The sequence below is a fragment of the Rhinolophus sinicus genome, linkage group LG04 (assembly GCF_036562045.2).
Source record: "Rhinolophus sinicus isolate RSC01 linkage group LG04, ASM3656204v1, whole genome shotgun sequence".
Lineage (NCBI taxonomy): Eukaryota > Metazoa > Chordata > Mammalia > Chiroptera > Rhinolophidae > Rhinolophus > Rhinolophus sinicus.
This window is the reverse complement of record NC_133754.1, coordinates 144,552,845-144,624,933: the sequence shown is the minus strand read 5'-3', so window position 1 is coordinate 144,624,933 and position 72,089 is coordinate 144,552,845. Positions and strand designations below refer to the sequence as shown.

Genomic DNA, 72,089 nt, shown 5'->3' with positions numbered 1-72,089 from the left:
TCTTCCAGCTCCTGATTCAGAGCCCGTATGTTTCAGCAGTTCTGTTTACTCCTGCAGGGATCCGCCCAGCTAGGTGGGGTCAGGGGCGGGGTGAGTTGTGAGAGGTGGCCCAGAGCAATGGCGGCGACCACCACCACAGCCGGTCCTGCTTCCACAGGTCTCTCCCCTTTGCCGGAACTAGTTGGGCTGTGAATTTGTGTCTGCGGTACACAGTTCTCAAAATAGCAAATTTTCTGTTGTTTTGATCTGACACTACTACTGTTTCGCTTCTAGCACAGGGCAGGTGGGGGCAGGGCGAGCTCTGGGAGGGGAGGGAGGGGGCGGCTGGTCTCAGTGCCTAAGGCTCCGTTCTCTGCTCGGCAGTGCGGCTTAAACTACCGTTTTCAGCCTTTTTCCCTCAGTCTTTTCTCCGAGGTCTCTGCCGTGAGCGTTGGGTTCAGCCGTGGTATATGCTGTCCCCTCAGCCCTGTGGAGCCCTGGTGGAGCCCTAGCAGTCCGAGTTCTTCCCTCTCCTGCAGCTGCAGTAGTTCCGGGAAGCAGCGAGCTCGGTGCACTGAGCGAGGTCTGCGTCCTGCGCCCGCGCGGCTCCGTCTCCGCGCACTTCTCCCTTTCCTCCTCCCTCCACTCGCGCGAATCTCCCACCTGTAGGTGATTTCAGTCGGTAGTGGGCCTCTTCGTCTTGCCTGTCTGCTGTGCAGGGAGTCCTTTGTGGAGTTTTTGTTGTTCGATTCTTTGTAGATTCCAGGGGAGCTTTACAGAGGCTCACCTCACTCCGCCATTTTTCCGGAAGTCCCTAAATTTTTGACATATTGACTTCTTTATTTTACATGTATCTCTCACGTATTTCTGTGTCAATGTGGTTAGATGAGAACTCTGTTTTCTAGAATCTTCTTCTATGTATGAGGCCAAAATAGAATTGATCCAGAGGTACTTGTATGACGCATTGAAGACAGAAGTAGAACCATAGCTGTTAATCACGGAAGGTCCTCATGCTCAGATGTGGTATTAGAAACTGGCGGATGTATAGCAGTAAGAACCTGACAGTTTCTGGCTTGTCCTTGCATCTTTCCATTCCATGTCCCGTTCTTCTTCCCAATAACGCTCACAGACCCATAACCAGACACTTGGCTATGTTTGTTTATTGAGGTAAAGGATTTGCCCATGCGCATATCAATGATAGCCCAGATATGGAGGCACATAAAAAACATTTCTATGGGACTGGTCCAAATGGTAGTTAAAATAAGAATAGTTACATAATACGGATTTCTACTAGAGTGGTAAACTTGGGTCAAATGGTGAGGAATGAATAACTCAAAATTCCATAGAATAGAGTGGAATCTCTGTACATGGGTGCTTCTTAAAAGCCTATGAACCTATTTTTGGCATTAACTGTGTGCTTCTTGAAATTGTACAGTTTGAGAATTGAATTGGAAACCTAACTTCATGTTTGGAAAAAAGAGTTCTCATGCAAAATCAACTAGTTAATGCACAACGAACTTTCCGAAGCCCTTCTAAGACTGAACTATTGAAGTCCATTTTCTTGAAGAAATCATTGATTGCCTACAGATAATGTAATGAGATTATAGGTGTTTATGGAATGCACGACCCACTTATTTAAGAAGTCAGTCTTTATTCAGGAATATGAGGGAAATAAATGTGCCATTGCTTTTTTTGTGTAGGAAATTTATATCCTGGGAAAACCATCGTCCAATAGTTTAGAGGGAGACTTTGAAATCTGGGTCCAGGACAAACCATGATACTATCGCCTGAGGGAAACCATTTCCTATGTTCACACACCATTTGTTTTTAAAATATTTAAACTCCACATTCTAAATTGCTGTTCCTTGCTTTAAAACTATAGTGGTCTGATTTCAGAGAATTACTGATTCTCAGAATGTTGTACAAAGCCTTTTCAAAACTAATCAGGGTGACTTATAAAAGATTTTGGATTAATACCTATCTTTGTTTTATTCTTTGAAGGAGGGGGAAATGTGAGAGAAATTGTCCTTTATCTTTCAGAAAATGATCAGAAACAACAAGAAAAATATACAAAAGTTACCCTTTTAAAATATTCTTGAAGTGTTATCCAATACATGCTAATCATTATTTATGTTGTCACAATATCTAAGAATTGAGACTGAAACAATAGGACATAAGAGCAAAATATTTTAAGTGGCATGAAACTCATATTCCCCCAGGGCAACCATTCCTGGGCCCGTTAGAAAATAATAAAAACTATGTTTCTCAGACTTTTAGTATCCATGGTGTTGCAATGTCTACAGCCTCATCAAGGAATCATTCATTATATTGAGTAGTCCTTAGGTTTTCACATGTGGTCAGGAGTAGCTCTCTGTTTTCACTTTACATTTTTAAATAATTTATTGAGGTGAAACTTGCATAACATAAAATTAACCATTTTAAAGTGAATAGTCGAAGTGCATTTATTCCACTCATTATATGGTGCAGCCACTATTCCTATCTACAGAGGGTGCCAAAAAATATATAGACACATTTTAAGAAAGGAAAAAACTGTGTTCAAATTGTAATACTCAATATATACCGATAACAAAAGATGAATACAAGTCATGTGTATGCATTTTTTTTGGTACCCTCCAGTAGTTCCAAAACATTTCCATCATTTCAAAGTAAAACTCCTTACCCCATTAATCAGTTTCCTTCCATTCCTGCTCTCCCCAGGCCCTGGCAACCACCACTCTGCATTATGTCTCATCTGCTTCCCTTTTCTTGATCCATTCCTTTTAGTGAGGGTTCTTACCAGGGCTTTTGCTTCCATAAAGTCATCTGAGAGCACCTCATGGCTGCCATTTACAGCCGAAGAAAGCTGATACTACACACTAGAGCCAAGAGCACACTCTCTTTTTGGTGGTCACTAAGCTGCCAATAGCAATCTTCTGCCGCCTGCATGCCTTCCTGCCTCCCTGGCTAACCCCCTCTCCTGGCCATTGCTGTGGGCACTTCACCTCTGCCATAGCTGAGAGAGTAGAGTCCCAAAATGCCAGTGATAATGTATTTTCTGGGTTCATTAATGCCTCTAAACCACTGTAAGGAGAAGATAGCTGTCTCTGCCCTTTTACATTTCTCTTTATTAGTTCTCTACTCTGTCCCTATTAATGTAGGGAATTTTTCCATGTGAGTGAGCGAGCGCCAGGATCATGTCTCGTGAAACAAAAGAATGGAAACACGGACCAAGGAGAGGCAAGGAGTTGTAAAAGAGGATAGTTTATTAAAAACAAAAGGTCAGAGCTCCTGAGCGGGAGGGGGTCCCAAATGGGGTGCCCCCTGACTGAGGCCAAAGCTCTTCCTTTTATACCTTCCCTTGTCTGTTTGGGGAAGGGCAGCTGGCACCTTTTAATGGAATTCGTCTATCAGGTTTGTTCTTTTTGCCCATCCTGAAGGGATTAGCAAAAGAACCCTTTCTATCAGATCTCCGTTTGTCAGGCCAAAAGGGATTTATGAGATAATTTATTAACCTCAATGCACTGTTACATTTTGTCCTAGAGTGAATGAGTTACTTCAGAACCTGGAGTTTTAGGATAAGGCTGTCTTTTGTTTATTTTACCTGGAAACTTCCTGTCTGCCTAACAACGTACTGACTAACCTGTCTCACTATCATTACAATGAAACCATGTTTGGGAGAGGGCGTGATAGATCAGAAGCAAATCTCAACAGTAAACGGCAAATTGTGATCAGATTCAAACCTTGTTGCTGACAACCAAAGCATTACTATAGATTCAAGTTTATTTATCTGTTGTGCCTTCACTTAGAGAGTTATTCCCAGGGAAATTTTAGGCCTTCATTTAAAAACACTCCCGATGGGTCAGGTATGATCAATCCTCCAGACACAACCTAAAACATGTGAAGACTGGTAGATTTTAGCTTGAATTAAGCTCAGCCTGGGAGTCTATGTACAAGTACAACTTAGTATTTGAGCAATAACAAATTGGTACAATTTTGTAACTTTAACATTAATTGAACAAGAGTTTCTATAAAGGGGAAAAGCTGAAAGAATAGCTCCAATGCAAGAAAGATGTTTCTATACACATACACTTCTATGCATGTAAGTAATAATTAATTCAAAAAATACTATAAAAGAGTAAGAACATTTCCTGATATTGATTGCCATTTATAAGAAATAGCTTCTGAAAAATATGTGCAAGCTAAAAATAAACAAGCCCTAAAAATCTAGCAGTCTTATGAACCAATTAGATTTTTTTTTTAAAAAGTGACTGTTCTTTTTGGAAAAAATATTTCCATTTCACTCATTATAGCAGGCTGGATCATGTGGAAATCCTCCTAAAACACAACAGAAGATAAAAATATAATAGGTACCTATCAAATGCATACTTGGCTCAATAAGAAAGCAAGAGAAATCCCACGAAGCCAAAAGAACAAAGAGCAAACTAAAAATTGAGAGGTAAACTGTTCCTGCCCCTGAGCATTTGCAGCCTTGATAGCCAAAGGGTTTAATAGCCAAGTAAGGAGAGCAGTCAAGGTTGCATGAAGAAGTAGGAACTACGATTCTACATTTGGAATGGCTTACACTCACTAGAGAATGTAACAGAAAAAGATGACCTCTGAATCACAGGAGTGGGGGGCAACAACATGGTCTTAGCTAGGCTGTGGGTGTCAAAAAAATTCTTCCTTTCTTGAGATTTCATAAAGACAGGCTTATATTCTTTGTCTGTGATTCATTACTTAGACTTGAAACCTCAGTCCTTCCCAAATGAAAAGAATATCAGAACAATAATAAAATATTCCTTCTTCCCCTTACAGTACAGAGAAACAGATATAGTTTCATGTCTTAAATTTAGTTCTGATAATGTGGTGAATTGAGAACATTCACAAAAACATCTCAATATGATTCTCCTTTCCAGTATGGAGAGTTGTACAAAAATGAATAATTCTGCTCTATTTCATAAAACAGTGTTGGAAATGTTATAGATACAAATGAATCTTTTAAGACATTTTGAATCTTGGAGATTGTTGCAGTGAATTGTGAAATGTAACCTCAATGAACTTCTTTGTGTTTTTCTCAAAAATACTATTTGGATTGACAAATTATATTTTAAGATTTCATTGTTAGTCCAGAGGAACTTTAAGCTTTCTTTTTTATAATGTATGCATAAAGATATAATACATCCTTGATTCTGTTGAATTCTTTAGTTTAATAATGATTTGAGATTATTTAAAATTAACACAAGACAATGCCAAAAAGAAAACAATAATTTTAAAAAGAATCAAATAAAACTCTAGAAAGAAAAAAGAACAGTTATTGAAATAAAAAAACTCAGTGGAAGTTCTAAACAGCAGATTAAAAATAGCCGAGTCAAGAATAAGCAGAATATATATTTGAGGAAATTATCTAAGATGAAACACAGAGAGATCAAGATATGGAAATTATGAAACAGACATTCAGGAATTCAGATGATAAAATGAGAAAGTATTCTATATCTAACAGAAATAAAAGCTGGAAAAATCTCCCAAACTAATAAAGGTCATAAAATTCAGATTTAGGTATCAAAATGAATCTCAAAAAGGATAATAAAATTTGCCTTTAGACATACAATAAACATAAGAATACCATGAAAAAAGCAAACAGAGATAAGAGAGCATTAACGAATGATTGACAAAAGTTAAGCTGTCAACATAGATGATCATTTAACTGAAATTTTCAATCAAGAAAATTTCATTAAGAAAATTGAGAAAGTTTTCTCAATCTCTGATTCTGGAAATAGCAGAACAAATAATTTGGACTGAACCCTTCATTGAAGAACAACTAGAAATCTGGACAAATCCTTTCCGAATTCTAATCAATATCTCAACATGGCTTTTCATGAAACTTAAAGTAAAAAAGATTCTAAAATGTATATGGAAGTGTATAAAAACCAAGAATAGTAAGTATTTTCTACAGAAAAAGAACAGAGAGGATAGTCTTTTTCTACTAAATTTAGGTCTTATTAAAAAAATCTGTATACAGTAATTAGGATAATGTGATATTGGTAGTTGGATAGGCAAAATGACCAGAGGAATAAAATTTAAAAACTCCGAAAGAAACACGTATTTGTATAAAAAGGTAGGATGTCATTTATTGGAGACAAGCAAGATGGTTCAATAATTGGAACTTGGAAAATTTTTATCCAGAGATTAACAATATGGCTACACAATAGTGTGCTGATAAACCAATTCTCTAAAAAGCAAGCAAATAAACAAACAAACAAACAAGCAAAAGAGCTCTGGTTTGCAGCATTTGACTTCCTATGATGCAAATATTTCATGCATGGTCAAGATCAAGAAACCAATGTAAAGTCATCTACCTCTCAAATTCCTGAAAAATTAACAATGAGGGTTCCTGCCCTCGTATGAGCGAGCTGTAGCACACAACTAACTTTACTTCATATCATATACAAAAATTATTTCCAAATGAGTTTCAAAGAGTAATACAAAAATTTAAAGCTCTTTGTAGGACAAGATGCCAGAATATATTTGGTTTTTAATATTGGTATACTTTTCTTTTAAAAGGTACAGAAAGTATTGACTTCCTGTAAAAATAAAAGATTGATAAACTTAATTATGTTAAAATTAAGACATTTTATTATGAAAAAGATTCTGTAACTAAAGTAAAATACAGAGATTAAAAATTGAGAGAAACATTATAATATGATGAAGGATTACAATCAAGAGTACATTTAAAAATATCACAATACAAAAATGCACAGACAATCCAATAAAAACTGCAAAACATGTGAATAGGGATTTTACAAAAACAAAACTGACCAATAAACAAATGAGGAGGAATTCAATATAATTGGTGATCAAAGAAGAAAAAGTCAAAACTGCAGTGAGATACCTTTTTACATCTCTTTGATTAGTAAAAATTAAGAAGTCTGACACTATCAAATGCTGGAGAATATGATCCATAGGGTCATCTTTCCATTAATGGTGGAAGTGTACATTGATACAACAAAGTTTAGCATTCATATGCCTTAGCAACTATCAAATTTGATTCTAGTTATAGAGCCAAGAGAAATATATACAAAAATATTCATTGAGCACTATTCACAATAACAAAAACCCCCAAAGCCATTATTGAAAGGCTGGATAAATAAACGATTATCATAAAGGTATACAAGTATTACACAGCAACATGCAACAATATGAATAAATTCTGTCAATACAACACTTAAACAAGAAAAAAAGTAAGTCCATTTTTATAAAGTTAGAAATAACTAAAATTTATACACACACACATGCATGTACCTACCATTTTTGGAATACATAGCTATACCATGGATGTCGCTCAAGATAATAATGAACACAGTTTTCATAATCCCCTCATTTGGGTGGGAGAAAGGGGTTAGAGCAATGGGATGAGGTAACACAAGCATACATGTAGGTTGTTTTTCAAAGTTCTTCATTTTGCATAATGGTTTACTGATGCTTATTATATTATTATATATAACTAATCATAGAGAACCGCCACCCAAAAAAGATGCACCTGAAATTTTAAAGAAATAACATGAAGGTCACAGCAAAAAACAGAAGGCACACCTGTATGGAGTTTTGAAGATGATTTAATGAAGGAACTTTTTACAGAAGTGTGGGCAAGCCACAAGTGGTACTGAAGAACCCAGAGTTTGCCTAGGTGAGAAACAGTTACCACTACTGAAAGCTTGAAGGATCCAGTGAATACTGGAGTTGTAGGAGCCAAAAGAACTGCAGTGAGAAACAGGGCCTGCAGTCATAGAGGAAAGACACAGCTGTCAAAGGCCTGCCAGAGTGCCACTCAGACATGAAACAAGCAAGGGAGGAATTATCATGGTCTTCCTCTCCTCTTACACTCTAATCTCCTATCAGCACCTCCCTCCTTTTCCTATTGGTTGAACCAAACCAGAAGCCAGAGAGCAAAACAGCCCAGGTCATGCGTCAAAGAGATGAATAGATCTGGGATGGCAAAGAGAATATCCAGTAATAGTAACATGCACAAAAACATTTAAATCAACATCTACCAACAATCACATGTACCGTGATTCCCCAAAAATAAGACCAAGTCTTATATTAAGTTGTGTTCCAAAAGACACATTAGGGCTTATGTTCAGGGGATGTGTCGTGCGGAGACCCTGCTCGCTGCGCCATTTGTCATGCAGGGGACCCGGAGGGGTCTCTGGTCCCGCTCCCCACATAACGCAGGATATGGTAAGGCCAAAAAGGAACACCCACGGAGCCATAGGTAGGGGAGTCATACCACTATATTCTCTCTGGCGGCACTATACTCTCACTGGAGGCTGGATCCACACTGTCCACAAACCGCCATCCGTGCTTGCCAGCCCAGCCACCATCTTCTTGCTAGCCCCCATTCTCTCCCTTCTTCTCTAGCGTAGCCACAGCAGTTATATTAGTGGCCAATGGCTCACTGGTTACAGATGACGGCCAACTGGCCACAGCTGATGGCCATCCAATCACAGTTGATGGCCATTTACTACCTGAGCCAGCACCTGTCTATGTGAGGCCGAGAGCCTGGAAACTGCTTTCTGGGGCTCAGTCCCCACCGGATGTCATCCTGAAAAATCATGCTAGGGCTTATTTTCCAGTTAGGTCCTATTGTTGGGGAAACACGGTATATTGGGAGGAGTATAAACCAAAAAGAACAAGACAAACAAATGATAAACAAAAACTGATAGACACAGACAATAGTTTAGTGGTTACCAGAGGGTAAGGGGGGAGGGGGGTCGGAGATGAGGGTAAGGGGGATCAAATATATGGTGATGGAAGGAGAACTGACTCTGGGTGGTGAACACACAATGGGATTTACAGATGATGTAATACAGAATTGTACACCTGAAATCTATGTAATTTTACTAACAATTGTCACGCCAATAAACATTAAAAAAAAAGTGTTCTAAGGTATTTGGATTAGCCAAGGAAAAGAGTAAAAGTACAAATTAATTTTCGACTTTGTAAGTGAAAAAATTCATGTAATTTCTAGAATAACCATTAAAATAATAGTAAAAACAGCATGTAAATCCCAAGCAAATCGAATAATTAATTAAAATAAATTTACTCTCAATGTAAAACTAAAATTTAGTTTCATTTTAAAATTAAAATCTTAATTTAAAATCAACTTTGAAAAAGTAAGTGAGAGAAAAATAGAGCAGGTAAAATTAATAGAATATTTAATAAGATGGTAGAATTTTTATACATAAATTTATCAGTACATTACATGTCAATAAAGTAAAAAATTCAATTAAAAGACAAAATTTGTTAGACTGCATAAATAAAACCCAACTATAGACCATTTAAAGAGACATATGAAATACATATAGAGATTGAAAATTAGAAGATGGAAGATCTATTATGCAAACCCCAACCCAAAGAAAAGCTATTCTAGGTATAATTTATCAGACAAAAGACACTTGGAGGCAAAAAGCAGATATAAACAGGAACATTTTATAACAATAAAAGTAATTCACTGGGAAGATTAGGAATGCCAAATTTGTGAACAAATAAAAATATAGCTGGACTAACGTAAACTACAATGATTTGGGGATTGCTTATTGCTTACCAACAGAGAAATTAAGAAATGCAAATCAAGAAAGAAGTTACAATGACAATTAAAAAGTGTTTTGAGTCGAGTATAAATGAAAATACTCCCATTCAAACTTGTAGATGATGCTAACGGCTTGCTTAGAGAGAAATTTAGAGCTTTAAATGAAAAAATAAAAACTGAAAATCAAATTATCTAAGTGTCAGAGGTTAGAAAAAGAACAGAACAAACCTAAAGAAAACGGGATAAAGGAAACACTGGATGTTAAAATACAAAGTAAGGGAGTAGGTTGTTAACTTAATTGAGAGAACACCAGCTGGACTAAATAACAAAGAGAGGTTGGGTCTGTGTTGTAGTGCAGTAATTCTCAAACTTGAACTTGACTCGGAATCATCTGGAGGGCTCATTAACACACAGATTGCTGGGCCCCATCTCCAGAAATTCTGATTCAGTAGGATGAGACAGCCCGAGATTTTGCATTTCTAAAACCTTTCCAGGTGATGTGGGTATAGCTTTGAGCACCTCTTCTACTCAACATCGGTTGGATGCACCATGAGGAAATGGAGCCAGAACAGCTTTAGTGGTCTGACAACTGACCACATGTTAGAATGACCCGAGGAGCTTTAAGTGCCTACCAATACCAGGGCTCCAGCTACTCCCATTGAATCAGAATCTGTTTTGTTTTCATTACCAATAGGTAGGCAGGCTGAAACCACTCTTCAGATCTTCTGATATTTAAGTTAAAATCTGGAAATTTATGTAACTGTTTCTAATTTTTATGGTCTTCATGAAACAAATAGGTGGGCTCTCAAGTTTGCCACCCCATTTACATGACTAGGTGGGCCATTTGGGTCAAGTACCCAAGCAACTGGAATGCAAAGCCAGGATCTGGAAGATAAATTTGGATTGTAGTCACAGATTCAGGGATGTTTGTATAACTTTAAAAGGTGGGAACAAATCCAAGCAAGCAAATGCAAACCAACTTTGATATTGTTCAAATAAAATAATTATTTGAAAAATGAATAGCTTTCACAAATGTCATTATCTATTGCATTTTACTTCTGCAATTGAGTAAATACCCATCTATACTGCAACTGAAACTGGAAGATTTTCAAGATGTCAGGCACCTGAACAGTTTTTATTCCAAGGTACAGGTCAAAGTCTTTCCTTGATATGAACATGGCTATTTAGACATTAACAATAAGCCTGAACAACAATGTAGAATGACTGGTGAGTAATCAGTGACAGCATGTATCTTGCGATGTCCCTGAACTTGTATTTTCATTAATTAGTGTGCTTGGTTCATATGGCTGCTGAAACAAATTACCACAAACTTGGTGATTTAAAATAGCACACATTTATTCTCTTAGATTTTTTATAGAGGTCTGAAATCAGTTTCATTGGCCAACATCAAAGGGGTGGGCTGGCCCTGCTCCCTCCAGAGGCTCTAGGAGAGAATCCATTTCCTTGTATTTTTCAGCTTCTAGAGCTGCATTCTTGTATTCCTTGAGTCCTGGCCCCTTTCTCCATGGTCAAAGCTAGCAGCTTCAGTGGTCACATTGCCTTCTGTTTCTGTAGTCAAATCTCCTTTGCTTCCATCTTATGAAGGCACTTGTGATTGCATTTAAGGCCCACCCTGAGAATCCAGGATAATCTTGCATCTCGAAATCCTTAATTTAATCATATCAGAAAACTTTCCTTTGCCATGTAAGGTAACATTCATAGGTTCTAGGACTATTTTGGGGGGCCATTATGTAACCTGAGGAAATTATATAAATATCATCAAGTTTATCACATGAGTTTTAATCATGCATAAATTAAGGATGCCGCTAATGACACTAAAGTCAAAATTCAGCTATTAGCTTTCCAAATGCTAAGGCTGAGATCAAAGCCAAACTGCAGATTTGGGCCAAATACTGAGAGGAGCACAATTTATTAGTATACCTACACACAGGTTTATAAGCTGCTTTTCTTATTCATTTACAATAGATCACAAAAGTTTACCCGGTCCTTTCTTAAGTATTTAGGGGTTTTGTTTATTTGTTTACTAAATCATAATTTATCTAACCATTTGGTATTTTTCTATTTTATAAATAATATTATATTAAAGATACTTGTTCATACTTACACATATTTGATACTTTCTTTAAAATAAATTTCCGGAAGTAGAATAACTGGATCAAAGGTTTGAACATTTTTGATATTTTGATACGATTTGCCAGGTGCTGTTACGCTGTGACCAACACTGTAGGAAAAAGTCCATTTCTCTGGACATTTATAAGTCCTTTGATTGGGATGAAAAAGTGTCCCTCTGCTCCTGAAAGTGCTCATTTTTTTGCATGTATTATTTACATTTACTGGGATATATTGGGGTGGGGCGTACCCTCTGTGAAATTTTCTTCTCCTCCAACCACAATTTAACTCACTTGCCATATTAACTTGCACCTCTAATTTCCTTTGTAAAAACATCTATGATTTGTTACAGCAAGTTCAAAATCAGGGAAAAAGAATGCATGGCACTAAAAGTGAGGATATTGGTAATTTGGGGTGAGGAAGAAGGAGATAGTCACGGGAAGGATGTGCACAGTGGGTCATGGGGTGACGATATTGTTCTAGTCCTTGACCTGAGTGGTGGTAATTTTGTTTTGTTCATTTTATGACTATTTATTGAGATGTACACTATGATTCTTGCAGTTTTCTGTGTATGGTATGTTTGACTTCAACAAGGTTTTAAAAAATAAAAAAACTACTGAAAAGCGAAAAAACGTTAGTACTATACTCATGTCCATGGCTTAGCGTAGGGCACAGTTTCCTCTGTTTACCAATAGTCAAATCTCTTTGCTCTAAATTCTGATCATTCACATGAACCTGGTATTTCAATGACATGATTGAATTAAATCTTATTTAAATTATAGATTTACTAGAAGGAAAAGGATAGTTATTTCTATGAAAACTAAACTGAGTGCTATGCAAGCACTCAATCTCATCAAGTTGCTAAGCACATTGCTGTTTAATCTGTGAATAAGACAACTATAAAATATATATATATATATATATATATATATATATATATATATATGGGGAAAATCATAAAAATCTCAATATAATCTATAATCAGATTGCCTCAAAAATGTCTTTAGTGTCTTTAATTTCTCTCTCCACTTTGAGGAAACAAACACACTGTGAACACTACTTATGCAAAATTACTTCAAGTTCCAGCAGTAGACCCAGTTTCAAGAAACAGCTTTGGCCCATAAAGTTTAACAAAAACCTATTTGAACTAAAATAATTATAGAGGCTTTAATCTACTGTTTCTTTTAGCGACATCACTAATTATGTCCTGATTTTATCGTATAAGATAGTAAATGCAAGACAAAGAGAAGACAATGATAGGATATGTGAAAAGCTGGAGAAATTAGAGGTGAAGAAATTTTGCTAATTGGAGAATTGCAGATGAACAGAAATTAGCCCACAGACACATATATTCACATACTCAAATGCTGCCTTTCACCTCCATTTTTAACACCAGCTTGCCAGTCAAGCACAGATTCTCTCACCCCACACAAGATCCACATTTTCTAAATTATTAAAACCCAAATAGGCATACAAGCAATGTGCTGTCTGCTAAAATTGCAGTAATCAAAAACAAAGGGATATGTCCATTCCTGGGTTAACCAACTGGCAGACTCACCCAGCCATGCTTAAGGCAACACTGAAGAGCTGGGGGAAGGGAGAGTGTCACTGAGCAAAAGAGGCTTATCTCTAAAAAAATTGATCCTGGATTTTGGAATTAGAAAATGTGAAAAGAAGCTAATTGTATTTCACCATACAATTAAGTTTGTTAACAAATTTGAATGGTTTTTATTTCAGTTACTCACATGGGTAGAGGGTTATCTTTTCAGTGACAGAGGCATGAATGGAGATCTGGAAAGATTCGTTGTAAAATGAGAGAGTAGATTCAGCAATGGTTGAAGTCATGGTCTATATGTTTCTTGGTATAATGACAGTTTTCACAAAGGACTGGAAGAAGTCAGATTCAAGAAAAAATAAACTATGCTTTTACCATTGCACAGGCACGTGTGTGTGTGCGAAATGATCTTGTTCCATGAAGGAAACCAGTTAGGTTAGAAAGAAGGAAAGGTTAGATTAAATGTCCTTTGCCTATTACTCCCAAGTTAAAGTTCCAGCCCCTCCTCTGTGGCATAACACTGGTGTACAATAAAAATACACAACCCTAGGTCCAGTCTTGAGGTGTGCCTCCTTGGCACCTTGCTCTTATCAAAGCCACTTTCCCCCTGTAAGGCTAGGAAGAGGTCAAATAAAGCCTTTTACACATGCAACCATTCCCAGGAAGATACTACAGTGTTTCCCTGAAAATAAGACTAGCCGGAAATCAGCGTCTTTTGGAGCAAAAATTAATATAAGACCGGGTCTTATATAATATAATATAATATAATATAATATAATATAATATAATATAATATAATATAATATAATATAATATAATATAATATAATATAATATAATATAATATGTGGTCTTATTTTACTATATATAAGACTCAGTCTCATATAATATTATATAAGACCGGGTCTTATATTAATTTTTGCTCCAAAAAACGCATTAGAGCTGATTTCCGGCTAGGTCTTATTTTTTGGGAAACGGTATTCTTCAAGACAAGTTCTAAAAGCAGAACAAAACTTACCTCAAAAATAGAGATCTCAGGCCCTGTGGTTTCTGGGCAGGAAAGATCTGCCCTTTGAGTAAGATTAAGGTTAAAGTGTCCTGATAGTCTAATCACAATGCTTTACCCATAAAAGATACTTGGTAAATATTTGTTGAAATTAAATGGGTAGGTGTGGTAACCTGTTCCCAAAGCTGCTCCTTTTACCTACATTCAGTAATGTCTGATATAAAGAGACCTGTTCTTATGTAATTATTCAATAAAATATCACCAAGAGTGAACACATAAAAGTAGTGAGATGACATTCCAAGTGTGTTATGAAGCTTCAAGCTTTCACTGCCTGGACATCAAATAAACCAGTGTTTGAATCCACAAAGAACTGCTATGCTGAGAGCAGAAGAAAGCAGCAAAACACAGCTGTCTGGGCATGGCTGGAGCACCAATCCGCAAGTTATGTAACAGCTGTGGTGCAATTGTGCATTTAACTCAAAACACATTTTTAAAAAAGAAAACAATTCCGTTTTCCACAGAGAAAAAAATTGAGAGCAAGAGAGGGAAAGAGAAAGAGAGAAAAAATGTTGACATAACACAGAATGTTCTATCTGGTCTTTAAGGATGAGGCACAGGGAAGGGAAGGACCTTGAGGACAGTTGCCGTAGAGCCGAGGGGGCTGGACCGTGAGCCAGATCTGGCCTGCCTCCTGTTTTTGTCAATAAAATTGTATTGGAAAACACCTACACCCATTCATGTATTTATTGTCAATAATTCCTTTCATGTGGAGTCAAGTAAGCTACAACTGAAACCACCTGGCCCAGAAAGCAGAAAATATTATCTGTCCCACTTCACAGAAAGTTTTCTGACTTCTGTCTTAGATGAATAAATGGCAAAATTTAATTGCCTGTGAGGGTGACTATTCACTTTGAGAATCAAAACAGCAAATTCTCTGGGAAATGAAATTCTTGTCTTGCAGTTACTAGATCATAAGCAAGCAACTTACTCTCTGTCTGTAAAATGGGGAACCAAGTAAGGATGGAAAGAGAAAGCCACCTCCAGAACCTGATTTGGAGTAACCATTCAATAAGCCTTCATTTCCCTACCTAACTCCCATATCTGGGGAAGCTGGCAATTTTCACTGGGGGAAAAAAAAAGTGTTCTTAATTCTTAGTGATTAGAATTAAGAGCATCCAAAGTTTTCTACCTTGTTCTTACTGCAACTTTTGCTATAGCTTCAATATAATAAAGTATTGTCCTTAATATGGGAGTACTACAGTTAAAATTTGTCCTTTTTGAATGTTCCCAGCTTAAAATATTAATCTAATTTTAAGAATTTAAGTTACTTGAGAGTCCTGTTTAAATTCACTCTGTAAATTGCCTGTGTCAATGATTGACAAATACAGCCAACTTACAAAACCAGGGGTTACTTTCATTTTAAATGAGTTTTGACAGACGATATTGCCATATTGCTACTGTGGTGACTGTGTGTTACAGTGCACTGAGTTCCCTAAAAATCCTGCTGACTTTTCTGTTCCCATAGATAAAGTAAAGATCATTTAGAGCTTCTGAAATTTCAGTAGGTCTACCTAGCCACACTTAAAATACAGTTGATTGGTATGATGTGTTTTATAGCTGACTTGGGGTAGGGGCTCGATAAAGGGTCTTTCTTTCCCCCCACAGCACCCTGTTTCCCTGACAGCATAGTCCTGAAGACACCTGGCCAGGGTCCTCTCCTCACCAGCTTCTACTGAGAACAAGCGCCCATTTAGACTCTTTTTCAATTCTCAAATTCTCTGATTCCAAGTCTGTCGGAGAATGAAAAGTTTCACAGAAGCATGAAAAGCATGAAAAGCCAAAAAAATAATAACTGGCCTTAGTGGCCAGAACAGCTGCGCTGTGTACCCTTATCACAGGTTTCGGCTTTGTAAATTAATTCGTCTGCAAATAGTGCCCTGTCTCCAGATGCAGCTTCAGTGCTGGAGCACTGGTTTCTTAAGGATTTAACTTTAAAGTCAAGGGCTTCCTGCACTAGGTGTTACAAATAAGTAGTGTCGTTTTCTTTTTGCTCCCAGTTTGTTCATCCAATCATATCCCAGTATGCAAATAAACCTTAGCCCGTGTGGATAAAAAGGAACAAATAAAACCAAGTGCTCTATCAGAACTAAATCGCTGAGCCTGTCACCTGTATTTTAGGAGCTGAACCAGAAATGTCGTCCTCAGGCATGCCAGACTTACCTGGCCCACTGACCAACTTGAAGTTTCAATACACCAAGGTTAGTAGAATTTCTATTTACTGCTTTGCCTCAGGTTTTTTAAAAATTACATTTATATAAAGCATAAAGGTCAATTTAAGTAAACTTGTGTGAAGAGCCCTTTGTAAATACAAAAATAAAAGGCTTGCAAAATGCAGTTCTGGGTTTAGTGCCTTGATCACATAATGAATTCTAAATCTCATCTGGCAACTTTTCATAAATTTATTTCTTAAAAATATTTTTAAGTGAAAGGCATTCTCTTCTGTGTGAAAGGTTCTTGTGCCAGGAGTCAGTGGATTTTACTAAGCAGTTCTATTAAGGTCAGCATAGCCCAGAATGTATGATAAAAGAGGCAGATACTTGCTAGAGAAACTTACTAGAAAGAGCCAAACAAGTGGGAAATGATTTTAAAAACAGACAAACCGAGCATGCTGATGTGCTGAAGTAACACGATCTTTCTATATGTTTAATAAATGTCAAAATTAAAGGACCTAAATCTGAATATTGGATGAAAGCTTCTGTATCAAGGACGTCAAATAGATTTGGCAGTATTTAGCATATCTGGGGAAAGAAAGCATTCTTATTTATTTTATCAGCCATGTTTGTTGCCATTGGAGCAGTTGTATAATTGTTAACTGATAAATAAATGGAGAAACAAGAGCAGGAGCCTGACCCAGACTTAAAAATCCACAGCTAGGTTGAATGAGGAAATGGATTTTGTTTGAGTCAGCTAAGAGTATCTCTGAACTTTGCCTGTTTTACACTGTTATATACCTGCTTTCCTGTCAGAACCTAGAACCCCAAATAAATAAAATAAACAAAACAAAACTGGTCTAACAAACTCACTTAAAGTTTGCTTTATGGTGTGATGGAGAAAGTAAGGTAAGAAAGGAACTATTTTAACTCAGGGAGAGCCATTTTGCTTTCTGAATTAGCCAATGAAAAATCAAGAGCATTACAATTTAAGGATAGACTAAGAACTTTGCTATCACTTGTATATCCCTTACTTAACCACGGATGGTTTTGTAATCCTAAAATTGGTTATATTTTTATTTTCATATGCACAAAAAATAAAGAAGTTGCTCAGCTGACTGGCTCTTTTCCTTAGGAAAGTATCTGCAGAGATCAGATTTTTCCTTTAAGATGGTTGACCAGCAGCTATAAAGTGTACTAATGTATTATTTTCACAAGGTTTTATTAGAAGGGAAAACATGTTTTCCATTTAATTGTATTCCAAATGGAAACATAAAAATGTGGTGAGTCCATGCCATCCAACAACATACACTTGGCAAAAGTATGCCCAAAAGATGACAAGACTTTAGCCTTCCCAACTTTCTTATTCCAAGTTGGTCATTCACAAGAAATTTCAATCCAAACAGGCACATTGAAAAGTGCATTTCATAAAGATTCACATTGTTGGCAATGACTGAATTATCCCACTACTATTGTTACAAAGGGTCTTTTTAAATTTTTTCCTTATGATACTACCTGGAAAGATATTTAGTCGTCTGAACGTTACATTTTTAAAAATTTGGCTTTGCAGGAGTTTGCAGTTTTCCTTGTATGTGTATCTCAAGAAAGCTTTAATGTGAAATATTTTCTACTTAAGCTTATTTAGTAGTTAATAATTAAGTGTGTAAGAAACAGTACTATTATAGAAAAATGAGATGGTTAAAATCTAACATACAAACACAGATCTAGTGATCCTTTAACACAGAGAGAAGTTTCTAAGATTGAAATCTTCTGTTCTCGTTAAAGTCCTTACACAAGAACACTTAGGGAACCTGACTGACTTAAGCATCCAAAAGAAAGCAAGATTCAAAGAATAATATTTATTTCCTCTTTCATTTAAAAACTTTTCTGGATAAGACTATTCAATGCAAGTCAGTGAATTTTGATTGCTCACACATCTTCTCTATAAATCTGTTCTGCTCAGATAGCATTTTATTGTCTGATTTATTGGTTACAGCATTTTTACACTTGGGAGGACACCAGTTATGTATGTAATTAAATCTAAATGGGTGAGCTTTTTCAAATGCCTTTGCATTTTTTTACTGTGCCCCACTGAAGAATTGTATTGGATTTGCACTTGCAAGAGGAGTTGGAAAATAACAGTTATTAACTAAGTTTCCTGGTTGCAAAGCAAGTAAACAAGGATTTTATAGTGCCTGAGGAATTACCTTCTCTGGCCAGCACCTAACCTCTGTATTATTTTTCTCTTACTCTGTTAATGTTCTTCTTTATTATCACTAGAAGTATATTGGTCCTTGGGGCAAGGTGGAGGGAAGAGACTAGCAGGGTTGAGTAACAAAAAATTATTACAACTATGGTAGAATTACATACTCTCAAGCTTGAGACTGCTTTTCACCCAAACAAAAGAAGTCATTGTTGCCTATCTTTTATGACTTACTCTCTAGTACAGTCTGATTATTTTTTTGTTGGGGTGGATAAAACAGAGATCAGACTTAAGAATTACTTTCTAAAATGATACAAAGGTTTTTAGAATTTAAAACCTCAATAACATCATTATAAATCCACATAAACTCGGATCCCATCTCTATCCTCATTTGTCCCCTTTCCAACTCTAAATGAATCATACATCTGCCAACTCATCTGTTTTATTGAGCCTTTAAATGAAGAGCTTCTTTGAAAGTTATGTGATCATTGGGCAAACTACATCACTTCTCTCTGCCTCAGTTTCTTTATGTGTAAAATGGGAATAATAAAGGTACCAATTTCCTAAGGTGGATGAAAGCATTAAATGAGTTTAATGCATATAAAACACTTGAAATTGTACCTGGCACATGGGAAATGACTGATTAGCATTAGCTATTCTAGTCCTATTTGTTTTTCTGAATTCTTTCCAATTTTCAAGAATCTCCTTTTACTCAGCCTTTCCTAGACCTGTTTCCCACAAGTGCTCCTCTCATCTCATTCTCTTCTAGTTTTTCTGTCCCTCTTTCTTGCACAGTCATGCCCCACCTGACAAGGATCGCATTGGAGTGAAGTTCCAAGGGTTTATCCAGGATTTCAGGGATCAAGAATTTTCTCTTATAGGATTTGGTGACTTTGTTTTCCATTTTCCCTTCATAACACTATTTTTTACCTTAAAAAAAAAAAAAAGAAAAAAAAAAAAGACAAATAGGAAATTCAAGAAGACAAGTTTTCTCAGGATTCAAACCCCAAAATGTTCAGCTTCACACTTAAACTTAACTCACTGAATAATAATTTGTTTACTAGAAAAGATTATCTACTCATGACATTTCACACAAACATATAGGTATGTGCAAACACACACATATGCATGCACACACAACAGGAAATAATTATAACTAAAATTCATCATGTTTATTCTGTGCCAATGACTGTTTTTAAGTTCTGTATAATAATTTTATTTACTCCTCACATTAACCTTATAAGGAGCTTACTATTTCTGTTTTGTAAATGAGGAAACTGAAGAACAGAGTGGCTAAATAACTTGCCTAAAGTCACATAGCTAGTAAGTGACAAAGCTAGACTGAGTGCTAGCAGTCTGAGCCCTCACACCAAGTGACTTCTCTAAGGTCAGTATCACTACTTTGGGACATGGAGTTGCTAGAATCCTGTTCTGTCCTTCTTTATTCTGACTTTCATTCGTCCATTCCTAATTACTGGAGGGGACATGACCATGAGCCTTATCACCTGCTGCTCAGCTGTTCCCAGGCCACCAAGAGGAAGAAATAAATAAGAATGCTTTCTTTCCCAAAACATGCTAAATAATGCAAGTCGTTCTGAAGTTTTTGAAACAGCAGCTTTCATCCAAAAGATGTGTTTTCGATAGAGAAGCATTATGATTCATTGAATACTACAAACTAGGCAGCATTATCGCCTTTTAAATTCTTAAAACAAATTCAAGCCACATACATTTTAAAATAACCATCCTCTTCACTCATTTCTCCCATTTCCCTTCCCTTTATTTAACAAGTCGTTGAATGACTGCCCTGTGCTAGGTCTTACAGGAAAGCTAAGAGATTCCTGCCTCATGGATCTTCTATTCCTGAAAGGTGAAGACTGGGGTGGTGTGGGCAAGAAAATAAACAAGTGAGTGGATACTTTAATAACAAATTATGGAAAATGTTAAAAGAAGAAAACATAAAGCTGAGAGACTATAAGGGGAAGAGCTTACTTTTGATGAGATTTTAGGAAAGGACTTTAAAAGGAAGGGACAGTGAAGGTGAGCCTGAGGGATGCAAAACGTAAGGTGGCTGTGGAGGGTGGAGAAAGAACAAAGATCTAGAGGTAGCAACTCATGCACAGAACATGTGAAGAAGAGCTTGGTGTGTTCAAAGAACTACCAATCGCTAATACAACTGGAGTAAAATGAGGGAAGGAGAGAATGGATGAGACGAGCCTGGAGACAGAGGCTACGACCACATTTATTTAAGGGAAGCCACTGAGGGATGCTTAAAACAGGACACGACTTATGTTCAAGACAAAGCTGATTGTGCAGTGGCCCTGCATTCATTTGGGAAGTCTCTTTAACTCCCTTCTGACTGAAGCAGCTTTTGTTTGTTTTCAACTTTGGAAGCAGTGAACAAATAGCTGACGGCTGCAAGGTGCGGTGGCTTAACAAGAAAAACCCAACCTCGACTTCCAGCTCTTCTACTTATTCAATGATTTTGGCCAAGCTTCTAACCCTCCTTGAGTTTCAGTTCACCTGTTTGTAAATTGGGAATAATAATAACTACCTTGAAAAGAGGCTGTGAGAATTAAGTGAGGTAATTTGTGGAAAGTGCCCCAGCACTTATTAGCTCCTTGGTCCGGGCTCTTTTAAACCCTCCCCTTTCCAAGATGACTCCTAGAATTCTAAAATTATTCAATATAAGTGAAACAAATTCTTGTATTGCCTGTCATAGTTTGAAACTGCTTTCATCTGTTGATCTCATTTAAGGTTCATAATTAATCACTGGAAAGGAACTAAGAAAGATGTTACTAGTGTCCCATTTTAGAGCTGAGACACCTGAGCTCAGAGATCTTAAGTGACTTGCTCAGAGTCAGGCAGCTCTTCAGCGGTAAAGACAGAAAGAACTAGATTCTGAATTTTCTCCTTTCAAATCTGATACTTTTCCATATGGTTCTGTTTTTCCCCCTAAACATTAAAAACAGTAGTACTTGAATCCCACTGGATTGTCTCTAACAAGTGCTTTCACACCTATTACTAAATTTGTATCATTCATTCCTTACTCTGATTGAGAGAGTTGAAATTTGATTCATGAGAAAAGAGGGATGATTTGGGCACCAGATCCCAAAACATGTGGACCGCTACAGAGAAGTTATTCTGCAGTAGTACTTCTTGAATTTGAATGTGCAAGTAAGTCATTTAGGGATCTTGTTGAAATGCAGATTCTGATTCTGTAGGCCTGAGGTGAGGTATGAGATTTTGCATTTCTAACCATTCCAGGTTTTGCTTATGCTACACAAGTGTGGCCTGTTGACCAGAAACAACGGTCTAAAAGTTTTGGGTCAACCTTATAATTTTATCCACAGTGACCACCATCTAGTTCCTTTGGGACCTGACTTCCTGTTTCCCCCAGAAACTTACTCACACTCAGTCAGGCAGAAACACTTACCTTCCCCTTCGAAAGTGTCCAAATCCAACAGGAATCAGATCGTGGCCACACACCAGTGACAGAACCCACCATAAATTTTGCTCCTGGGAGATAAACTTTCACTACAAATGCCATATTTTAGCTCATCTCTGAGGACTACAGTCTCGGCAAATTGTTTTGTAGTCTGGCACCTGCCTGGCTTTGAGAAATCTAATCAACACAAATACTAAATTAAGTTGCACATGCCCTAGGAGAAGGTATTGTCCCCATTTTACAAGGACTCTCGTGTTCACATGATTTCTTTTAACTGGACTTCTGATGAATTTATTGTTAACCACTTGCCAGAAAGAGAGGACTGAGTGAGAAAAACTCTTAAAGGGTACAAGAAACAACTCAATAGAAGAGCAACCCAAAGTTAAGGCAATGTCCTGAGGTGGCATGGGTAATCTGTGGGATGATATGAGACAGATCAGCATTAAAGAAATCTTATTGATAAAATGGTGATATAGTTGTTTCAAAATAGCAATTATCTGGCTTGTGATGGTGATTAAGGTTTCTCATGATGCTGTTATAATTGTGGCCAGATACACTACACATTTATCAGATATCAGTGGCAACAGAGACAGAGCCAAGTTCAAAAGAACATGAACAATAATTGCTTCATAATTAAACATTTCATTAAAAACTACTACAATAAACAAATTGGAAAAGTCAATATTTACATAAACCTTGATTTCCTCACAGTGATGTATTTGGAGTACGTATGTGCTTGTGTGTGCCGGTGTGCCTGTATATGTATCAAAAACTCCCATAAACAGAGGCGTCATTACAAGATGTATAAAGTGTCACTAATATTTGATTTTTGATATTATAATATCGCTACCTGATACCTTTATTGTAAAGTTGGAATTGTTAAAGGAAATTTGTTTGCTGGGAATCTACACAAGTATCACAGATCCTAAGACTTTGCCTGCACAACTACCTCTCCATCCTAGGTCCCATTATTGGACTATTTTCACTGCTTTCCCAATACTTTTTTAGAAGTCAAAGGAATACAAACAACAAACAACTGAATTATGCCCTACATTTTGCACTTACTTTAGAAGGAAGAAGGCTTATGTGCAAGTATTTTATTGTTGGGTCTTGATATTGTTAAATATTAAACTTATACAGAACTTTCTGGTGCTTCTACATCAATACCTCTTTGATAAAGAGTGTGTATGACATATGGAGTTGCTGACAAGTATTTTTGTTATCTGCGGTACATAGTGAAGGTGTGGCTCAAAACAGAAATGCTTATCTTTTTCCCTGAGTTAAAAAGGCTGAAGGTTTTTTCCAACAACAATGAGAAAAAAAAAAAGTATATATTCCTGTTGCTGAAGTCAGATTACAATACAAAACAAAAATGAAAGGAACATTTTATATCTCCTACTTTTGTTTGGGTCACTTTCTTGTTTTGTTTTCATTCCTTTTACTGCAGTTAAATATTTTCCTGCAATCTCTTACTTCCTCCTCAATTTCCTTTTAGATTGTTTTTACTTTGAATCTCAGCATTTTGCTTTGCTGCCTCAGGGTTTGGGTTGAAAGTAGTTGCCAGAGATCTAACTTTGATTCTTTTAAATGGTTAACATCCCCACCTGAATTTTGTTCGGTCTCTCTCTTCTTATTCATCCCCCATCTCATTCTTTCTGGCCCCCTTCCAAAGTGTTTTGTTTTTGTTTTGTTTTGTTTTGTTTTGTTTTGTTTTGTTTTGTTTTGTTTTGTTTTGTTTTAGGTGGCTAAAACTGAGAAAAGGTTTACACATTTACAACCCATCACTTCCTATACATTTACAACAACAGCCATCACTCTGGGCTTTCAGGTTTGGAAATTCACACAGGTGACTAAAAAGGGGATCTCATCACCCTTCCTCGCCCTTGGCCTGTCTTAAAAGAACTACTTTTTGTATTGAAAATGTGATCTGTTAAATCTCTCTGCCACCAAGAAAGCACTGGCTTCCCTTATAGGATCCAGAGCCACTAGGCTAGTTCTAGCCCTGCAGAGATCATTGGAATTCAGGGCCCTGACAATCTTTGAAAGGAGTCAGGGGCTCTCTCCCCTTTAAACCAACATATTCCAAAATCTTATATCAACATATAAGGCCAATAAGTTTTATTCTGCCTATTAGTCAAATTTAGCTTGACCCACGCCAGAAATATTTCGAGGAAAGCACTTATTTATTTAGAGTTGTAACTTTATGTCAAACACATTAAGACATAATAACTTTTACACTGGAAAGGCTTTTTAAAAAAATTATGACTTGGACACTAAACTGCTTTCAGAAAATGGCCATTCTTTTAAGACAAAGGTCATATGATGCATCCCTTAAAATCTGACATACCAAACATTTAAAGAGTAAAAATCAACATTTATGTTGCCTCAACATTGCCATTGATTGTTTCCCTATATAAGAAGCACTTGAAGTCCAAGAGTATGCATAGGCGTCTATAATTTCCAATCAATACTGTGAACTTTAAGTTGAGGTCTACTGTACATATATATATTATTCAATATTATCCTGAGTCCAAAACTCATAATTAGAATATAGTTAACATAATGGTTAAATAGGACCCAATAATTTTTTCTTTCTTTTCTAGCCTGATCCCTTTTTCTCAACTTTCTGAAGGCCAACAACAAATGGAAAATGAGCAAAGGGAGGGGAATGATAGATCATTTCGATAGCACTAAACTAGGTGTCAGAATTATTATATTATAATAAATATTTGTTAGCCTACAGTAGTCCCCCCTTATCTGTGGTTTTGCTTTCTGTGGTTTCAGTTACCCATAGTCAACCATCATCCAAAAATATTAAATGGAAAATTCCAGAAATAAACAATTATAAGTTTTAAATTTCATGCCATTCTAGTAGTGTAATGAAATCTTGCATTGTCCCACTCTGTGCTGTCCAAGTCATGAATTATTTTTCGTCCAGGGTCTCCATCCACACTGTACATGCTCCCCCAGCCCATTAGTCACTTAACTAGCCAGCTGGGTTAACAGGTCAACTGTCAGGGTATCGTAATGCTTGTGTTCAAATAAACCTTATTTTACTTAATAATGCCACATTTACATAACTTATTATAGTATATTGTTATAGTTGTTCTATTTCATTATTAGTTGCTGATCTCTTATGATGCCTAACTTACAAATTAAACTTTATCATAGGTATGTATGTATAGGAAAAAACATGGTATATGTATATAGGTTTGGTATTCTCCATGGTTTCAGACATCCACTGAGGGTTTTGGAAAGTAACGCCTGCAAGATGAGGGGGTGACTACTGGAACCATTTTACATAATAACCACAGGAAGAATTTTTATTCAAGGACATTTGGTCTCACAGTTAGATGGAAGCAAATGTCAAATGTAAAGCTTATAAATTTAAAACAGAAAAAAAAATCATTAAAGTAGTTCATACCAATATATTCTCCATAGCTCAGGGGAAGGAAAAGGATGAGGCAATTCCTGATCTTTATAGCAACGCTGATCATATCATTATGTGTGCTGAGTTTTGTTTCTATGCTGAAAGGCCTGTGTTTGGGGAAGAGTGTATATAATTCATAATTTGCAGACTGTACTGCTATGTCACTGTACTCTAAAGCCCTATGATTTCATGCCTGGAACGTTAAAATGGTTTCAACGAATATCTGGACTCTGGTCACTCTACTTTAAATCCATTTGGGGGAGTTAAAATCAGTCTTTCTAAAAACATTCATTTGATCCTGTAACTCTCTCGTTATATCAGGATAGAGTCTAAACTTCTCACGCTGGGGATAAAGACCACCACAAAGTGGCTTCATTGTCATTGTGGGGACTTACTATTTATGACTTCTTTCCACTAGAACTCTCTGTTCAGGGCTGATCTCTTCACTGTGTTACAAATATGCCAACACTGTTCCTCCCCTTTGCCCATTGTTTTCCTTTTCCCACCAATCAAATTCTATCCTTCAAGGATGCAATCTTTGCGCCCAGGTCCCTTTCTCCCATGAGTTCCACTGTGCAGTTTATTGACTAGAGCACTGCTTTGGTCATTTTACTCTACAACCTTCAATTCTTTACTGGCTGATCTTGATATAAATACACTCTCTTCTTAGATTATAAGCCCCTTGAGAGTAGCAGTCATGGCTAATTCATCTCACATTTTCCTTCAGTATCTTCCAAATAATGAGACAGTATTTACTCATTATGTGACAGTTTCCTGAAAATAAAAGTGACCATTTTGGTTTATGTCAATATAAGCACAAATTCAAATAAGAGTTGAGCTCACCATATTCTTCCATATTAAAGGTTAAAAGTGAATAATGCAGAGCAGCTGCTGAGAATTTGAGATCATCTAGGACTGATCTCATCAGTTGCCTAAAGGCTGCCAGATAAACTTGTATTCTTTTAGGTGAATGCTCATTTACAAAATATTCACTGGCTTTAATCTGAGAGGGAAGTGTTATGTGCAGCTTACATACAGGAGTCTGACATGAAACTAGATGGTAAATACATATTGTGATGGTTCTTTCACCAAAAGAGACTTATGAAGTGAGCAAAATAAACTGTAATATATCAAGAGTATATTATTGAGAACTTGGAACTTTGAATTATCACAGACCTAGGAGGACTCAAGTAGGAGCTGGAAAGTTTCACCTGTAAACAAAAATCTGGAGATATCTTTTAAAAAGAAATTTAAAGAGAGTGTATTTGTATAACGATTTGCAAACCAGGAAGTGTAGTCCTCAGTATGAACTGAGAATACGTTCCAAAACGGAGGGGATAGAGCAGGATTTATAAAGGCAAAAGTTGCAAGGAGTCGATGATCAAAGAGATGGGTTGCTAGGGGAAACAAGATTATTAACTTACATCATTTGTTTTCTGATTGGTGGGGGCCACTGGACTTTCAATGGTTGGCTGACTCAGTGATCGAGCAAGTGGAGTTGTGAGGTGGGAACAATGCGTAATATATGATTAGGCATTTTTCAAGTCCTAGTTTCAGCCCAGGCCTGTAGAACAAAAAAGCTGCCTTTGATCACGCAATCATAGTACAGGGAGCATTATTTATCAATGCTGCAAGGAGTACAATTTATCAAACAGTACAATGAGCACTGGAGGGTGGGGGGACTGCTGGCTCTGCAGGCAGTTCTGGAATCCAAAAGGGCAAAGTTATGCTCTGTAAGCAGCTTCAGAGCTCATGCTGCAAGAATCCAAATTTTGGGCCACAAGTTATGATATTAAAGTTCTTATAAGTCCTCACACCACAGGCCTAACAAAATATAATTAATTCTATATCTTGTTCTTATTAGATTTTTGGTGAAATTATACTGTGGAAGGATGGAATTCTGGGTATGTCTTTGACAGGGTGAGACTTGTGCTCTTTCAAAGACATAAAGTCTAGAGAGGTAATACTATCATTAGAGCAGAGGAAAGGGAGAATTAGAACTTTGGGAATGAATGTGATACAAGTTTTGCAAGGCTGACTAAAAAATCTAGGGCAAGTACCATGATGTCTTTAGATTTTTGTTTGCAATTTGGTGAGCTGATATGTAAATTCTAACTTGAATACAAAACAGAACATAATAAGCAATTTAATAGTAGGATACTAAACTACTATGTTAGAAAAGAGAAAAAAAGAGGTTAAATCCAATTGGACCGACTAGTGAAATCTTCATGAGTCAATGACATTTTAAGGGAGAGTTTGAAGTATGAGTAGAAGAAAATAGTGAAACTCCAGTCTAAACAGCATGAATAAAAGGTGTGGAGCAGAGGGCATGGTGTTTGAGGCAGTAGAATGAGGCTGAAACAAAGGTAAACTGAGGAAATAATAGAACAAAAGGTTAGAAAAGCCAGATCATAAGCCACCTTGTTATCATGCTAAGGAGTTTGTGAATGGAAAACCACCTAAGTGTTCTGAGAAGGGGTTAAAATCTGAACTGGGATGATTTAGGAAGATTATGATAACAGAGTGAAAATTAAATTTCAATTAGGTGGACGTGGGGGGCAGGAAAAACAAGGAGAGGTTCTTTTTTGTTTTTACTTCTTTTCTTTTTTTTAAATCTTTCGATCACAGTTGACATTCAATATTATTTTATATTAGTTTCAAGTGTACAGCATAATGGTTAGACATTTGTGTAATTTAAGAAGTTATCCACCTGATTAGTCTAGTACCCACCTGGCACTATACATAGTTGTTGCAACATTATTGACTATATTCCTTATGCTGTACTTTACATCACCGTGACTATTTCGTAACTACCAATTTGCACTTCTTAATCCTTTCACCTTATTTACCCTGCCCCCCAAATCCACTCCCATCTGGCAACCCGCAGTTTGTTCTCTGCATCTGTGAGTCTAAAGAACAAAATAAACAAACGAAATAGAAAGAGACTCATAGATGCAGAGAGGTTCTTTATAATAGTATAGAACAAAGTCATATGTACAAAAGGATGACTAGGGATTGTGTGTCATTAACAGGAGAGGGAAAGTGTGTGTGTGTGTGTGTGTGTGTGTGTGTGTGTGTGTGTGTGTATGAGAGAGAGAGAGAGAGAGAGAGAGAGAGAGAGAATGTGCATGAGCAAGCTTTAGAACTTTAGTCTGAGTTAAGAGAAGCATAAAGCTAGAGATGACAGTGAGCTGAACTTGTGACACATTGATTAAGGTGTTTCCCAGACATCCCTTGGGAAAAGTACAAAGAGGTAAGGGCTAGTGACGCATAAAAGAAAATACTTTTAAGAGTAATTACAGGATTCCATAAAATGTGTTTCTGATAGCTGAAATGCTGATTTACTCTAACATGTTGGGTGAGTCAGTTCTTTAATCTGAATTTACCTTTCTTCAAGCTGAACTAAGATGCCAACCTTTTCTTCGTGAAGGATAATAGGAATTTTAAGATTCTCGTTTGTATCCCATTTCTCTATCAGAGAAACAAGGATTTTCTTGATACTTCTATCTTTCCTGTACCTCAATATATGTATCTTTGCACACCTATTCTCTTCATCTGAACTGCTTGCACACCCTCCCCCTTTATTTATTCAGCTCACATCATTTTCCTGTCAATTCCAAACTAGCACTGCAATTCTTTTCAATTCCTCCAAATACATAGGTTCATGCTGTTTTGTTATATGAATAATTGTATTGGTGCGAATAGGCAAATAAAGAAGCTTCTCCTTCCCCTTGTTTTTTAACAAAGCACAAATATCATAGTGTTTCCATGTGCAGAATATTACAGGTCTTAGTCATGTGTAGCTACTGGATTGTAAGTTCTTAGATTCAATTTTAAGTTATTTATTCAAGAATACTGAGGTTAAAATCACTTGAGGGCTGGGATTGTGTTGAACATTGAGGATAAACCAGAAAACCTGACACAGACAGTCCTTAACCTTATCTTATAGAGTTTACAGCCTAGGAGGGAAGGCAGATATTTAAAAATGACTTTTAGAAAAACTGACAAATTTTACAATAGGAGTATAGGAGACCAGGCTGTCTAAATATTCTGATAAATCACAGTATATAGAATTAATTATACTTAAGCAGTTAGTGATACATGGTAATTTTCATTTCATTATTTTGACAAGATTTTAAGCTATATTATGAACACTGCATAATAGAATAGCTAAGTTAGTGCAACTCTGGTTAATTTAAAAGACTGCTTTTATTCAAATATACACAATATAATTAATTAAACTAACAATGTATAATTTTGATAACTGTCACTGGGGAATTTTTAATAGCTAAACGATTTGTATTTAGCATAACAACTGATTTAAACCTTGGAGGGCAGTATTTGAATCCATTTTCCCTCAGGGTTGCACTATTAATAACTTACCTTTAAATATCAAGTAAGGGGAGGTGTCTGAATTAAGATATATATTATAAATCCAGTGTATATGTCACCCTGCATTTAAAACTACATATACTGACTACCTGTGATTTAAAATTAGACTAGTTAATGTTGTAAAAATAAATCTAACAAAAAGTTGGATTATATAACATTCAATACTGTACTTATGATTATTTTTATATTTCCATAATGAATAAGCAAAAGCAGAATAAACAAGAAACAATGGGAGGAAAAGAGAGAGGAAATTCTAGCTTTTGTCTGAAACAGAGCATAACTTATTCATCACAAAAGGAGTACTTAATTGGGCTTTATCAAATATTTTCATTCTTTTTTTAATTTATTGGGGTGACAATTGTTAGTAAAATTACATAGATTTCAGGTGTACAATTCTGTATTACATCATCTATAAATCCCATTGTCTGTTCACCACCCAGAGAATATTTTCATTCTTACTAGTAAAAGATGCACGAGATATGAAAACTCTATTAGATGCCATAATGAAATTCAAATTTAGGGCTGCAAAAGTTGAAACTCAGACTTTTTAAATGACACAATAACACTTTTTAATATTTTGATTCTTTTATTGTGTACACGGAACATAATTCCATATTTCTAGACCCTTCTGTTTCTTTAGATGTGTGTTTTTTTCTTAGCGATACCACTAAGAAATCTAGTACCTGATTTCATTTGTGGACAAACACATTTCAGATAATCTTTTAAAAGGAGAACGAAACCCTTATGCTTTAAAAAATCAGTTAGAAAAATGGCACCAGCCAATTTTTTCAAAGAGAACTTCATTTAATTAGCTCCCCCCACCACCACCACTACCTTTAAAACAGTAAGTAAAGGATCAGAAAACAGTCACTCATGATACTGTTATCACCAGTAGTCCAACATTAGCATGTTCAGGATCTGAAGTGGAAATTAGAGACAATGTTTCATAAAAATCAAGACTACTAAAGCCTCTGTTTTTGCCTCACCTTCATAGTTATTTCAGCTAAAAGCATCTTTTTCTAGATTGTTTTCTCCAGTCTATATTTTCCAGTGTTGAAATGACCTCCTACCTTAGTGTAATTCAAAAGTATTGTTTATTTGTGTGTGTGTGTGTGTGTTCACACATGCATGTGTGTGTAAAATGTCTTTTAAACAACCAAAAACAAAATCTTGTGTGTGTTGAGCAGGGGGATACAGGAAGGAGATAGGGTTGTAACAATGGCTTCACTTAGGCATTCTATAATGCTTTAGTAAGTTTATTAAAAAAAGATCGCAAATTTGCTGCATATTTAAATGCCTTTTTTACCTACTTTCTCTCCCTTTCTATAGATTTTCATAAACAATGAATGGCATAATTCGGTGAGTGGCAAGAAATTTCCTGTCTTTAATCCTGCAACTGAGGAGAAACTCTGTGAGGTGGAAGAAGGAGATAAGGTGGGTACTGGTTCCATTTTATGCCAGGTTTCCTTGTTTCTCACCCTTCTGAGCTCCCAAACTCCATTCCAGATTCAAGTAGACATGTCATGAAAATAAGGTTTCTGGGGCCACCTGGGAAATTTTTCTTGGTACATAAAGGGCACTCAGTAGTCATATAATGATGATGGGCCTCTGCTTCTGGGTGTGGTGGTGATTTTTCCATATTATTTTTTCTTGCTTGTTTTTCAATTGAAATCGTGTCTAGATTTCTTGTACCAACAAACTGCATATGAAATTATTGATCATAGATTTTAAAAGTAGAGAAATCCTTTATTCATATAAAATTGTTCTTCTTAAGTGGCAAAATGAAACTAAAAGAAAGCTTAATATAAGACTTTTAGAATAACATACCCCAAGTTATTCCATTAAAAATCATTGGTCCCTTTAAAAATTGAATTTGAAAATGAGTCAAATTGAATTACAAATTAAAAGTGTTGTTGTTTCCTAACAATACCAACAGCAACAAAAACCAACTTTTATTTAGTAATTTGTTTTTGTTCTAAATGTTGTTTTAATTTAATCCTGAAAGCAACCTGGGGAGGCATTATTTTTAGCCCCTTTTTACAAATGATGATGCAATAGCAGAATAGAAAGGCTGAGTAATTTACTCAAGGTGACATTGCTAATAATGAAATCAGCATTCAAATGCTGTCCTTTGACCCCAGAACCTGTGACTGGCAGAACTACTGCCTTACCTTGTAATTATTATTAAAGTAAGATGGAGTAATAGTTAATAGCCTGGGAAGTGAGGAGAGTAAAAGCTTTCAGCATTTTTATTTGAACACACACCTTAAAAGTTATATATGTTTCACAGTCTAATGTAAAATGATTCTGGTCTTTAGTTGTCCAGATGTTGTCAAGCCTTAAATCTCTGTCATATAAGATAGAAAAAGGTAAAACTTTTTTTTTTTTTTTTTTTTTTTTTCCTGCGTGAACAGACTACTGGGAGATGAACTCAGAAAAACCCATGGGTAATAACATTCGTGACACTATGTTTATAGTTCATTATAGCGATCACATGTTCCTGTCCAAACACCATTCTTTCATTACCTTCCCATCAATCAGTGAGATCTCTAATCTCAAGGTATTAAACTTGCAGATCTATTCCAAGATTAATGATAGGTCTCAGGGGCTCTGTGAGGTTTAAGGAAGGCTCTGAATTCAGATTGCTGTATTATCAGACGAAATAAGCCCCATGCCCTGAGGTGTGAGAATGCAGTTTAGCCAGAGGGGTCAACAACTAGAGAAGTAGAAACAGAATGGAATGGAGACCCATCACCTGCTTTCGGATTTCACTTTTTTCTGTGTATACCAGAGTTTATCCATGGCTTCAAGGGCTACTCCCTGGTTCTGGGAAACACCCTTGTTTCTAGCCTCCATCCCAGGCCACCCCATCAACATAAGAGTCCCAACTTCATTGTGTTCAGTATCACCCCCCAAGCATCAGCTGCAAGTCACTGCCTCTGTGCCACTGCGGCTGAAGCAATCACACTGGAGCAATCACACGTTCCTGGCAATCACTAGGTCCTCAGGATCTAGTTTAAATTATCATCTGCAGTAAGACTAGAGAAATCTCCCATTTGTATTTACCTTCTTTGAGCTCCTGTTCCTTTTTTGTAAAATGGGCAGATGGGAAAAACTTGGGGAAGGTTAATAATATGTAAAGTGTTTTAACAGTGCCCGGCATATAACAAAGCTTCAATCATTACTGGGTGTTACACTTCTTTAAAGGCTTCTCTCTCCTTCCCAGTTAGAATTGCTGTCTTCTGTGTCATTATAGACTTGTATTTGCCTATGTTATAACCCGTGTGTTATATAGCTATTGATTAATTTGTCTGACACAATACGCTTCTTGTAGAGATCAATACTACAAGTATATATTAAAGATAATGGATAAACAAAATAATCTTCTCCTCCATCAAGCTTTCAGTTTCCATATACCCTACACCTCCCCTTAGAAATCTAGTATGAAATTAATTATTGACTAAGGCAGTAATTCTTGAAATTTTGCATGCATCAGAACTTCCTGAAAAGCGTGTAAAAACACAGACTGCTGGCCCTCACCCCCCTCAACCCAGGAATTTCGTTCAATAATTCTAGATTGGGGCCAGAGAATTTGCATTTCTGACAATTTCTCAGGTAATACTGCTGTTGCTGGTTGGAGTGAGTGTTGGGGAATACACTTTGAAAACCATTGATCTAAGTATTAAACCGTAAGTTGGATCCCTTCTCAGGTGTCAGAAGTTAATAAGGGACAAGGACATTGACAGCTGAAAAAGTTGATGATTGGAAACTGCTGTGATAATCACTCTGCACCTATGAGAAATATTATAAGACCAAACTCGGGGAGAGAAACACAGCTGACCCCCTGGCAACGTATTCTAGGAGACCCATAAGTCTGTCCTATGAGCCATTCTCCAAAATAGGAGAAAAACATATTCTTCACATCAACAAAGAGGGCTAGTTTTTATCAGAGGCTTCTAGAGATCTGTACAGTACTACATTACTTCCAATGGCCGTCTAGTTGCTTGAGTGGCTCTGTCAACCCTGGGAAGGTGGGAAAAGCAATAAAGGTCCAGGTGAGGAAAACAGTTGAGCCTCTGACAGCTGCCTACTCTTTCTATCCAAAGGTACTAGTGCTGCTTGGAAGGGAGGCTGCAGAGCTGTTTGCTGTTGGCAATTAACAAAAGAAAAAAATTCTTGAAGCTTTAGCTCTGGGGCCTGGGATATCTCACTTTGCCACTGGCTTCAGGGTAGAGTTTCATCAGTGAAACAAACGTGCACCTGTAGTTCTAGTAGAAATCTTGTCAGGCAATCTGAGGTCTTCTTGGCTTCGTTGGTGGGATTTACTTTCTTCCTCAAGTGTAGTAAGGGTGAGCTGACGATCGTTCCTGAGCTTTAGAAATATTTCTCATTTATTTGCTCTGTCTTTATTGACCATTCCTCCTACTCAGAGGAGAGCAGGAAATCTGGGCCAGTGTAGATCAAGGACACTCATCAATGTCCAGCAAAGCTTCAAATCAGTTCGGGATGGTAATCGAGTTGGCTGGATAATTGATCACTCACGTCAAGTTGCTTATGGTATAAAAGGTTTTCTTAACATCCAGCACTCTTGTCATTGTATTCTTTTTTTTTCAAATTTTCATAAGAGTTTATTTGAGCCAAACTGATGACATATACAGGGAGCAATATCTCAAATGCTCCAGGGAATCTTGTCATCATATTCTTTTTTGGAATGATCTACTAACTTTAAAAAAAAATCTTTGCTGTTTTCACTTTTGCCAACAAAGAAGTATAATAACTTCTAACATTGCTTAGCAAAAGGTAAATTACAGAGTCATAGTAAACCTAATATTCTGGAACTGGCTCTTTAGATAATGAGCCAAGAGGTTTTAAGGATTTAATTGATGAGTAGAATGGAGCTAACCATGGGCTATATACCGCCTTTCAATGGTATTATAAAGGAGGGAGGAGGGGAGAGAACAAATGGAGGTTACAAAGCAAAGCACAGATGTGGGTGGGAACTGTTTTCTTTTCACTTCAGTGGCTCTTTTAGGCTATATTGACTAATCCTGAAAACTGCTTTTAATACTAAAGCATGACAAAACAAATAATTGCTAGGGATAAAAGTAAATGTCCATTAAAATAAGGGACTATGACAGGTGTAAATGTAAAACTAGCCTGATAACTATTTTCTGCAAATCTGAATGAATTTAATATGGAAATTGCACAGTCTAGGAGAGATAGAAGAGTTCAGTCCTTCCTTTATTTGCTCATGAAGCATTTGATATTTCATCATCATTTGAATTATCTTTACACGTTCAGCTTTCGTTCCTTCAAAAAAGGAGCATTTTAAACCCTATGCAGCACAAGTGTTATTGATGGTAGCAAATCTGACTTAGTGTACCATACTGTGTTCCAGTTAATTCAAAAATTATGATCTTGGAAATGCTAGTCCTGGAATTAAAAAAGAAACCCTTATACATAATAGTTTTGATTAATATAAAAGTTTTGTTATATAATGAAACCAATTAAAATATGATTTATTATTTAAATGCCAATATAAGTAAATTATTTATCTATGGAGCACCCTTATATAAAATCAATATAACATGATGAGTTTACAAGATAGTTAACAAAATTATTAAATATTTATTAACTGCCTATTATAGGCCCAGAACAGTAAGAAATGTTAGTTTATAATATAGATAGCAATAAATATTCATTGTAAAGAAGACCATTATCAGTATAGTCTTGCAGAGCTATAACACTGGATTTTGGAGTTAGCAGTGGGATCAAATTTGGGTTGATGGATTTCATGGTGGAGTTCATGTCCGTGATGCCTAACTATAGTAGTAACTGTGAGCTTACAATGGGTTTAGCTTAGTGCTGGAGCTCAGCAGGCTCTTAACTAGTTTCTATATCAAGCTGGATTAGTCGGGCATGGTTTTAGGTAGGTTGTGAGATTTCTGCTGGATCTTAAAGAATATGGAGGATTTTTAAAGTAAATGGGGTGTGTTGGTAGAACATGCAAGGCAAGGAGAATTATAAAAGCGAAGGTGAGGACTTGGGCCAGGTAGAAGAGAAAAAAATGTGAACACAAGTTTGAGTCGGTAAGGTGAGGCCCCAAAAAGTTGGGCCTTGAAAATCGGAAAGAAGAATTTGGCCTTAGGACTGAAAGCAAAAGGGGGGCAGTTGCAATTATTTGAAAGGGAAAGTGGTAAGATAAAAGTATTTGTAGGAGATTAGCCTGGTAGTAATAGGCAAGACAGTTTGGGAGAGAAAAGAATGGACTTGGGAAGGCTGGCAACCAGATGAGACAATAACAGCCTGAAATAATACAGGGCCATGAAAACTGAAAAGACAGATTAAAATGTACTCGAACTGCTGAGAGTTATTTTAAGGTTATTTTGACTGCTACAACTACAGTAGCAATTGCCATCATTTAATGAACACTCAACCTAATGGCTGTCATACGGAAATGTGTTTCAAATGTTACCTTGTTTAATCTTCAACACAACCTCTGTGAGGTTACTTATCCCTATTTTAAAGATAAAAACAAAACAAAACAAACTGAAGCTCAGAGAAGTCACATCACAATGTATTTTGCTTCAGAATATTCTTTACATTTTGTAATAATGTATTGGTGTAATTATTTTATTGTATATCTCTTCGATTCTACTGGAATTTTCATAAGGGCAGTCTCCTTACAACAGTATATTTTATCATTGGCAGCTTGATGATAAGAATGCTACAGAATAGTTTAGCAAATCTTTGTATAGATGGATAGGTGCCTCAAAACTTACATAGCTAATAGATGAGAAACCAGAATTCAAACCTGGGTTGTTTTGTTCTCGAGGTATATATTAACTACCATTACTCTATTTCTGTGACTGCATGATAAAATATAAGATGTGAGAAAAGTAGGAGCATCAAAGACCTAACCACAAGAACATCTATATTTATAGCAGCATTCTCCAGGGATGTATTTTCTCTATGGCAGAGTTACTTGTCTTGAAGTCAGTTTTTCCATATCCTTTTGAGAGGCCAGAATGCCTATGATAAACCATATTTAGCTAAGGCCGATGAAACACTGAGCAGAAGGAGCCAAATGAAAGCTGTGTCACACAGACCTGTTTAAACACAGCACTGCATATATTTTATAAGCTGTGGTATCCCCATATCATGCCGGCAATTGCAGATTCTTATGGTTTGCTTTATTTTTCCAAAAGTCCTCTCCAAATGTAACTTGGAAAAGCTTAGAATCTATGGTATAAAACAATTTCCACATATAGGCATGAGTGTGATTAACTGAATGCCCAAATATGACCATATATATATATATATATATATATATATATATATATATATATTTGCTTGTAGTCTAAATATTATCACATAATCAGACCAGATTATGCTTCTAAAATTTCACTCTCGTCCCAGGTCATCTTAGTGTGGTGATAAATACTGTAAAAATAGGGTATTGGCTCATATTTTAATTTGCAGACTTGTAAATTTGGAACTTATTAATTGAATATAGCCTAAAGCAGGAGATATTAGTCTGAGATCCATACCTCCCAGTAGGGAGGTGTCATCCTTGAATGTGTTTCAGTTTAATTGTGGGCAGCTTAAAAAAAAAAAAAATTATAGGATGATTTTTCTCCCTCAAATTCTCAAAGGAAAGTATATCTCCTGCAAAAAGTTGCAACAAAATGGCCTGGGCTGTAGCCATGAATGGTGGAGCTTATGTAGCTCCAGGTAGTGGCAGGTTCTATATATCAGAAAATATTGGAACAATATATGCCTTTAAGGTGCTTGCAACTGATTTGATGGGGGGGGGGGAGAAACACATGAAGTAGTAATGGCAGAGGTGATGATTTTTGTAGTAGGTATATTCTGTAGGAACTCAGAAGAGTTCTGAATAGGGATCCGTAGGAAATGGAGTGGCCAGGGGAAAGTAAGTATCTGAGGTGGACTAGGAAAGAACAGGAGGATTAAACCCTACTCAGAAAGAAGAGTGTGAGTGAAGGCAACACATGTGAAGACAAAGAGGCTAGACTGAGTGTGGAATTACTTCATTATTTGGCTTTTCCTTGAAGTAAACTAATTTTATGCAGTATCTTGTTGACAAGAAGAAACTGAGTTCTATACCTAGTTAGGGATTGAAAAGGACCTCTTTGTACCCAGCTGCAAAATGAGAGGTTGTCACATACTGACCCTTCTCTATACCAGTTCCCCCACCTCTATGCCTTCCTCCTTCTGCACAAAAGGAATAAACCACGTGTTTTAAATGTTTACTCTTCAACAGCAAAACAAAGTTTTTATGCACCCTTCAATAGGTTCTTCATGAGAGAGCACAGGCCATAGAGTCACCAGAGATTAAAGAAGACCTTCACGGTTTAAGATCTTGAGCTTTCTCTGGAACTCTCTGTAACCCAGTCACCCACGCACTGTAATGTAATGGTGGAGAGCAAAGGCATGACGGTCAGACTGGCTCCGTTTAAAACTCAGTTCAGCCACTTTCAGCTATTGACCTTGGGCAAATCTCCTCTCTTTGTTTCAGTTTCTTCATCTGTAAACTGGGGAACGTATTTGTCTCATAAAATTGTTGAGCATGAAATGACTTAATATGTGTAAAGTAATTATAACCTTACTTGACATATGGCAAGCACTCAAATGATAGCAACTATTAAAATATAATATTTATATTGTAGGAAAACAAGCATGTGCTATGTGTGGGGGACTCATCATTCTAAAGATTCGGCAGAATTACACTGAAATTCCAGTGTACAGCAGTTGAGTTGATACAGTGTGCTAGATTTCGGGCTAATGAAGACACAGTGCCTGCTTATGAGGAGTTTTAGTCTATTTTATAGGGTTACTGACACTGGATTTGCTAATATGTTTAGCCTACTGAATTGAATTGCCTGTAACTTACAGGAGGATATTAACAAGGCAGTGAAGGCCGCACGTCAGGCTTTTCAGATTGGCTCTCCATGGCGTACTATGGATGCTTCAGAGAGGGGACGCCTACTGTACAAGTTGGCTGATCTAATTGAAAGAGATCGTCTGCTGCTGGCAGTGAGTATTAACCAAACTGGGAACGTAGTGAGATCTCTAGAAAGCATTCATTGTTTTGGATTGGCACTTTTGTGTGTGTGTGTTTTTGTGTGTGTGTGATTATTACATTCTCTCTACAAAGGAAACAGTTAACATTATCACTGAGTTTATTCTTAGATAATAATCTGCACTCTGTTCTGGATGATGTTAATTTCTACTCCAAGAATAGAGTATACTCCAAGGATAAAGTCTAAACTTTGGCAAACCCGGAGTTAAACCAAATTGAACAATTTTTTTTCATTTACTCGAGAATTTCTTGGAGGGTTTAACAAGGTAGCAGGCAATGTGAATATCCTAAACTAATATACTGGGTTTCCCTAAATCACTTGGCCACTGACCTTTTTGAGTAGAAAATCACATAGAGTTTGTTAAAGGTGACCAGAATCTCTCTCTAAAATAAATCTTGTGTCTCCTAATCTAGACCTCCAAGATACTTAATAAATGGCCATTTTTTTCCCTTCCTGAAATGAATATGTTTACAATGGTCTTGATTAAATTATGTTCTTTTTACAGGTGAAACAGGTGAGGAATAAAGAAAAAATCCAATCATTCATGTTTATTAAAATTGTATGTTTATGTAGACTGCTTTTTAAAAAACATTTCAGCAATTAAATGAGTCAGCACATAAAATGAATGGGGGAGGCTATGTCCTTATTTTCTTCTCAATTAGGCATTATAGTGAAGCCAATTTAACACAAACTAATACCAGGATCAGGTTTCAGAGCAAATTTTATTATTTTTAGAATCTTAAACTAGCAGTAGTAACAAAGAGGCCTACATTTTAAAAAAATCAACACTAGCAATTATAGTTCATCAAAGGACCATTTATTACTCAAAGATTTAGTGTAATTGAAATGTATAAAAAGATAGAATTAGAAGATATATACAATAAAACTACACTAACTAAATGTCCTGTAGGAAGAAAGCAGAATTTGGCAAAACTTGGCCTCTCTTACTTATCTCATTTGTGGATTATAGAGTGTTGACGGTCTCCGTCAGCGTAAGATCCTAAGGAAGAAAAAAGAGCAGGCATACAAAAATCATGTTTAATGAAATTTTGAGATGGTGTATAGTATCACAGAGACAGAAGACTGCATAACAGATGAGAAACAGTTAGTTTGTCACCTGTACATTCCTGCCCCACCGGACCACTAGGTCCCAAAGAGCTCATTAAACTTCTGCTTTAGAAATGAAGCAAAGAGGAGAGAAGTCAGCCTGTAATGGTTAGGGCACTAGGCTAGAAAATGTCGAACTTTACAGCTTGACTATTCCAACCATAATTATGACAATAGTAGCAAAACTGGGAGTTTCACAATTAAAAATTCTGCTGAAGAAACTCATGGATGAAAGATTCATGGGTCACTTAAGTTTGTGTGAATTGATTGGTTATATGGACATGGAATGCAAAAATTAAAAATGATTATTCAGGCGTTATTAATAGTCCCTGACACTAAATTGTCACCCAAAATTTTATTATGCAAGTGAAATCCTGTTGGAACTCTGAACTGATTAGGTGTCACTCTCACTAGCTGTGCGTATATCAAACTGTTACCAATTCCTAGAAAGTTTGTTAGCTGGAGGACATACAGAACAAGGGAGGAGTACTAGGGTTTAGAAACCAGAATTTTACTAACCTTTCTACTGGGTTCTTGCTATGTGACCTTAGGTAAATCAACAAATCATTTCAACTTTTTTAAGTCTCCTTTTTTAAAAGAAGAGGTTAAACAAAATGACTTACAAAATTTCTTCTATTTTTAAAATTCTCTAGCATATGATTATTCAAAATATGAACGATGTGTTTTTAATGTAAACATTTACAGAAGTTTAGATTTGAGGTTTAATGTCTTTTCAGACAATGGAGTCAATGAATGGTGGGAAACTATTTTCCAATGCATATCTGATGGATTTAGGAGGCTGCATAAAGACACTACGCTACTGTGCAGGGTGGGCTGACAAGATCCAGGGCTGCACAATACCCATTGGTAAGTAGCTTTGAGAAACCACCAGGGGTGGAGGTAGTGGGGAGAAGGTTACTGTAGAGCTGACTAATTCCAAACTCTCCCTTATAAAGACGTCAACCAAATAAGGCAAATTATTTTCTTCTTGACTTTGAGACAATGCAGTTCTGAACAGCTAAGATTCATCAACTGGCGCTTAACAATGTTTCAGCACAATCATGCAGAAGATAACCCTATGGATACTTCAGAAAACATTAAAGAACATTCTTATGCTTGAATTACTGACTTACAACAGTTGTTTCTCTAAGGGCCCAAACTTTTCAAAGCTGGCCTCTGAAATTATTTATTTGGGTTTTATTCCTATAGTGGCATTTATACCTTTTCTAAATTGTAATTATTTAAGCCTCTTCGAATGTTCCAGTGTGAATCAGTTATGGCATCCGTGCCTGGTCTAACTCAGTATAGTTACAGCAGATTAATTAAACAAACCAATTCACATTGATTTGTTTCAAGTAACTTCAAAGCAAGCTGGGGCTGTGTTTATAGCACAATTTAAGAATTTGTGTGAGTGAATGTGTATGTGTTTCAGTATTTTAGTAGAGTATGCACAAAATGGAATAGGAATATAAAAAAGTGTCATTTTGGAAAACATTATGGGTAGCATTTAATTTGTATAAACTTACTGACTATAGAAATACAACACCCTCCAGGACTGGCCCTGATGGGCATTTCCAATGTCATTAGAGCATCCAGCAGTTAGAAGTGAGAGCCAGGAAGTTAAAAGAGGAGAATGAGACCATGGTAATACCAAGAAATGTGGCTATTTTAGAAACTCTTACTTTACCCTTTGACAAAATGGGAGAAGCCATTTGAAATACACATAAATTTTGATAAGGCGCCTTCTCACTATGATAGCCAAAATCTTTTGTGGGAACTAGAACAGAATAGAGCACAAAGCACAAGGTAACCCTTAGGATGACCACATCAAACTCTGAGGCATATGAATCAATCAAATCCAGATTGAAAATAAATGCTTTTGCTTCTGGCATTTTTTTCATGGATTAAGAGAGTTTGCTTTGTTGTTTGGTAGGCAAAAAGAGAACATTTTAGAACAAGCCAGTAGGAAAGGTTTATTGTTCGGCGGGAGATATTTTTTAATCTACTTTTTTTTTTTTCAATTTTACTATTGTTTAAGTTATATTACCTAAAAAAAATTCTACCTTTACTGGTAGAACCTAGAGTTGCCAGAAAAAGAATTCTGACTGTTTTTTTCTTAGCCACACACCTTTTATTTCCTTTCTTATGAAAGAAAGGTAAATTTGAGAATAAGGATGATTTAGAAAACAGTCCTCCTATATGATGAGAGATAGAATTAAATATCTTTCAGACATTTTCCAATTTGGCTTTGACCTAATTCGGTTCTGTGGTTCCTCTCATTTCAGATTACTATTTGAGGGCTCAATTTTTCATTTTGTAAATAGTTGGAGATATTTTCTTTTTCTTTAAATTATTGTCTACACCTTCTTCCCACATCAGCACCAAACCCACCATTCTGTAAATGTCAAGTGAATTTGTCTATAAATGATTGTGTGTTTTATTTTCCAGATGGAAATTTTTTTACTTATACAAGACATGAGCCTATTGGTGTGTGTGGTCAAATCATTCCTGTAAGTTGGTCTCCTATATAATTTTCAATCCTAAAAAGAAAATGAGTTCTAATTCTATTTCACTTGGTAATGAAGCTCTTTTCAGCACAAATGAATACTTAGATAGTTGCTAAATGTGGAGCAAATATAGTAACTGTTGAAGTTGAGTCTTCCTATGATTGAACTCCTTGGATATGAATTAGATACTCCAGAAACCTATCTATATCCTGGCATATCTCTTGAGTGTGTTTCAGCATTTCAGCATCAACAAATCTTGACCTTTTACTCTATGGGTCATTTTTGAAATGCTATATTATATACTAATTTTAAGTCCCATATATGTATATTTACATATATATTTACATACATATGTTTACATATATATACACACACACACACACACACACACACACACACACACACACACACACACACATAGTAAATGGTTGTTCCTGGCCCATCTACTGCAGGTTACCATTTTAGTGAAATGTAGTATGGCCTACCATTCTCCCACACTTTTTATCTCCTCATTGAGACTTCTCATCATAGAGAATAGTAGTAAACAGAGTTTCAAATCCTGAATGAAATGTTTTATTTAAAATGGAAGAAACTATTGGAGCACTGTATGAAATATACTCTCTTTAGTTAAGAGGCTTTGATACTTCAAATTCTTCTTAGACAAGGTAGTATTTTAAGCAGAATCATGAAGAATTTCTTTTTGGCCCAACAAATAGGAAGTTATCTAAATGATTTCACTGTAACTGACATTCAAAAAGGCCAAATAAAAAGATGGTAAAGTGTCCCAAAGTCCTTAGCTGAGAAAGGGCAATGACATATTCTCTTCCAAAAAGATTGAAATGTATACATATCACCATTTTGAATGAAATTTCCCATTAATTCAAAAATTTCAATAAATCCATTAAAAACTACACAATTTTGAATACTGATAATAGCTAATATTTATTGCACGCCTATGGTGAACCAATCCCTGTGTTAAGCATTTGGCCCACTTTCTCCATGAATCCCCAGGACAACCTTCTGAGGTAGAGAAGACTTGTATTAGCACTTATAGATAATGAAATTATGCTTAGAAAGCATGGAACTTGTCTGAGTTCACATGGCTGGTCAGTGGTTGAGCTGAAATTTGAACAAAGCTGTTGTTTTTCAGACCCTAGACTTCTTTGTCTTTATTTTAACAAGATATTTGTCTTAGAAATAAATGTTACTAAGTAATATCATTAGGTAAATAGTAACAATAGATGGTCAACAGGAAGGGAGGACTAATGACACTTTTTAAACACAGATCATTTATAAAATGTTTAATAGTAAGCCTTGATTTCCATACCATGTAGTGATTTTTTTTTTTCCTGCTGACGAAAAAGAGCTCAAAATAATAGCATCTGATAAAATATCGTGGCTCACTCCTGTTCATCTCCTACCATGTTTCCCCAAAAATAAGACCTAGCCAGACAATCAGCTCTAATGGGTCTTTTGGAGCAAAAATTGGTATAAGACCCAGTATTATATTATATTATATTATATTATATTATATTATATTATATTATATTATATTATATTATAGACCCAGTCTCATATTATAGTAAAATAAGAATGGGTCTTATATTAATTTTTGTTCCAAAAGACGCATTAGATCTGATTGTCTGGCTAGGTCTTATTTTCGAGGAAACATGCTATATCTAGTTTATATGGAGCTCCTTAACATTTATAAGTTGCTTTTTGCAGTGAACTTAATTAAAATATACCAGATGATTAAACAACACTACTACAATTATTATTTAACATCTACAGGGAGTGTATAATGTAGAAGTTAGATTAGTGACTTTGGCCGTTAGCTAACAAAAACTCTATTGTTCTTTATTGCTTTCTAGTGGAATTTCCCATTGGTTATGTTCATTTGGAAGATAGGGCCTGCTCTTAGCTGTGGAAACACAGTGGTTGTCAAACCGGCAGAGCAAACTCCTCTCACTGCTCTTCATGTGGCATCCTTAATAAAAGAGGTAAGTTTCCTAAATGAAAATATGCACCGTATGCAGGAATCCTACTTTACAACAGGAAGACCTCATGTGGTCCTACTGTAAAAGTAGACTGTCTGCCAGTAGAATGGCTCCTGTCCAGTGGTGAAGACACATTTAGCATGGCTGCCGGCTGGCAGTCCACCTAAATGAATCTCTGCCCAAATGGAGACAGGAAGCCAGCCAGGCTCAAGGGTTTCATGTCAAACAGTGACCTTATCACGACTTTTTGTTTCTTGAACCCAACGCTTATGAATACAAATTCATGTTAAAATTGATATAGCTTTCTTTCAAATGTTGAAATGTAAATTTTGTTTAAAACTGCCATGAATGGCCTGGAGGTTCTGCAAATTTGTTTAAACTAGTCTCTAGGTTGGAGGCCTCTGTGCCTATTTACTTGCTTGTAATATTGGACCACATAGTTTGTAAACACATCTACCCATTAGGGGATATGTTGATATTCTCTTTTCTATCGTGGTTTCCTCTGCTTACCTTCATGTTCAAAAATTGTCAAAAGAACACATGAAATTTATTTTCATCAACTATCCGGATTGTGTCAATATCTTTTTGCTTGTAATTTACTGTCCTCTGCCCTTCATATCTTACCAAAACTTTAAAAACAAGCTTTAGTCACCAGAAACTTAAATTTAGGAACACCAAACCTATATCTTAAACATACTCTTAACTTCAAATTTAAAAAAAAAAAAAAAATGTCGAAAGAGATGTCAAAATGAGTCACTGATGCAAATAACATGAAACTGTAATGTGCTCATATCAGTTGCCACACTGTTTTCTACCTGATAATTCTTTAACTAAGAATGACATCAATCTGTGAAGCTTAATCAAGAATGAATGATGGTTCTTACCTAACATTTTACTGATTAATTAACACCAATGGAAATTTACAACCTAGTTGGTATGCTCTGAACAATCAACAGCTAGGAATTAAAATGTGGGATCACTTTAGCTTCTTATTTTTGTTGATGGGATACGAAGCACATTGCTGTCCTTCTATGTAAGTAATTTACCAAACATTTGCATATACTATCTTCTCAGTTACTAGTATGAAATTTGAGGCAGCCATCACTGGAGCAAGGATCTACAAAAGTCAAGCATGCCCTTACCCTAAGTAGAAATGGTCCCTCAACAATGCAACTCTTGAGGTTTTTTTATTAGGTTGGTGTAAAAGTAATTGCAGTTTAAAAGGTTAAAAACAGGCAAAAAGGCAAAAACCTCAATTAATTTTGCACCAACCTAATAAGTGGCTAACCAATGAAATTGATAACAATAACAATAATAAAAACACTTATGTGAATCTTTTTATTTTTTTATTTTGTTTTTATTGGAGAATATTGGAAAACAGTATTTTTCCAGGACCCATCAGCTCCATGTCAAGTTGTTGTTTACAATCTAATTGTGGGGTGGGGGTGGGGGGGCAGCTCACTGGCCCATGTGAGAATCGAACCAGTGATCTTGGTGTTATGAGCACTGCACTACAACCACTGAGCCAACCAGCCGCCCCGGGAGTCTTTCTTGGTAGAGAAACTCATAAGGTTAGAATAAAGAGGCAGCTTTGATCCCATACTCATCTCTTTTTAAAATAGAATTAAATTTTCAGTTCTGTTGTAACTTTTTCACTTTGTATCTTTTAGGCAGGGTTTCCTCCTGGAGTAGTGAACATTGTCCCTGGTTATGGGCCTACTGCAGGGGCAGCCATTTCTTCTCACATGGATATAGACAAAGTGGCCTTCACAGGATCTACAGAGGTAACAACATTTATTCCGTCCAGTAGTTAAGAATGTCTGCGTCTCCAGCTGTCAGAAGCATGTTTTATGTAACTGTTTTTAAGCCAACATTTCCTTAAAACAAAAGTTCTTTTTGTTGTTCCTCATTCTAGCCCTCAAATGTGTTTATAGAACATAAGCAGATGTAATTGAGATGAAACGAAATACCTATTACCAACTCAGAAGGACTGGCGTAAATGGTTTTCGGTGTGTTCATTACTTTCCCTGATGAGAAAATATGACCGATTAGAGCTTGTCATATGATTAGTACAGTTTATGATAGAAAATATAAATTAGGCTACAATGATTTGTATGAGTGAATGTAATTTTATCCTGTGGATTATAAAAATTAAATAGCTGAGCCTCACCCATAGCACCTTATTAGGGGCTCTCTCTTCCCTGAACATTGTGAAAGGGAGCCAGCCGCTCAGCTTCCCCAGATGTTACTGCTGGCCCAGCCTACCTTTTCTGCCTCTGTGGCTCCAGCTGAGCCTTCTAGAGGGTTAAAGAGCAAGGCCCCAGCTGTGGGCACAGCAAGAAGAGGCATGGGGGAGAGGAAGAGAGAGCAGCCTGGAAGGTGGAATTTGAGAGAATGGATTCCCACCTATTGAGATGACTTTTTATTGCAAACAAAGGAAAAGTGGTGAAATCATGCTGTATGAAGCGAAAACAAACAAACAAAGAAAACCCAAAAAGCACTCTTACTCATTTTATTACACTATGTGACATTATTAGATGTTTAAGGCAAAATATAATGCATGCCTTTTACAGGCATACAGTATAGAGAATGAAAATTGAGAATCACACCTTCATGTAAAGCTGCTGACAAGAATAGCAAACAAGGCAGGATGTGATAAGATACTAAGATATGTATGAAGTGCTGGAAGGAAGTTCACAGAAAGGAATAGTGATTCTAAATGGGTGCTAGAACTTGCTCTGGTTTTTGAAGAATGGTTACTTTCTTTAAAAAATTCCCTGGAGATTGAGGAGCAGGAAGAACATTCTAGATAGTGAGGAAAGACTTATTGGATTATTCTATACTCCTAATTAGCCATTCCAATTAAAAAACAAAACAAAAAAAAAACCCATTTGCATAGAGCACTAAAATAGTGGAAAATCAAATTTTATTTTTATTGATATTTTTTAAATGAGGTAAATAGTGTATATTTTTCTTGTTTTTCATAGATACAGAGTAGAAAAAGTTTGCATCTGCAAACTTCTAATTGAGGTAGGGGGAAGCCAATCCCATATTCAGGATTCTGTGGACAAAACAATCGGGAATGTTCAAGACATGGCAATGAATTAAAAAATGGTGAAATCACAGGTCGAAGTCATGGTTGAGGAGGTAAAGGCAGGAAGGCACAAATTTCTCAGCCTAGCATTCTTGACCTTCCCCAACAGGGATTCCATATACATTTCCTGCTCTAGATCCCATGCCTACTCATTTTTCAGTTCATCTGCACCTGGGCTCTATTGCTCCCTGATCCCATCACCAGCATCACTGCCTGTTTGCCTTGACTCATCCCTGAGCCCCTATAGAATCCAAGGACACTTTACCTACCAACAAAGAAACCTTGAGATTAGAAGACCAGGACATATTTGGGTTCAAATTCTGACTCTACTTAGCAGTGTATCTTCTGACTTAGCAGTGTATCTTCCAAATGTTAAGATAACCCTTGCTGAATTTGAGTTTCTTCATTTGTAAAATGGAAATAATAGTATCTACCTTACTGAGTTGTACAGAATAAAATTGAATGAGCTAATGAGTAATGAGACTTTTAGCATGCTACTTAATAAATATCAGAGTTATTATGTGTGTTCTGTAGTTCAGATGTTGTGAGGGAAGATGTAATTACTTCCTGATCATTCCATGTATCTTTTCATCCCTCCAGGCTTTTGATCATATGTGACCATACCATCTATAACATGGCTCCCACCACATTGTACCTCTCTGGCTTTTTCTGCAGTCCCAGGAGCATCCTGAATTTTAAAACTCCCTGTCTGTGTTACTATTATCCATGATGTGTAATTATGATAGTGCATGTTCATTGCTTTCTTGTGTATCTCGCTCTTTTGCTGACTATCTTCAAAGACTATCTTATTCATTGTTATCTCCAGAAACCAGTACAGTAACTACTTCGAAATAAGTATGAAAAAATTAAGTGTGACTAAGATGATTTTTATAAACTCACAGAAAAAAAATCAATCTTTCTGAGTTCTCTTTTAGCTTCAGGTTTGTTACTTGACAGATAGTAGGGAACTTGCCAAATGCCATGAAAGAACAATGGGTTATATTTCTTCCGGTCATTGCAGCAATGAACCCCACTCTAAAAATGCTTCTAGTAAGGTATGAATTTTAATGTCCCATTAGATTAATTTAAAGCAGAATCCAACCCACACTTGTCAGGATAAAATAAGCTCAGACATTTTCACAAGCATTTGCTACTTCTGCCCCATGTGATGATGCTACAGTATCATGGTACACACTGTTTACCATAATCAATAGTTCCTATCTTTTCTTCATTGTAGACCTCTTTGGGAAAATATATTAACCTTTTTTCAAACTAAGGGAACAAAATCATAGGACAAATATTGATGTTTCCTTGTTTTGGCTTTAGCTAGATTTTGGGAAAAACTCAAGCAAACCTGTTATTTGCTGTCTGATTGTCACTAAGGAAAGTGTAACCTTTCTACCTCACTCATACTTCTAACATTCTTCATACTTTTGACACCTATAGCTTTTAGAAAAATGCCTCTAATCTTACATCCCTACCCAAGAGAAAAATTATCTACTTTAATAAAGTTTCTCAGTAAATGTTTCTAAGAAAAATAAACAGAAAAGAAAAAAAAATAGCATGCAGAAAGAATTTGGAGAGGTCAGAGGATGAAAAACAAGGAATAATTTCTAGGAAACAGAAAATTCTTAATTGCCTTAACTGAAAATTCAGTTTTTAAAAGTGGTCATAAGAAATATGTTGTTAAAAGAAAATGGAATACAAGAGAAATTTCAGACAGGGTTTCCCCTCTGCAAGTCTACTTTTATTTTATTTTTTATTAATCATAGGGATTTGACTTAGTCCTATGAAACCTTTAAATAAGATGAAAACATTAGTAGATTAATTAATGTTCTGCTCTATAATGCACAGCAGCAGTCAGTTCAGTAACTACGTAAAATCTAAATACATATTCAGCAAGCATCTACTCACCCTTTGTTCAGTTGGGATAGGAACTTTTTATTAAAATCTGAGGTGTCAAGTAGGAAAAAAAATCCAGAGAATAAAAGAATTTTTTAAAAGCAAGATACAATAAATCATCTTTTAAAAAAAATATATAAGCTCATTTTAATGCATTAAGACTTTAATTTTTTAAAAAAAAGTAAAGAAGAATAGTTAAAAAACAGACCGGGTTTTAGAGATGGAAAACAAAAACAACTACAGAAAATAATCTTGATGGGAAGTGATCCAAAAAAAAGGAAAACAATGTCTTTCTCTGAAGAGAGGCAACTAGCATTAAAGAAGAAACCAGAACAGTAGGATTCCAGCTAACTGAGCACAGATCCAATTTCTTTCTTCTAACTCCACTGTTCAAAGGTGTGGAGGGGGAGAGGGAGTAGGGGAGAGAGAGGTCTGTCAGTCAATCAATAGTTAAGTGAGCCCACTGTGATAGTGCTAAGAAAAGGTATGCAGTGACAGAATATCGTCATGGCTACCAAGGAGGAGACATCTCTTTGGGAAATTGATATCCATGCAAATAATACAATCTGAGGGAGGCTTGGAAAGAGTTTTCATGAAGGTTCCATGGGCGGTCAGAGGAAGAAAGGGTCATGGCCACCTAGAGTCATCAGGGAAGGATTCAAAGGGTAGGATTGGAGGCAGCCCAGGTGAGGTTTGCATCTAGTGAGGAAAAGAAAGAGATAGGATTTGGGGGGGGAGGGGGGGAGTAAATGTGCCAGTTAGTCTGGATAGAGTTTTCTGGATTTCAGTAGAGGGATGAAAAGTCACATAGATAAGTTATGGTTGGAGCAAGATATGTCAAACCAATCAGTAGAAAGATGATGCTCTGCTTAAAATGAAAAATAACTTCCTCTCTAGCCATGTATATCAAGACTAGCTTTCATATTCTTTTGTTGTTGTTGTTAGTTTTTTTTCAATTAAAGTTTATTGGGGTGACAATTGTTAGTAAAGTTACATAAATCTCAGGTGTACAAATCTGAATACATTACCTGTATCTCACATTGTGTGTTCACCACCCAGAGTCAGTTCTTGTTCCATCACCATATATTAGACTCTGTTTAACCTCTTCTAGAGCCCCTCTCCCTTACCCTCTGGTAAACTATTGTCTATGTCTATGAGTTTTTGTTCTTTCATTTTGTTCAAACATTTTCATGTTTGTCTTGTTCTTTTGTTTTCAGTTTTATATACCATATATCAGTGAAATCATATAGTTCTCGACTTTTTCTGTCTGACTTATTTCACTTAGCATTCATTATAATCTCAAAATCCATCCATGTTGTCCCAAGTGGTACTATTTCATCTTTTCTTAACACCGAGTAGTATTCCATGTGTACATATACCACAACTTCTTTATCCATTCATCTACCGAAGGACATTTTGGTTGTTTCTATGTCTTGAACACTATAAATAAAGCTGCAATGAACATTGGAGCACACATGTATTTATGGATAAATGTTTTCAGATTTTTTGGGTAGATACCCAGGAGAGGGATTGCTGGGTCATATGGTAATTCTATTCTTAATTTTTTGAGGAACCTCCACACTTCCTTCCATAGTGGCTGCACCAAGCTGCATTCCCACCAACAGTGTATGAGGGTTCCTTTTTCTCCACAGCGCCTCCAACACTTGTTACTATTTGTCTTGTTGATGATCGCCGTTTTAACTGGGATGAGGTGATATCTCATTGTGGTTTTTATTTGCATTTCTCTGATGATTAGTAATGTTGAGCATTTTTTCATGTGTCTATTTGCCGGCTTTCATATTCTATATCTCTGTTCTTATGAGCATTTTTCTGATTCACCATGTGATTATGCTTGGACAGAGGAGCCTTTGATATTTGAAGGTGCCAGATCATGAAAAATGCTGTTTAATGTTTCTCCCGAATGAAACTTAACTACCGTGTTTCCCCGAAAATAAGACCTAGCTGGATAATCAGCGCTAATGTGTCTTTTGGAGCAAAAATTAATATAAGACATGGTCTTATTTTACTATAATGTAAGACCGGGTCTTTATAATAATATAATATAATATAATATAATATAATATAATATAATATAATATAATATAATATAATATAATATAATATAATTAATATAATATAATACCCGGTCTTATATTAATTTTTGCTCCAAAAGATGCATTAGTGCTGATTGTCTGGCTAGGTCTTATTTTTGGGGAAACACGGTATGTCCCGCACTTCATATAAATTAAAAATGCTAAATAAACCTGCTTTCCTGAGAATAGACTAAGCCTCCTCTTTTGTAATGCTCCATTTCAGGTTGGCAAAATGATCAAAGAAGCTGCTGGGAAAAGCAATCTGAAGAGGGTGACCCTGGAGCTCGGTGGAAAGAGCCCTTGCATTGTGTTTGCTGATGCCGACTGTGAGTAGAAGTCACTCTGTTAACTTCACCGTTTTGGTGCCTGGTAATGCCATACAGCAAACTTGAAGTTTACAAGAGGGTTTGCTTCTAACATCAAAGTGTAAGGCTTTATTCAGAACCCAGCGTTACTCTTGAAAATCTCTTAAACTGTACTAAAGTTATAACATCTAGATAAGTCTAACACAAACACTATTTCTTTCCAGTTTGGAATAGATTACTATTTTCCCAGCTGAACTCTAGGCAAACTAACTTTTACATTTAGGGGCCATAATATATGTTACTTTTAACTTACATTAAGAATAGTGAGATAACCTCAGACATACTGGACTGAGACCAGCTGAGGCAAAATCAAGTTTCACATTTGCCCTTCATTTTGGGTCATGTAGTCATTTTTATTTGATATGGCCAGAAGAAAATGACACCTACTATTTAAGTAATTTCTTTCTTTTTCCTAGCAAGTATAGTTGAATTTGCATATATTAAATCTATAATTATGATGTGACTCCATTTTAAAATATCAAGTAGAATCCCACAATTATTTCCTAAATGGGAGTCAGTTGGCAAAAATACATGATCATTTATCTAACTCTTTAACAGCTGCATTATTGGTCTGAAGCTTTAAACACAAATGGTTCATGGAATTGGCCTATATTGTATTGTGATTTTAACTAAAATTTTTAGAGCACCCTACCTTATTATATGTTCTACAAACATGGCAACAATCCTGATTTACTGAACCATTAAAACTTAAGCATAATGATTAATTCACAGAATACATGTAACAATACCCAATTGCTATAATCTTGAATTAATTTTTCAGCATTTAGAAAATTAAAATGCAGTTCTCTGTTTGTTTAGGATCTACTAATGAACAACTTATTTCTTCCTTTTAAAGCTCATTCTACCAACTCAAATACATAGATGAGAAAAATTTATAAGCATACATGAAATAATATGCCACACGTTAGATAGAGTTGGAAATGTATTTCCTAGAACAGGATAGTAAAGTGGGTGAGTGATTCTGAATATTAGTTTGGATTTTGTTTTTCAGAAATATGACTTTTCTTATTGATCAAGGTATCTAAGAATGTTTTGAAGTTATTTAATGCAACGGATATTTTATATTTTCTTTGTCATTTTGTTAAAATCTGAGGCCTGAGATACTCGTAGTCACCTCACTAATTATAAATGGAGATATTTATAAAAATCACTTCCAGTGAGATTTCATATTATAACACTCTTCACATTCTTAGTAATGCCCAGGTTAAACTTGTAATAACCACATTTATTCAGATTCTACTATTTGTTCCTGTCATTTCCATAGCAAATAAAGGATCAGAAAGTTTAATTTGTCACCTGGCTGATAAGAGGTGGAATATATTGAATCAATGTCTGAGTACATAACTCATGATTTTTCTGCAACACTTTATTGAGAAATATATATATATCATCTGTAGAAAACATTTCTTCTTTAACATGAATGTCTTCTTTGCAGTGGACAGTGCCGTTGAATTTGCACACATCGGGTTATTCTACCACCAAGGCCAATGTTGTATAGCTGCATCCCGGCTTTTTGTGGAAGAATCAATCTATGATGAGTTTGTTCGAAGAAGTGTTGAACGGGCTAAAAAGTATGTTCTTGGAAATCCTCTGACCCCAGGAGTCAATCAAGGCCCACAGGTGAGTATACAATAGAAGGAATAGGCTTCTCAAGTGACAAGAATAAAGTGTCCCCTTTTTATTGAATAAGATTACTTCCCATATATGTATCTTCCTAGGTGGCAATACTGTATCAGTTTGCTGATTAAAAAATACAATCTAAGTCCCAATAGTAAAGAAAACTTTCTATTTTTGTGTTGTCCAGTTTTTCTATCTAAGAATATTTTATGTATCGTGTTGGGAATTAAAGATGTAAGGAAAAATAACAAATATGTTAGTTAATTTCTTGTTTTCTTCAATCTGCATACCTCTTGATTTCTATACTCATATACAGTTCTCTATCCACTTGGAAATTATTAATAATTTGCACAATTCAAACACATCAAAGTGTACACTTTGAGACTGTTGCAACATCATGAGCTACTACATTTCACAGATAGGCTCATGGCCTATCATACTATAAAGAGCCCCTGCTATATCCTAGCATTACTGAGAAGTTCCTGAGGACCACGTTCAGATATGGTCAGTCTGAAACCTTCTGAAGATTTATTTTTGTGGTGAATCAAAGTTATCTAGACCAAACTGAATATGTCCCTAAGTATAACTGAAAATTTCACTCACTAGTCCTAAACTCTAATGCAATGTTCTCTCAGTCTTTCCTGTGCACTTGAATCATCTGAGGATCTTGTTAAAATACAAATTCTGATGCAGTAAGTCTAGGGTGGGGCCTGTCTTCCAATAGTATTGATACCAATTCAACACCAACAGGAATACTCAGCTTGGGGTGTGGTGAAGAGGGAAACTTTATTAAGTGCAAACAGCTCAATTGTGATATAGTGCGATATGAGAAGAGCCTGGCTGTGGAATAACCTGGCTATGAGGCAGACCTGGGGCGAGGCAGCCCTCAGGTGAGCCCCTCTCCAGCTCTACTCTGCTCTGCTCTGTACAGGCCAGTCTGCTCCACTCTGCCTGCTCTGCTCTGGCGAGGCTTCTTCAGTGTTTCAGGCAAGACTTCTTCTGTGTTTCAATTTCAGCTCCAGCCAGGGAAACACAATCTTCAGTCTTTGGTGGAAAGGGAAGGTGGGCTAACTGAGCCAGAGGTGGGCTGACTTATATAGACAGAAGTCCCTGCCCCTGGTTCCTGATTGGTCTGTCCTCATGCAAATTGACTCCAAATCCTCACAGTTTGATTGGTCTAAAAGGTACTGTCCTGACTGGTCAGAATGGAGCTGCTCTGATTGGTTGGTGAAGATACTGATGGAAATATAGCTGTGCAGCTCCAATTGGACAGGGAAAGTTTCAGTCCTATTGGTTGAAATAAAATACCAGGAACTCCTGGCTCAGATGGTAGGAACACAATGCAGGCAGACAGTTCAGTGCAGGCTCCTCTCTGAAGCACAGTTTAGGTGAGAGGCTTCTGTGTAGAAACAACTGTTGGGCTCTGTTTTTTAAATTTGAGTTCAATTAGCCACTAGGAGCCCTTCTTAGTGGGTATCTTCTCAGGGTCCACCATCTGCCATGCTATAACACAGTGCTGGAGCTGCTGGTTGTAGAACCACAGTGTCATTAGCCAGACACTAAAATATAAATTCCTATATTTTAAAAGTTAGTGACCATCTAAATTTTCCAACAAACAAACAAATCCTTTCAGCCTCTATCTCCTAGTGCAGATGCAGGGATCCGATTGTCGCCAAATATCCTCTCTGGGCACAGGCAGGGGAATTTTCTGACTCAGGAAACACATCATAAGATAAAATCCCAAAAAAATCATGGTTTTTAGAGATATAGTCAGATTAATATATTGGAGTAGGCCAGAGAAGCTTTGCGTGGAGGTACCTGGATCCTTGACTACTTATTGACAAAGAAACTACCTTAACGAAGCAGAACTACCTAACCTCACCGCTTAGTCTGGTTGTATTAAATACTATGCAGTCATTGCACTATCACCTCTTATTAAACCAACACTACAACTTCCTTAATTTGCTGGAAATGAAAGAATACTTTCTCTTCAGAATAGTCAATTAAATATTGTGCATTGAAGAGCATTGAGTAACATTGTGCCAAATACAGTGCCAATGTTAGAAAAATGGTTTCTTTTTTCAAATAGCCCTAAATCTAATTGGCTATGGTTGCTGGGTTGTGTGCAGTTAGACCTTTATGAAACCTTTTATGGGGCTTTGGAAGATGGGGGAGATTGCAGAGTCAAAGAAAAAAATAAAGTACAACACTTTTTAAGTAGCAAGAAGAGACAAATTAAACTGGCAAGAGGCCCTAACCTTAATTCCTCAATCTCTGAAGATTTTCCTTTAAAATTTAACCTCAGCCACACCTGAGACAAAACAGTCTTCACCAGTAGTTTTTAGTCCAAAAGTCACTGAACCCTTCAACACCTCAAGTTAGGAATTGCGGCCGCTACCATAGGAACAGGTAGCCCCGATCCAAGTGTATGGAGAGAGGTATGTGCTCCTGGTGTACCTAACCAAAACTCTGAACTCATTTTCCTTCTTTACAACAATATTATTTAAGAAATCTTTTAAGTTCTGTCATTCTTGTCACATATTTAAATGCAGCCCATTTAATGAAGTACGATAGTAACAATCAAGACAGGCCAGAAATTGAAACCAGACCTACTGACCACCGCACGGGGGACCTGAACTGGGGACAATGACAGGCTGTGGTCAGCATGAACCCGGCCAGTGGAGATGATGAGGAATGAAAAGAACCAAATGGAGATCTAGGAGTCTTCCTAAAGTCTCAAAGCATCTGCTTTCCAAATGCCATATCTAATTCAACCTAGACTCAAAGTTCTCTTTTTCTCCTATCGCTCTTTGAATTTCAGTTAGGACTATATAGAGTGTGCCAAAAAATGTATACACATTTTAAGCAAGGAAAAGACTGTATTAAAATTGTAATACTCAATATATACCAATAACAAAAGATGAATACAAGTCATGTGCATACATTTTTTGGCACCCCCGGTAGTTTCCAGGTAAGTGTGTTTGATTGACAGACATTTCTTCCAGCATAATTAAATGACAGTCATGTGAAAAGATATGTGTTTTCAGTGCCAATATGTTTTTCTTACATAACTGTAAAACAAACACTAAGTAAAAATCTCTGTCTTTAAGGTTTCTTTCCATGAAAATTATGAAAATAAAATATACTTGAAGAATAACCTGAGCCTTTGTCAGCTGTGTTGATTATTTGACTTAATAATACTACCCTAGCATTCTGAAGCTCTCATTAACAGGCTGGGCAATGTATGTTATCTTTACAAATTGCTAATTTTTTTTTTCCTTTTCTTGTGGTACTTTTCAAATAGATTGATAAGGAACAATATCAAAAAATACTTGAACTCATTGAAAGTGGGAAGAAAGAAGGGGCCAAACTGGAATGTGGTGGAGGTCCATGGGGAAATAAAGGCTACTTTATCCAGCCCACAGTTTTCTCTAATGTTACAGATGAGATGCGCATTGCCAAAGAGGAGGTAAATGGCTTCATTCTGTTCTGTTTCCTTTGTTGCCATATTTTGCCTGCCTGTGTGTACACAGTGTCCCTTTAAAATTCTGAGCTCTTCAACATCTTTCTCAATAAATGTTACTCTTCATTTCTGTTATTGGTAAAGGTTTAAAGTTCTGATCAAGACTAAAAATAGTAAGGTATTCATTGGGCCGGCCAAGAATACTCAGCCAAACACAAATCAAGATACTTAATGATTTCTAGGTACTTCATTCACAGATTTAAAATAATGGCAAAGAAAGTCATATCTTCAATGTGCTTTTTCTTCTTTGGAAATAGTATATTTGAAAACAATTGTAAAATGATCTGCAGTTTTGTTAATTAAACTTTTTTTTATTTTGAGATAATTGTAGAATTAGTTGCTGTTGTAAGAAATAATACAGAAAAATCCCATTTACTCTTTACCCAGTTTCCTTCAATGGCAACATCTTGCAAAACTATAGTATTATAGCAAGTACGTTGACATTAATATGATCAAGAAACAGAACATTTTATCACCTCATGAATCCTTCATATTTCCCTTTAATAGCCAAATCCATGTCCCTCCTACCCCACCTTGGCTTTCCCTTAACCAAGAGTCTCTTCTCCATTTTTATAATTTTGTCATTTCAAGAATGTTAAATAAGTGAAATCATACTTCATGTAATTAGGATTGGCTTTTTTTCACTCAACATAATTCTCTATAGATTCATCTAGGTTGTTGCATGTAAAGATACTCTGCACCTTTTTACTGCTGAGTAGTATTCCATAGTATGGACGTACCACAGTTTGTTTAACCATTCACCCATTGAAGAACTTTTGGGTTGTTTCCAGTTTGCGTCTTCTATGAATAATGCTACTGTAATAAGTAGAGTACAGGTTTTTGTGTGAATGTAAGTCTTCATTTCTCTGGGATAAATGCCTGGCAGTACAATTTACCAAGGGTCATATGATAAATGCCATTTTTTAAGAAACTGCCAAACTGTTTTCCAGAGTGGCTGAAAGATACATTCCCATTAGCAATATACGAGTGATCTAGTTTCTCAGACTCCTTATTAATATGTTGTGACTATTTTTTATTTACTTTAGCCATTCTGATGTGATAGCTCATTGTGGTTTAAACTTACATCTCTCCTACGGCTAATGATGTTGAACATCTTTCCTGTGTTTGCTTATTTGACATCTGATACATATCTTCCTTGATGAAATGTCTCTTCATGTCTTTTGCCCATGTTCTAATTGGATTGTTTACTTTTTAGTGTTGAGTTTTGAGAGTTCAGTATATATATCCTAGATACTAGTCTTTTGTTTGATATATGGTTTGCAAATATTTTCTCCCATTGTGTAGCATGTTATTTCATCTTCTTAACAGGATCTTCCTCAGAACAAAAGTTTTTAACTTTGAGGAAGTCCAGTTTATCCTTTTTTGTTGTTTTATGGGTAGTGTTTTTGGTGTCAGCTCCATGAACTCTTTGTTTACCCCTAGATCCAAAGACTTTTTTGTCCTGTGTGTTTTTTCTAAAAAGTTTTAGAGTCTATGGTTTACACTGAAGTATGTGATCTATATTAGGTTAATTTTTATATAAGGTATAAGACTTAAGTCAAGGTTTGTTTTGTTTTTGGCTTTTTGCCTATGGATGTCCAATTGTTCCAACATCATTTGTTTAAAACACAATTTTTCTTCCATTCCATTACTTTTGCAACTTTGTCAAAATTGAGTTGTAAATATATGTAACAATTTCTGGGTCCTCTACACCATTCCATTGATCTATATGCCTATTTCTTTGTCAATGCTCTTTTGATTATGGTAACTATATAAGTCTTGAAATTGGGAAGACCAAGTCCTCCCTCTTTATTCTTCTTTTTCAAAATTATTTTAGCTACCCTAGTTCCTTTGCTTTTCCATATACATTTTAGAATAACCTTGTCCATATATGTAAAAAAAATCTTGTGGGAATTTTGAGAGGAATTATGTTAAACATATCTATCAATTTGGGGAGAATTAACATAGTAATTGTGTTGAATCTCCCAGTCATTGAACATGGTAGGTCTCTTCATTTATTTATATCTTCTTTGATTTCTTTCATCAGCATTTTGTAGTTTTCAATATATATGTCCTATACATATTTTTTATTATACCTAAGTATTTTTGAGTGATTGTAAATGGTATTTCTAATTTCAGTATGCACATATTTGTTGCTAGTATATACAAATATAATTGATTTTTGTGTACTTTTAGTATCCTGTGACATCACTGAACTCACTTATTCTAAGAGGTTTTTGGAATTTCCTTGGGAATTTCTATGTAGACATTCATATCATCTACTAATAGGGACAGTTTTATTCCTTCCTTTCTTATCTGTATGCCTTGTATTTCCTTTTCTTGACATTTTCACTTGTTAGAATTCCAGCAATATGTTGAATAAGAAGAATAAGAATGCACATCTTTGCTTTGTTTCCTATCTTAGGGAAAAAACATTCAGTCTTTACTATTAAATATGACGTCAGCTCTGAGATTTTCATATATGTCCTTAATCAGGTGTAGAAAGTCCCTTTTTATTCCTAATTTGTTGAAAGGGTTTGGATTTCTTCATATGTTTTTTTGCATCAATGGAGGTGATCATGTGGTATAAAGACATGGTAGTTGTCCTCAGCTCCTACGTGTTCTATTACCCTTGTAAATATAAAATATCAAGCTTTTTAAAACTTTTTTGTATCTTGAGTTTTCCTTTGATCCACAGAGCCAACTATGATTTACAAATATTCTTGTTATCATCCTAAATAGTAAATGAGAAACCTAAGGCCCAAAGAAGTAAAGTAATTAGGTCACATGTTTAGTTAAAGGCAGTTTGGCAGTATAGCATAAGTCTCATGATTATTCCCCACTCTTTCTACATGACCAACTGTTGCTCATATTAACTTCATTCTTCACTCAATTCCACCATAACCTAACATTGCAGAATCCCATGGAACATGTGGCAAAAGCTGACAGAATGTCAGTGCTAGAAGGAACGTTATGGATAATTTAGGCCAAAAGTCAAATTTATAGGAGAGGTCAATGAGATCCAAAGAGCTTGAGAGATATCCTACTGTTTCAGAATTACAGCATCATAAAGCTAGAAGGATCACTTAAGACCACCTCTTCAACCCCTATTATATCTATCAATTTGCTACTGACCAACGGCCAGTCAGCGTCTTTTAAAACAATATCAGCAAAAGGTAACTCCCATTTCTTAGGTATTTCCATGTTTGGACAATGCTAGGCATTAGAAAGTTCTGCATCTATGTGCCTAGGAATCCTTCCTCGTATGTTCTATTTGCTGTTCCCATATCTGCCCTATGGCCTTTTTCCACATAAAAGCCACCTATATATTTGAAGATAGTATTCATCCTCTATATTATTCATCACCCTCCACAGTCTCTTGGGCCTACATTTTTCAGTTGTTGCACTTCCTAATTGTTCTAGACAAATATATTGCAGTTAAATATTCAGCGAGCACAAATTAATTAACATCAAGAAGAATGTAATTCATAGATATGACACATAACTAGGAAAGTTTACTTTGCATCTAAGAATTACAAATAATCTACCTCATGGCCCCTGAAGGCTTTTAATAAATCCAGAGCTAGATTCACTGGCTTTGGGCTATGAAGGTATTATATAATATACTACAATAAAAAGGCACTAATGATTCAAATATACTGAATCAGAATCCTTTCATTCAATAAACTTGTATTTCACGTCTGTGAAATGACAGAGAATCTGGGTGTGTTATTTTCTTTACCCCACAAAACGTCACCAAATTAGGGGAAAAATGCAGAATCAGATTTGTGAAGAGGAAACAAATAGGAAAACAAAAAAAGCAAATGCATATGTATAACCAAACAACTTAGTTTCTCCACATCGGTTCAGCCCCAGCTGAGTTATAATTTTTGTATTTAATGACAAATATTTGTCTTGATTCAAGATGTTATTCTTGCTTATCTTGGTTATATCAGATACAAAGGACTAGGGGGAAAATCTTCAATCAAGGAAACATTTATTCTGTTCCTGCAATATTCATAGAACAGCTTGTGTGCTACTTCAAAGTAGGAGCCCGGAGTCATGTACTATGTTCAGTTAAAATTATGTAAGGTATTAATACATTTATTTGCAGTAGCTGCTATATCTGTGATTCCCAGGTTACAATATCATGATTAGATTTACAACCTTAGGATTCACACTCAGCCTCTATTGAATGGTAGATGCCTAGTCCTACATTTAGATTAATGATGAACACCAGAAAACAATTTCTCTTTTCTGATTTTTGCCTCCTAGAACTTACATTACCCACAAATTCTGGCAACACTCGAAGGAGCCCTCCTTTCATTTAATTTTAATACATGTTTTATGGAAAAATATTATAGAAGCTTAATTTTTAAGAGAAAAACAGTTGTTTTTCTCTAGTCAGGGGACAAGATACGGATAGGGTTGCACTAATGAGAGAGTTTAGTAAAGAGAAAGTGTTTAGACTGGAATGAACAAATTGTGATTTTTGTTTCCTAACCTGTGGTTACAGTCATTGCCAATACGCTCATGCCTTGGTTAGTACAGAATGGATGAGGATTTAAGGTCTTACAGAAATGAATTATTCTCTTTGGTATTGTGAGTTGAATAAGATTTGGCTGAAGAGAAGAATGTGAACAAAAATCATGTGGTTTTACCTAACGTGGCTGATTGTGAAAATATCTAACTCCAATATCATAGTTGATATTTCAAGTGATGGTAAACTGATATTTAAAACATAATTATTAGTATCAGTCATTGCCTATTCATTTATCCAGTAGAACAAGCATTGCTTTCTTGGGTTTGCTGTTTATGTAATGACTTGGAAGACGAGGAAAACTAGGGAGAGAATTTAAAATGTTCCTAAATGGAAAAGCAACTCTGTAGTTAATGATTTCGTGAATAATCATTAACTTCTTGGAAAATGAATTCCAATTCTAGAAAATGAATATTGTCTTATTTATTTGTATCCCATCTTGTTCCAAAAAGAATTTAACACGTCTTAACCTAGCATTCCAGCAGCTATCGTTTTGATTCTTACACATAGGTTTAAGATGAGAAGCAAAATCTTAATTAATTTTAGTTTGTAGGAGAAAGAAAACTACAATGTTATTTAAAATACTTAGTTTTAACCTATTATTTTGATTTATTTCATTCATTTCTTGTGGTATAGATATTTGGACCAGTGCAGCAAATCTTGAAGTTTAAATCTTTAGATGAGGTAATCAAGAGAGCAAACAATACTTTCTACGGCTTATCAGCAGGTATCTTTACCAAAGATGTTGATAAAGCCATCACAGTCTCCTCTGCGCTGCAGGCCGGGACAGTGTGGTAAGTCAAACCTACAAATATTGCCTTTTCAATGGTAACTGCATTAACAGGTTACTTTGAACCTTTTCAGACGTCGATTTTTCATTTGGAATCACCTGGCCTGATGTGATTGCTACCTTAAAAAACAAACAAACAAAAACAAAAATATCCTTATATATTGGAAGAATTTTAGAAGGGTATTTTCTTTAACTCTTTCCAGCCTCCTCCTATTGCTTGCCCAAAATATTCTATTGATGTCTAGATAATACAATATAAGTGTTACTAAGTAATTTCTAGGTACTTGGTACTATGCTATACACAAGGGAAATAAAAGTTGTATTTTTATTAAGTAAATTAGATAATAAGACTATTTATTTGGTGCCTTTATGTATGCAGACATTTAATTCTTACATCAGCTTCTTATTCTGGGATTATTAGAGATGTCTGAAGGTCTTAATTTGGAAAAACATATTGAGTTTTGAGGAGTATGTCCCTCTCATTTTTGATGTGGTTTATATCTCTGTTTTTAATGCTTTTTTAAAAAAAGTTTATTGGGGTTGACAGTGGTTAGTAAAGTTACATAGGTTTCAGGTGTACAATTCTGTAATACATCGTCTGTATATCACATTGTGTGTTCACCACACAGAGTCAATTCTCCTTCCATCACCATATATTTGATCCCCTTTACCCTCATCTACCACCCCTTTCCCTCCTACCCTCTGGTAACCACTAAACTATTGTCTGTGTCTGAGTTTTTGATTCTTTATTTATTTACCTTATTCCTTTGTTGCTTTCAGTTTTACATCCCACATGTCAGTGAAATCATGGTTCTCGACTTTTTCTGTCTGACATTTCGCTTTAATTTAGAGGATATAAATGCTGAGGATGTGCCTTTCAAGCTGTTTTATCCCCACTTAGCCCCCAGTCCCTGGACTGTTTTGTTGGTACTTTTTGTCCTGTTAAACCTCACGTTATGCCCTCAGACCTTGCAACAGCCCAAGACTATTTCCCTTCCTGATAATGTCACATCAGTTCCAGTTAAAAATTTCTTAAACATTGAAAAGTATTTATCCTTAAGAGACAGCCAAGCTATCTTCACTCTTCTGTCTTCCTAACCAACAGGAGAGTCCTCATTTAGTTAATATGTACTCTACGCAAGGCACTGAGCTACATTCTTTACGTTCATTATCTTATTTTACCTTACAACTGTTTAATTATGTCAAATTTACCAATGAAAAACATGGAAGCTCAGCAAGGTTAAGTAGTTGATCAAGATCACACAATATATGACAGCTGAGATTCAGACCTATTTCAGATTCTAAAGCCATGATTCTCAACCCTGGCTGTACATTAGAGTCATCAGAGGAGCTTTAAACATAGTATGTATATAAACTGATTGGGGGTTGCGGAGGATGTCCTGTACATTATACCTACCAATTATACCAGTCTCTGTGATTGAGTCCGGGTGTAGCTCTTTTAGAGTATTTTTCAAAGCTCCCACATGATTCTAATATACAACCAGTACTGAGAACACTGCTCAAAAGCCTGATTCTTTCTATAATGGGGTATTTTCTTTCAGAGACTCTCAAATAAAATGAAGTGAATTCTTCTTAATCAGTATGGCTAGTAATTAATGTAGACTTATCCTATAATAAAATTATTAATAAAATTCAGCATTGCTATTGTATGTGTGTATATTATCTCTATTTAATACTTACTACATACCAAGCACTATATGAAGCACATTCTATACATCATCTTACTTACACTTTGAAACGACCCTATTAAATATTATCATACCCATTTTACAGAGGAGGAAACATATGCTTAGAGAAGCTAGGTAACTTTCCTAGTATCATCCAGGTTCTAAGGGGGAGAACCAGGGTTTGTGGGCATAGCACCTCCCTTTAAAACAAGAAAAAATCATAGAAAGAGAATCAATTAGCAAGGCTGCTCATTTTGAACTTAATTGAATATTTCTCAGTCCTCAGTTTAGTTACACCAAAATAGTTTCATTTCCAGTGTAGAGTCAAAAAGGCCAACTCATTTTCTGTGCTTTTTAACAAAGACAAGTTTCAGGTTTTTGACTTTGGAATAACAGAATGTTATATGCCTGCTTGATTAAGAAGCTTGTTATGAGCTGCTTATCATTCCACCCAATAGCGTGTGAATCTCCGTCAGGAATTTCTCTACTATTAAAACAGAGGCAACCATATTCTTATTACTGTATATCCTCAAACATAATAATATTCTGGCATTATCCCAGATATGGTCGGGGTTTGGTGTTATCAAGAAAACTATTGAATTCCAGAGTTTTGGGGGTTTGACCTATAATTTTAAAGTAATGATTCGATTTACAGTTGAAAACGCAGTTAAACAAAGCTGAGACAAGTTGTCTTTTGAAAATGTAAGTTCATTGAAGGAACTCCAGAAGGAGAGGCTGGATAAGAATTCTGTGGTCCAGTGAAAATACGGAACTCTGGGAATTGGTTAGTAAGTGCTGTAACTGAGAAACATGTCTGAATATTATCTCAGGATCAAATTAATAACCGAACTCTTCCAAGCACAATACAGTTTATCTAGAAGTCACATTATTATTTGCCTATTATAATCTAATGAAGGGAAGGAAAAGTATTTTTAAAAAACATTGTTTCTCCTTTAAATAATGTTTTTCCTCTTACGTATAATGAGAATCACGTGATTAGATATGGCTGTTCACTTTGGCCACAAGGAAATTTAAAGCTAAACAACTTTTAATATCCTCCCTTCTAAATTTTCCCCCTTGTCTTGATCTTTTATCGTAATTTTTTTCTTTAACTTTAATTATTCATGTTTTTGTAACTATGTTCAGAAATATGGCAAGGAGTAAACAAATTAATAATGAAATCCAACTCCTTCCAAGGCCTCAGTTTAAGCAGTTATTGAACCAATTAATGAAAAAAAGTGAACTGAGTAATATGATACATATTACACTTGTGAAAGAAAATTGATTCTACCCTGCTAAGTACACAGCGCTCAAGAGAATTACAAAGCTTATTGAATATAGGCAGTAAAGAACACCCAGCCAACAAACTCTAGTCACTAGCAAAGCATGCCCTTCCTCCTATGGCATACTGGCTATTCCAGGTTTTGTAATTCAAGCTACAACTTCTGATGGACACAATGTTCTACCAAATGGTATCCACACACAGAGTTGTACCCTTCTATTTGTTTTAGGCAGTATATATGCATATACTTTTGCAATCTAATTTATAGTGCTATTTTTTTTTGTTTTACCACAATGAGTATATTGAAATTAATGGAGTTCTGCAATAGCTCTCTGAATTTCTAAAATTCCATATTCAGAAGTGATTTCATAGGTTAAGTGTGATCTATATTGTACTTCTTTTCTTTTCAGGGTGAATTGCTATAACGTGGTATCTGCCCAGAGTCCCTTTGGTGGATTCAAGATGTCTGGAAATGGACGAGAATTGTAAGAATAACTTTTTATTAAGAAAAATACTTATCTGAATAAGAATAGTTGTCACTCCAGGGCATTAACCCATAGTCACTATTTGAATTAAAACTTGCTTCTGTTCCTTCCTTGAGATTCATACTGCTAAATAGCTTTTTAAATGCTGGATTTACCCCATAAGTACAAAAAGATAATGACAGAAGGAAAATATAACTTATTAGGCTCCTACTATTCATAAGGGACCATACTCAGCACTTAACATGGGTTATTAAAATATTGCTTACTTTTAGAATTGCTTGCTGTATATGTGAAAGTAATTTATTTTGTCAACATTTCCTGAAAGGAGCTAGAAACCACAAATTGGTGATTGTAAGTGTACAAATATAAGAACACTCTGGTTATTTGAAATCTCTTAAATAGGTAATTTAAGTGTCTTTATCTAAAAAAAAGAAAAAAATCAGTGTAAGACAAATGATTTTTATTGTTGAAAACATTGATGTAGAATCCAAAATTTTAAATTACCTAAATGTTTTAAATCTAAACTGAAAGAGAAATTTGACTATGGAAAACATGTTTTATAGTCATGATTAAATTGAGAATGTATATTAAAATGCATTCATGGCCCTTCAGGTGCTTTTTAGATCAGGGTATATAGAATTTTTTAAATGTGCATATACATACATACACACAGAAAGTAGGGGCAATATGTTTGCTGAATTTTGTTCAATCTATTTTAAGTACTTCATTTCTTAAATTTTCTTATATTTATCAATAAATTTCAAAAGCCATATAGAAAAAAGACATGTCATATACAAACTTTGTGAAATCAAACATCGTAAAGCTTCCCATTTTATACATAGCATGTAAAAATAAGTCTTAGTTTCTAAAGGTCATGAATGCATGAAATAGCCACATTCTTTGTCATTTAAATAAATCAGCAAAATTACAATGAAACAACTATCTTTGGAGAGCCAGTAAAAAGTGGAAATGAAAAAATGATACATCCTCTTTCTCAGTATACATTTATTAAGTACTTGTATGTCTATAAGGTCCAGAGAGCCCCAGGAACATGATACCATGTCCCATCCTTCATATAATTGTGGTGGCAGGAGGAATATGTAAAAAGATATATAATGCACCTACACACACTGTGAAATAAATGGTAACAGACTGGGAGTCCATGCCTCATGGTGGTAGAGAAGCAGTTAAAGTGCAGACCGCAGTATCAAAGGACAAAAAATCTGGGCACCACCAGAGTATAACATTTATGGCATTTCTCTAACTCACAATTTTCATCAGTCCAACACGGTTAGCATTTGTGGTGGGTATAGGAGTGGGAGAAGAAAGTAGAAAGTCTATGAGCTCTTTTTTATACTTAAGAATCTATGGTTATAACCCAGTGGGAATTCAATGCATTAAAAAAAAAAACTTAATGGCAGTTGTTAAAATAAAAGAAGACCTCACAGAATTTGGCTGGCTGGTGGAGATTTATGTGGATGGAAAATATTATTTCAGACTTAACTAGGCTACAAATTGAGAAGTTTTGAATTCAAAAAACTGGATTACATTTTATTAGTGGAGCAATGAAAAGCCATGGATATCTTTAGAATGTTGTCAAGAAGGTAGAGAATGGCAAAAGATCAATCAACCCATAAAAAGTGCATGGCATAGTAAAGAAAACATAATTGGAGATTCACTGATTTGCATTTGAGTCTTGACTCCATTGCTTGCTAGCCATGCAGCTTGGTTCAAGTTGTATAACTTTTGAGCCTCTATTTTCTCCTATTCAAGATAGAGGTGTTAACATTCTTCTAAAGATGGGTATGAGAGTAAAATGATATACTGCATGTTCATTCTCCAGATTGTAACTATCACAAAGTGGGAACTCAACAAACAGTTTCTTCCTTTCCTAGTTCTTTTTCTTTATAATATGCATTATCAGGGAGCCCCTTGGCAGAACTAATTACATTGTACAAAAAGCTATAACAAAGATTAGATTATTCTGAAAGACAGTTAGTTCAATCCTGGCCCCGCTATCTAACACATTTCCCTAGGAATATTGAAGATAAAATAATCAAGAGGAATGAAATAACTAAAGCAGACCAAACATGTCAATTTTGTTTGATTCAATTTGATCAAATTTTAAGGTCAAGACATATGGAAATCAAATAGGAGAGGGATAGAAAACAGGAATCAGCTCTCAGTATTTCTTAAAAATATGGAATATGGTCATAGATAATTTCCTTCTTTAAAACATAAAGGAAAAAGTTATACAGTAATTTTTTACTTAAAAAATTTCATCTATGGCTGTTACTATTGATGTCTACCTGAAATGAAATTTGGCCAATTTAATAAAGAAGTCATTTGGCAAGATGTTCAAAGAGAATTACTGAAGCAATAATCTCAAACAACACCCAAGAGTTCAATTACAATTTATCCTCAATGACAGAAAGGCAGAACTGATCGGTTGGGAACAGAGTTCTCAAAGAGCCAAAAATAATAGTATGTAGACCCCAATGTGGTGGTAATACTGAGTGTCTGAACCTAGATTTGCATCTCATATCTCGGTGCTAACACTAGAATGAGTTAAATGGCAGACATTCCTCCCTTTGTGTAATTACACTAATTTTTACTTAAGTTAACAGAAGTGAGTAAAGACTTTACTAGTATGCTATTTCAAACTTAACTAGCTCTCAGCACCCCACAGATATTTCTTTCCTCCTGTCCCTTTTAGAAAAAGGAAGCATGAAAATTTTATCAACTACTGGGCTTATAGCGAGAGCTCACATGAATATTTTTGGCTTGATTATATTTGCCAAGTCACTTCAGCAAACATTTTCTCTGTGCCTATTTAAGGCTCCTGTCTGGGTCCAGAGTGAAAAACTGATGCAACTTGTTAGTACAGGGTGGATCCTGGGTGAGAAGCATGGGTATGACCTGGAAGTTTGTGGGAAATGCCAAGTTTCAGACCTTTCTCCAGACCTACTGGAACAGAATCAGCATTTCAGTCAGGTTACAGGTTATTGGTACATTGAAGATTTTAGAAGCATAGAACTCGTCACCCACAGACGAGTAAGATACAGAGACGTGTAAACAGATGTTTTTGTGTTCTAGCATACACATAGGATATTTATAGGAACATTAAGAAGCAGGACTGACTTCAGCCTGAGTATGACGATAATCACACAGTACTGTCCTGAGAGTTTCAAGTGTCCATGTAACTCAAAGCCTATCGGCAAAAATCATGGGTTAATTTATCTAACGTTGTGAGCTAAAGTACATACTAAAATATTATCCTTTAATGGGTTTCAGACAACTGAGGCTAAACCCCTTAATTACTTTGAAGACCATGCTCATTGAAGCTTTTCGAAGGCATTTTCAGAAGCTTAATGGCCCAAGAAAATAATCAGTGTAAGAGGATTAGGTTACCCAGGAGAAAAAGATGTCTTCTACATACCTGCCTACCTCACCAGAAGGGAGGGGTAGAAAAGATCAAGATCTTTTTCCTCTGTAAGCCTACATGTGCATTAGTGTTATGATTTTAAGAGTACTCTTAGGTACATGAAATTTAATCCTCTGATCAAAACAATACAGAGAATAACTTAACTTAATCTTTTTAGTTATCTTTAACAAAGGATAAACCACAGTCAGTTTTCAAAACTAGTAGGAGTTCTCAATAAACCTGACAACAAGATACCAGAGTCCTGATTGATTGACTCGGGTTAATTCCTGATCATTTGGGTTAGAGTTAAGAGTTATATAAGCAAATGGCAGGCATTGAAAACCCAACAACCACAAAAAGTCCAAAGGCCTGAATTTAGGCCAATGAACTCTTTCCCTTTCTTAAAAACAAAAGAGACAAACAAAAAAGAAAGAAACACTAGATCAAATTTTTCCCCCTAAGAATCAAGGATCAAAAGATACTGTTAAAACTACAGCTAGAAAAGATTTTGTTTCAAGCCCTATTAGGGCATATTAGAATGAAATGGAAGCATGGTCATTTCTAGTCCCCCTGTCACTTCTGGGTCAATCACACATGGTAAATAGCTAAGCTAATATTTAATTTACTGGTTTTTCTGTACTACTTGACTGATTATATATTATTACTTCTCTCTTACACTATGTCTGTCTTATTTACTTTAAGCTAAACTAGAAATAAAATTCATGTTGGGCTGATGTGTGTGTGGGGGGATAAGCTCTCTTATAGTCAAGTAGAATAATGTCAAAAATGGACAATTCCTGTGAAAATCAACTGAGTGTACATGATAATCATTTAAAAAGCAAAAAGAAAAAGAAAAAAAACTCCCCACGAGGAGATTTATGTAGGACCAAATATCTTGTCGTTGGCTAGAGACTCTTTGAAATTGAAATGCTTCTGTACACAAGAAGTATCTTCCATTGTCCCTAGCCAGATAAGCAAGAATAAACTTGTACCAAATTATGAACTATAGTACATTTGTATTGCTACGTTAAATTCTGTGGGTTTTTCCCCTCACTGTCTCTAGGGGAGAATATGGTCTCCATGAATATACAGAGGTTAAAACAGTCACAATGAAGATTTCTCAGAAGAACTCATAAAGAAGCTACAAGAATGGAGAGAAGATTCCTCAATGGCTAAGTGTCTCCTATAGTCTCTAATACATTATAGTGGGTTTTAAATACAAAATTTTTCTTTTCTTTATTTTTTTTAAACATAAGCTAATCATATTAGCATTAATACTACACATAGAATTCTTGACGTGTAGCTTATACTGAATCATGTACTTCCTGATATGTGACCCCTAAATCCTATCTGCAACAAAAAGGATGGATTTAGATGCAAGATCTCTCTAGCTCTGTAATAGTCTTGTGCTTTTCTTTGTAGCTACCTGTCCAGAATAATCATTTTATAGAAGAGGACCAGTTGTCACTTAGCTCCTTTCCATTAATGGCCCCTTGAAATACTTGACATATCTACTAACTGCAGAGTAGATGTGCTCTGTTCCCAGTAGTTGTGAAGGCCTTCGAGTTTGTTGAAATGTTTCCTAGAATGTCATGTCTGCTAGTCAAATGAAGTAATGACTAAAATACTTAGCTGTAATGTAAACATAAAACTTAATAAAAACAACCTTGCATGATTCTTGTTAAGTTTGAATTTTTTACGTAGAAGTTTTGGTTATGGTGATTTCCTCTCCCTGTCACTCAAAAACAGTATGAACTTGAGCATAAAGATGCATTTAAAAACAAAAGTACAATCTATTCATTCTCAAATGGGTAAAAAAACATTTTATTTTCCGGAGGTATTCTTGAAATCAGTAACAAATATTTGAGATAAATGGTTTCAGTCCTTCAGCAAGCATTTACTGAGTTCCTACAAAGTTCTGGAATAGAACACTATGTTAAGTGTTACAGGAAACAGGTGAAGAGTGGGTGGTGCATTAGCTAAAGGTGCTTTAATTTAGTGGAGAACAAAAATACCATTCAAACAAACAAACAAAAAATAAAGCAAACAAGAATGAAAGAAAAAAGAATGGGCACATAATGGGAATGCGAATTCTAAGACCTGTGAGAGTGTGTGCAGTAATGTGCCAAAGTTAGATGACCTCTAGCTAGGGGAATTGGAAATGGCCTCACGAAAGAAATTTGTCTGGATGTGAACCTTAATTGATGACTGAATTGTAGTGAATAAAGGGAAAAGAGGTTCCACAACATAGTCACTAATGGAACATTGGAAACAATTTTGGAAAAAGTTTATATATGTAATATTTTCCCCTCATGGAGTTCCAATTGCACATTGGCATATTCCAGGCTCTGAGGAGTCCTGCAGTCCATTTAGTTTCGTTTAATACACTTCTTTTTTCCCCCCAAATCTATTTCACCCGAGAACTTGCCTTCCCCCCACCCTCATTTAACACCAATTAACACTAAGAAATCCATGTTGGAAGATGCTGTTCTATGCAGTGAGGTGACACCGAGTGTTCTGAGGAGAGATCTGGGGATCAAGGGGGCGCGGCTGGAACAATGTGCTCTGTGTAAAACTAACTGGACCATACATGCGTATTTACGCCCTCCTACAAA

At 35.9% G+C, this 72,089-nt stretch overlaps 1 protein-coding gene across 1 annotated transcript; it reads left to right on the top strand.

Annotated features, from left to right (window-relative positions):
• The first annotated feature begins 16,356 nt into the window (after window positions 1-16,356).
• ALDH1A1 (aldehyde dehydrogenase 1 family member A1) lies at window positions 16,357-71,149 on the top strand. Its single transcript, XM_019736692.2, has 13 exons — window positions 16,357-16,513; window positions 31,265-31,369; window positions 38,852-38,992; window positions 40,884-41,013; window positions 42,595-42,656; window positions 44,525-44,653; window positions 46,321-46,434; window positions 51,963-52,065; window positions 53,561-53,745; window positions 57,047-57,211; window positions 62,442-62,599; window positions 65,976-66,050; window positions 70,538-71,149. Exons 1-13 carry the CDS (start codon window positions 16,448-16,450, stop codon window positions 70,608-70,610), a joined length of 1,506 nt encoding a protein of 501 aa, XP_019592251.1. The 5' UTR covers window positions 16,357-16,447; the 3' UTR covers window positions 70,611-71,149.
• Window positions 71,150-72,089: the final 940 nt, after the last annotated feature.

Excerpts from the sequence above, each read along its gene's own strand:
- ALDH1A1 (XM_019736692.2), top strand. The coding sequence starts at position 16,448 with ATGTCGTCCTCAGGCATGCCAGACTTACCTGGCCCACTGACCAACTTG. Across the intron at positions 52,066-53,560 it reads TGTGTTTGCTGATGCCGACT|TGGACAGTGCCGTTGAATTT; the intron begins GTGAGTAGAAGT and ends TCTTCTTTGCAG. Across the intron at positions 62,600-65,975 it reads CTGCAGGCCGGGACAGTGTG|GGTGAATTGCTATAACGTGG; the intron begins GTAAGTCAAACC and ends TTTTCTTTTCAG.